The 68758-nt window shown below is 56.9% G+C and overlaps 1 protein-coding gene and 2 long non-coding RNA genes across 3 annotated transcripts; all 3 read right to left on the reverse strand.

Annotated features, from left to right (window-relative positions):
• Positions 1-900: 900 nt before the first annotated feature.
• On the reverse strand, positions 901-8247 carry LOC137447818 (uncharacterized). The gene is made up of 2 exons (XR_010988932.1): positions 7794-8247; positions 901-2797 (listed from the first exon to the last, which is right to left on the reverse strand). It is a non-coding gene; the product is annotated as an uncharacterized lncRNA (long non-coding RNA).
• A 9407-nt stretch (positions 8248-17654) lies between these two features.
• Positions 17655-30226, reverse strand: PIRT (phosphoinositide interacting regulator of transient receptor potential channels). The gene is made up of 2 exons (XM_068151734.1): positions 30005-30226; positions 17655-21341 (listed from the first exon to the last, which is right to left on the reverse strand). The coding sequence occupies exons 1-2, from the start codon at positions 30005-30007 to the stop codon at positions 20919-20921; spliced, it is 426 nt and encodes a 141-aa protein (XP_068007835.1). The 5' UTR covers positions 30008-30226; the 3' UTR covers positions 17655-20918.
• Positions 30227-51152: 20926 nt separating this feature from the next.
• On the reverse strand, positions 51153-51923 carry LOC137447751 (uncharacterized). The gene is made up of 3 exons (XR_010988915.1): positions 51884-51923; positions 51393-51567; positions 51153-51239 (listed from the first exon to the last, which is right to left on the reverse strand). It is a non-coding gene; the product is annotated as an uncharacterized lncRNA (long non-coding RNA).
• Between the last annotated feature and the right edge of the window lie 16835 nt (positions 51924-68758).

Raw genomic sequence — 68758 nt, forward strand, 5'->3', positions numbered from 1 at the left:
CCCGCTCACCTCCTCTCCGGGCTGGCTCCTAACAAGGCAACCCTGCCCGCGCTGGGGCTGCTTCTTTTGTCCCCCAGCCATCCGTGGGCTTTCCACACCTGCCCATCCGGCAGGCACAAGGCTCTAGGCACCGAATCGGAGACTCAAAGAATCGCTTCAGTTGCAAAAGGCTTTCCAGAGCATCCAGCCCAACCATTCTCTAACTCTGCCGAGTGCTGCTAACCCTTGTCCCTCAGCAGCACATCTCTGCATCTTCCAATCATCTCCAGGGACAGGCATTCAACTACCTCCCTGGGCAGCCTGTGCCAGGCTTTGAGAACCTTTCCAATGAAGAAGATTCTTGTAATATCCAACCTAAACAGCCCCTGGTGCAACTTGAGGCCTCTTCCTCTGGATCTATCACCCTCCAGCAGATCAACACTTCCTTCCAGATTAGTAACATCAGCCAGCTTGGTCAGGGTGTACATGCAGTCACATTTAATATTCATCCTTTGTTTCAGAGCCTGCAATATAGCTGGAGAGATGTCCCTTCCATAGGGTTGAAGAGTTGTCCCTTCCAGGGAGCTGAAGAGTTGTCCCTTCCATGCAGCTGAAGAGTTGTCCCTTCCATGGAGCTGAAGAGTTGTCCCTTCCATGCAGCTGAAGAGTTGTCCCTTCCATAGGGCTGAAGAGTTGTCCCTTCCAGGGAGCTGAAGAGTTGTCCCTTCCATGCAGCTGAAGAGTTGTCCCTTCCATGCAGCTGAAGAGTTGTCCCTTCCAATGAGCTGAAGAGTTGTCCCTTCCATGCAGCTGAAGAGTTGTCCCTTCCATGCAGCTGAAGAGCTGTCCTTTCAGTGGAGCTGCTGCAGCCATAGCTTCCCACTTTCCCCACCCCCCACCCTCAGTGGACAAACAGCTTCAGAAAGGAAGGTAGAAACTTTAATTATGCATTTCCAGAACGTTTGCACCTAAATGGTTCCTGCAGAGCAGAACAGACCTGGAGACTGCACCCCCCTGATGTCTACTTCCCTGCACTTTACAACCCCCAGAAGTCAGCCTCTGTTTTTGATGGCAGCTCATAGCATGATGAGTCTCTGTCTGGTGTCCTGGGTGTAGAAGGTGGTCCATGTTTTACCCAGGACAGGGTTAGGGCCCAGATATGCTCAGTTTTCACACAGAAGTTGTTTCAGTGCTTTGGGGCTGCGGGTCCTGCACAGCACTCCCATGGAGCTGAGCAGGAAGCCTTTCTTCCTGGGCTGGGAAAGCAGTGTTTAGATGGCTACAGGGGACACCAGCTGACTGCTCCTGCTGGGGGCTTAGGTGCCAGCCCTGCCACCAGTCTCATGCCCAGGTAACTAGAGAGAAGAGCTGCTGGTACCCTGCCCAGCCTGCAGTTCCCACGCTGAACAGCTTGCCCACAAACCTCACTGCCCTTGCTGTTGGCTCACAGTGATAACTTTAGTGACAGCAGGGACACCAGAGGCCTGATGCCACCCAGGAAGGGTTACATGGTTCATTCTCCTGCCCAGGCAGTGGTGAAGGTGGGAATCCCCAGCTCAGTCCTCCCTCTGGTGAACCACGTGTCCATGATCCAAGATGTGGACAATCTTTGGAGCAGGGCCTGTTGTGACAGGACGAGGGGAGGGGGCTGCGTGGTTTGAAACTCACAGAGGGAGGTTCAGACTGGATAGAAAAGAGAAATGTTTGACACTGAGGGTGGTAAGAGCCTGGCCCAGGCTGCCCAGAGAGGTGTGAGCTGCCCCATGGCTGGAAGCATTGCAGGTCAGGTTGGTTGGGGCTGTGAGCAGCCTGCTCTGGTTGCAGATGTCCCTGCTGGCTGCAGGGGTTGAAATGGATGAGTTTGAAAGGTCCTTTCCCACACAAACCAGTCTGAGACTCTATGAACCCATTTGATAGGTGTTATTTATGCTTCCATCCTACACAAGTGTCCTTATGGTCAGCTGAACACTGCATCAGGAGCACAAGAGCGGGGAGATATAGGTCTCTCGGCCTCCTTGCACCTGAGACTGGTCCTTTAGGTCAGCTGGGAAGTTTGTTTCCATGTTGAGCCACCACTGGTTTGACAGCTGAAGCACTAAATCTCCTCCCAGCCTTGGCAGCTGCCCACAGCTCCAGCAGGATTTGAACAGAGCTCTTCTGAGTGCTGGGATCTTCTGAGTACTCCACTAGGAATCACTTAGACATTCCCTGGCACCTTGGTGAGATTAGGTGAAGTGTACCTAAGATCTCATCTAGCTAGCAGCTGGACTTTGCTTGGGAAACCTCTGTCCTGTCCCATGTTGTGGCCTCCCCCTCCAGTTGAGTGCATCAGTGCACAGCCAAGGTCCCCAAGCTGGGGAGTCAGGGCAGCTCAGGCAGGTCCTGCAGCTGTGAGCCCTGTGCAACCAGCTCCTGCCATCCCTTCAGTGGGGTCTGCAGATAAGGCCCAGCCTGTCACCTAGCCTGCCAGCCAGCCTGCCAGCCAGCCTGCCACCCAGCCTGCCAGCCAGCCTGCAGCAGCCCACAGGCAGGATGGCTGGCACTGTCTCCATGGCTACCAGGCTGCTGGTGCTGAGTCCTGTGAGGCAACAGCAATGATGTGCTTAGAGAGAATGTGAAGAGGTTATCTGCCATCCATCCATGGGTGCCCTGGCTCTGTGTGCCCAGAGTGGTGGCAGTGCCCAGCAGCTCAGCACAGTGCAGCTTTCTCTCTGGTTTCAGTGATGGGTTTGAAAGAGTAGCAGCACAGTCTTGGTTTGGTGCTGGTCCTCTTCATCTGCTTGCTCAACAGCTTCACACTCTGAGCCTTTCTGCTTGCCTGTGAACAGACAGTGAAAAGAGAAGCAAATACTCAGAATCATAGAATGGGTTGGGTTGGAAAGGACCTTGAAGATCATCTGGTTCCAACAGCCTGCCATGGGCAGGGACACTTCCTGCTACACCACTACAACCTTAACAGACCCTGATGACACAGACCCTGGTGAGAGCCTGGCACAGGCTGCCCAGGGAGGTGGTGGAAGCCTCCTGCCTGGAGGTGTTTGCAGCCAGGCTGGAGGTGGCTGTGAGCAACCTGCTGCAGTGTGAGGTGTCCCTGCCCATGGCAGGGGGTTGGAAGTGGCTGAGCCTTGAGGTCTCTTCCAACCCTGACAGCTCTGTGGTTCTATGACATCTATGATATTCAAGGTCTCTCCCATACAATCTCTACAGTCAAACCACTGGGGCTCAGGAGCCCGCTGAGCACCTGTCAGAGCTGGCACAAAAGCACTAGCAGACTCTGTGTGACAAACAGGATCACAGAATGGAAGGGCTTGGAAGGGACCTCCAGAGATCATCCAGTCCAACCCCCCTGCCAGGGCAGGGTCAGCTAGAGCAGATCACCCAGGAACACCTCCAGGTGGGCACTGAAAGTCTCCACAGAAGGAGACTCCAGCACCTCTCTGGGCAGCCTGCTCCAGGGCTCTGCCATCCTCCAGGTAAAGAAGTTCCTCCTCATGCTTAGGTGGAACTTGCTGTGTTCAAGTGTGCAGCCAGGTCAGCTTCTGGGCTGGACACTGGGGGCTGCCCAGGGATATTCAGGGTCAGCCCAGGTCAGGAGGATGTTTTCTCTCTTTAATTTCTAGACCCATGAGCAATCACTTGACATCATTGGGTTGATATTCTCCCAGTGCTTCCCCTGGTGCAGGGTGGGGGATGCCCAGGCTGTGGTTCTGTTGGGGGAACTGCTGTGTAGGAGCCCACCAGGTTCCTGAGCATGTGTGAGAGTCATGAGGGAGGAGTCCCCACACATCTCCACTGCCCTTGGGGGCTAAGTTCTCAGAGCAGGAGGAGCTGGGGGTGCTGTTCAGGTCAGCAGGGTGGCATGAGGAGCACAGGCTGGTCAGGAAGTGGAAGAAGGCTGCCCTGCGTGCATGGGCACTGTGCCACTGGGCTATGTCATGCCCATGGCTGTAAACCACCCCCAGCAGCCTGGAACAAACAGACCAAGCACAAACCCACAAAAACCCAATGGAGAAAGATAAGCTCCTGGTCAATAATGTGCTGGACCTGGGCCAGCTCTCCCAGTGCTGCACAGAGCTGAGCCTCCAAGGGATGGGGACTCACAGGTGCTTCACTCATCCTGCCCACCACAGAAGGGTAAAGCTGGCTCTGGTGGGCATGGACTCTGCTCCACCCAGAGAGCTCTGGGACAGCAGAAGAAGGAACAAAGGTCCCTCTGATGGAAAGGGGACATTGGAGACCATTACAGCTGGAGTCTGGACATGCTGGGGTGTGCAGGCTCAGGGGTACCCACCATGGGAGAGGTGGGACAATGGGGCAGGAGAAGTCCCACGGCTCCCTGCCTGGTGTGAGAGGTTTTTCTCCTGGAATTTGGTCCTTGGTGATGGCTTCTGCCCAGGCATGGGGGACACTGAAGCCATCATGTCCTGCCTGTGCCCAGGTCCCTCTCTGCTGGCTGCCTGGAGAAGGTGAAGGACCCTGAAGGCACCTTGTGCACACACACACACACACACATGTCCTGTTGAGGAGCAGGGCTTGCCCTACCTATGGTGACAGGATGAGAGGCAATGGCTTCAAAGCAGAGCAGAGCAGATTTAGATTGGATGCTAGGAACAAGTTCTGCACCAGGAGGGTGGTGGAACACTGGAGCAGGTTGCCCAGGGAGGTGGTTGAGGCTCCTTCCCTGGAGATAATTCAAGGTGAGGCTGAACAGGGCTCTGAGCGACCTGAGGATGTCCCTGCTGAGTGCAGGGGGGTTGGACTGGATGAGCTTTGGAGGTCCCTTCCAACCCAAACCATGCTCTGATTCCATGGTTCTGCTTGGAGCCACCTGAGCTGGGTGACTGAGCCAGAGGAGGGGATGTGCAAGCAGCAGTGTCTGATGGTGAATGCTAGAGCCTGGGGTCTTGGACTGGGTCAGTGTGTGGTGGGGGCCACTGGAGGCCTCGGCCCCTCCATGAGAATGGACAGAGCCTCATCAGCACATGGCAGGAGATCTGGGCTCAGGGCTGTCAATACTTCCTGGGGTGGCTGAGGCATCACCCTCCACCCATTGTCACCCCAAAGCTTTCCCCTGGCCACATGCTGCTGCTGTGCACTGATTCACCCCAGGTCAGCTGCTGGCAGGGACCTTTCTCCCCACCAAGCATCCTTCAGGAGGGACAGACAAGTGGTGATGGGGACCTTGCACCCACTTCCCACTGGGTTCCCATTGGGCTCCCCCTGGAGTTCCCCTGGGTTCCCTCTGGGTTCCACGGGGTTCCTTGCGTGATGCCACCAGGCACCCCGGGTGTTGTCCCTGAGGGCCACACCCAGCAAGGGACAGGCATTGAGTGGTGACAAAGCCCTGAGCCAGGCTTCCTGGGCTGGGTTGAGCAGGCTGAGCATTAGCAGTTCAAAAGCCCTGAACAAATAAAGGAGGGTGTTGGTCGCTGCTGCCCTTCCTCAGCTGAGCTGCAGCATTCAGCTCATGCCTGCTGCAGACTCTTATCTGGAGGCACATCAAGGAACTTCTTGAAGGAGGTAGTCCCAAGGGCACAGGGGTGCAAAAGCACCCAGAGACTGGTGGTGAAGCTGAACTCCTGCTCTGGGCACCCTGGGAGGTGTGGGGCTGTAAACCACTGTGACTCTGCAGTTTCAAATCATTGCCCTTCATCCTCTCACTCCCAGCCCTTCGGAACAGTCCCTTCCCAGCCTTCCTGTAGGTCCCCTTCAGCTATTGAAATGCTGCTCCAAGGTCTCCCTGGAGCCTTCTCTTCTCCAGGCTGAACAACCCCATTCTTTCAGCCTGACTTCACAGGAGAGGTGCCCCAGCCCTCTGATCATCTGTGTGGTCTGCTCTGGGCCCTCTCCAGCAGGCCCAGGTCCTTCCTGTGTTGAGGGCTCCACACCTGGCTGCAGTACTCCCCTCTCTCCATCTCTGGCCAGGCTGCTTTGGATGCAGCCCAGGCTGCCTTTGGCCCTCTGGGCTGCAATTCCTTGGCTGGAAATATGTTCTTCACTAGGAAGACTTTCCCAGCATGGGCAGCCCAGTGGCACCCAGTGGTGTGCTGGGCTGTGCCAGCCAGCAGCCAGCTTTGCTCACTCACACCCCACTCACACAGAGAGTTTGGTGCCAAGGGACAGCCTGGACCTGGATTATTACCGTTGACTGTCTCTGTCTGCCCAGGCTGGTGAGAGCCTGGCACAGGCTGGCCAGGGAGGTGGTGGAAGCCTCCTGCCTGAAGGTTTTTGCAGCCATGCTGGATGTGGCTGTGAGCAACCTGCTGTGCTGTGAGGTGTCCCTGCCCATGGCAGGGGGTTGGAGCTGGCTGAGTTGGGGAAATCTAAAAGCAAATGCAGAGTGGAGCAGCTGCAATCCTCTGTGCTGCAAAGAGCTTTCCAGCCAGGGAGTCTAAATCAAAACAAATAATTTGTCAGCAGCATCTGGAGCCCTGCTACTGGCCTGTCACCAGGAGGGAGGTGGTTGAGGCCCCAGCCCTGGAGGTGTTTAAGCCCAGGCTGGATGAGGCTCTGGGCAGGCTGATCTAGTGTGGGGTGTCCCTGCCCATGGCAGGGGGGTTGGAACTGGATGATCCTTGTGGTCCCTTCCAACCCTGACTGATGCTGTGATGCTATGAGGCTGTAAGAAAAGCAAAGGGAGGAATCTTTGTCTGCCTTGTTCAGAAGCAGGGCTGAGGAGCACAGAACGGACACCCCCCGCAGAGGGAAGTGATGGGAAGTTCAGCCTGTGCCAGGGCCTGTGCTGGGGTGGGTAAGGCAGCCCAGGAGCCCCTGTCAGGGAGAGCAGCCTCTGCTCAGCACAAGAGAAAGGAAATGGGGCAGGACATTGGGCTTACTGCAGAGGGGGTTGGACTTGATGACCTTTGGAGGTCCCTTCCATCCTGGACCATTCTATGATTCTGTGATCCTTGAGGTCCCTTCCACCCTGACAATTCTGTGATTCTATCTCTGGGTGACCACCCAGGCTCCTTGGCCCTCTGCTACCAAAAGCTGGCATGAGTGGTTTAGCTTGGACACTAAAAGCAACTTCCTCCCTGAACAGGATCTCAAAGCCTGGCCCAGGCTGCCCTGGGAGGCGGCTGAATGCCCATCCCCGGAGGTGTTTAGAAGCTGCAGAGATGTGCTGCTGCAGGACATGGCTCAGCACCATGCTAGAGTTACAGAACACTTGGGATGGATGATCCTAAAGGTCTTTTCCAACCACAATGATTCTATGACTATCTGGAGCAGGCTGCCCAGGGGAATTGTGGAGTCTCCCTCTCTGGAGATATTCAAACCCTGCCTGGATGTGCTCCTGTGTGACCTGCCCTGGCAGGGGGCTGGACTGGATGAGCTTTCCAGGTCCCTTCCAACCCCTAACGTTCTGTGGTCTCCAGGAGGCTGCTCACCACCTCTCTCCTGAAGGCAGCAGTGCCTGTAAGCACTCCCAGGAGCCTGTTTAGCACCAGGCTTGGTGGAGCTAGAGAATGGTTGGACTCAGTCAGCTTAAAGGTCTTTCCCAACCCAAACCATTCTGTGATTCAAAGCCAGAGCAGTGGCTCTGCAGGACCCTCAACTCCCAGCACCATCTGATGGGAAGAGCTCAGTTAATAACCCCCCTCCCTTTGTCACTGAAATCCCCTCCCCACATTCACTCAGGCAGGCTGATCTCAGCAGCACCAAGCTCCTGGCCACCATTCAGCCATTCCAGAGCACTCTGCAGTCTGTCTCCTGAAGAGGACTTGTCACCAGCAGGAAGGTCTGGCTGCCCTGCCAAGACCTCTGCATCCCCCAACGCTAGCAAAGCATCCCTGGGCATGCTGAGCTGTAGGTACCTTTCCCCTGAGAGTCCATCTGGCTGCTTGCTGCTTCAGGGGCCAGCAGGCTCTTCCCTCTGGTCTTTGTGGATGCTCTTCACCAGCTGGATGATGCTTTAGAGCTTCCCAACAGGTGATGCTGCTCCTTCAGGTGCAGGTTTCCATTTTGGCTTTGCTGGCTCAGTTCAAACCCAGCTCCTCAAAGGAGACCTCAATGTTGAACGTGTACCAGAAGACCCAGAAGAGGAGGCTGAAGGCAAGCAGCAGAGCTCCCAGGTAAACAAAGAAGTCCCAGAAGCTTAGTGGAGCAAAAATTCCCACGAAGAGGATGATCAGCCCGACCACATCACACAGCACAGCCAGGAGCAGGATCACAGGACAGCGACCAACCAGCCTGAGGAGGAACATGGAGGAGCTCCTCCAGCAGAGACCCCTCAGGGCAGGGGTGGAGGTGCCAGCAGCATCCAGCAGTCTCTCTTGCAGCCTCTGCTGGCACAGGAGGAAGTACAAATGTCACAGCACACCTTGGGAGTATGCCACTGATACTACTTTAACCCTTCCATGGCCCTGCCATCGCCCTGCATGTGCTGGAGCAGAGCCCAGGGTGTGTGTGAGCTCTCCAGGGAAGGGACCTGCTGCTGGGCCACCCTGTGGTTACACCCACACTGCCTCAGAGGTGCAAGTCTGGTCCTGACCCAGCCTGCAGACAGGCTCTGCTCCTTCCACGTGACAACCAAGGCATCTTGTGTCACTCCTGAGCAGCATCCTTCATGCAGAGGTCTTAGCAAAGTCTGCAGGGCACTGGCTCTGGCATCCCAGTGATGGCCTGGACACATGGCACTGTTCCCCCTGTTTGTAGGTAAACTGAGGCATGGGAACTGCATAGAATCATGGAATGGGTTGGGCTGGAAGGGACCTTACACATCAGCCAGTTCCAGCCCCACTGCCATGGGCAGGGACACCTCCCACCAGCCCAGGTTGCTCAAGGCCTCATCCAACCTGACCTTGAACACCTCCAGGGAGGGGGCATCCACAACCTCCCTGGGCAGCCTGTGCCAGTGTCTCACCACCCTCACTGGAAAGAATTTCTTCATCTCCAGTCTCAATCTCTCCTCTTCCAGCTGAAAGGCATTGTCCCTCGTCCTGTCACTCCCAGCCCTTGTCAGAAGTCTCTCCCCAGCTCTCCTGGAGCCATGGAAGGCTGCTCCAAGGTCTCCTTGGAGCCTTCTCTTCTCCAGGTTGATCATCCCCAACTCCCTCAGCCTGTCCCCATAGGGGAGGTGCTCCAGCCCTCTGATCATCTTTGTGGCCTCCTCTGCATCCACTCCATGCTTTGTCCAAGGCATCAAAAGCACATCACCCTTGCACATCACCCTTGCAACATCTCCAGGGGGCAGTTCTTGCTGGAAAGCTGCAGATCAGACAACCTGTGCCACCACCCAGGCCAGACATGGGAACAAAGCAAGTCAGAGCTGAATCACCAAGCAGGAGACTGCTTCCTAGAGCTCCTGGCTTGGCCCATGTCTTGGCCATGCAAAGAATGCCAAAGCTTGAGGGAAGACCATGCAACATGAGGTCAGTTTTGGGCTCCTCAATTCAAGAGGGACAGGGAACTGCTGGAGAGTGTCCAACAGAGAGCTGCAGGGATGATGAAAGGACTTGGCCATCTCTCCTATGAAGAAAGGCTGAGGCTGTTTAGTCTGGAGGGGAGAAGGCTGAGAGGGGATGTGATCAACATCTGTCAGCAGCTGAGGGGTGGGTGTGGAGGTGAAGGTGCCAGGCTCTTGTCAGTGGAGCCCTGTGATAGGACAAGGAACAATGGGTACAAGTTGGGACTCAGGAGATTCCACCTCAACATGAGGACAAACTTTGGTGTGAGGGTACTGGAGCCCTGGAGGAGGCTGCCCAGAGAGGTTGTGGAGTCTCCTCTGGAGACTTTCAAACCCCTCCTGGATCTGTTCCTGTGATCCTTCTCTGGCAGGGGGGTTGGACTGAATGATCTCTAGAGGTCCTTTCCAACCCTCACTATTCTGTGATGCCATGATTCCTTCTGCTGCAGCCCCCAGCTTTCATGAGCCAAACCTTGCAAGGTGAGCCCCTCACACTGATTGTCCTTCAGGGGGGTGTCTGCAGCCAGCCTGGATGTGCTCTGTGTGAGGCAGGGTTTGCAGCTGGATGCCTTTCAGGGACACCAAGCAGTGCATGGCAGAAACCATTTGCCCATGATCACAGAACCACAGAATCAACCAGGCTGGAAAAGACCTCAGAGACCACAGGATCACAGAATCACCGAGGTTGGAAGAGACCTCAGAGATCATCAAGTCAAACCTATCACCTAATACCTAACACCTCCTGGCAACTAAACCATGGCTCCAAGTGCTACATCCAAGCCTTTTGTGAACACCTCCAGGGATGGGGACTCCACCACCTCCCTGGGCAGCACATTCCAATGGCTAACAACTCTCTCTGTGAAGAACTTTCTCCTCACCTCCAGCCTAAACCTCCCCTGGCACAGCTTCAGACTGTGTCCTCTGGTTCTGCTGCTGGCTGCCTGGGAGAAGAGACCAACCCCCACCTGGCTACAACCTGCCTTCAGGGAGTTGGAGAGAGCAAGAAGGTCTCCCCTGAGCCTCCTCTTCTCCAGGCTAAGCAGCCCCAGCTCCCTCAGCCTCTCCTCACAGGGCTGTGCTCCAGACCCCTCCCCAGCCTCGTTGCTCTTCTCTGGACACGTGATAGCCCCAAAGGAAATGTGGCACACTACATAAAGTCACCCCCTGGGTCGGAAAGGAACCCAAAGGTTGGCAGAAGTTCATTCAGCTCCAATGAATGGCTCAGAAAAGGCCACAAACAGCTGCACTTTGTTCCAAAGACACAGAAACTAGAGCAGAAAACTCTGCTGGCCACCTCTGCCTTGTCCCAGCCCAGTCCTGCTGCAGCTGTAAGGATGAGCTCAGCAGCCAACACCTGCTCCTGCAGCTGGCCCAGAGCAGGTTTGCAGAAGAATGTGGCAAGAGTGAACCAGCTCTTCACAGGGGACAATGACAATTGCTTCCCAGAGCTATCTGTAAGTTGGGAGCAGCCAGAATTTGAGCAGGGGAATGGAAGTGGCTAGCAGGAGCCAGTCAGTATTTACTGAGCTGAAGCAGGTGGAGACCAGCCCCAGAAGGAGCCTTCAGGATGTTTGTCCTGTGGTGAGATGCAGATAACAACTTGCAGCCTGGGCTGAGCTCTTAGCAGCTACCTGCCTGAGGATGAGGAGGAAAAGGAAGGGCAGCGTGGTGCTGCTTGACCAAGCAGCCCAGGGCTGCTTCATGCATGGTGGCCTCCAGCCACAGCTCCACAGCTCAGGGCTGGCTGTACATGGTGGTGAATTGCTCAGGCTGCCATAGATGCAGGGGCCTTGGTGGTGCTGGGTTGATGGTTGGACTTGTTGGTCCTGGAGCTCTTTCCCAAGCCAAACAATTCCATGATTCTATGATCTGTGGCTGTAGATGAGCTCAGCCTTGGCATGGGTGGGCAAGAGGACTGCTCTCCCTCAAGGGCCAGCAGCTCCATGCTGAGTCTCAGCTGTTGGACTCACGGCTGCAGGAGCAAAGCTGCCCTCCAGGTGCTCTCTTCCCAGGTCTGGCTGTGTGAAGAGCTTCCCTGACACGGTGGATCACAGCATCACAGAAACATTCAGCTTGGAAGAGACCCCCAGGACCACCAAGTCCAACCCAGAACCCTGCTCTGCAAGGGTCCAGAGAAGGGCAAGAAAGCTGGGGAGGGGTCTGGAGCACAGCCCTGTGAGGAGAGGCTGAGGGAGCTGGGGTTGCTTAGCCTGGAGAAGAGGAGGCTCAGGGGAGACCTTCTTGCTCTCTACAACTACCTTAGGTTGTAGACAGGCAGAGGTTGGTCTCTTCTCCCAGGCAACCAGCAGCAGAACAAGAGGACACAGTCTCAGGCTGTGCCAGGGGAGGTTTAGGCTGGATGTTAGGAGGAAGTTCTAGACAGGGAAAATGATTGCCCACTGGAATGGGCTGCCTGGGGAGGTGGTGGAGTCACCATCCCTGGAGGTGTTCAGGAGGAGACTTGATAGGGTGCTTGGTGCCATGGGTTAGTTGATTAGGTGGTGTTGGATGATAGGTTGGACTCAATGATTTTGAAGGTCTCTTCCAACCTGGTCTATTCCTATTCTATTCTATTCTATTCTATTCTATTCTATTCTATTCTATTCTATTCTATTCTATTCTATTCTATATCATAGCCCCAAGCACCACATCCAAACCACCTTGAAACACCTCCAGGTTTGGGGACTCCACCACCTCCCTGGGCAGCACATTCCAACCCCTGACCACTCTTGCTGGGAAAAATGTTTCCTACTGCCCAGTCTAAACCTCCCCAGTGGCAGCTTGAGGCCACTCTCCCTTCTGTCACTAATGACCTGTGAGAAGAGACCAGCACCAACCTCTCCACAACCTCCTTTCAGGTAGCTGTAGACAGCCAGGAGGTCTCCCCTCAGCCTCCTCTTTTGCAATCTGAAACCTCAAAGCAATTTATATCAGGTCTTCAGGACATCCTCCTGTGGAGGAATGGTAAAACCAGCACAGCCCTCCCTGAGAGACACCAACTGACTGATGTGCAGTGGTTGCACCTCTTCAGACATTGGGAAAGGAGCCCAGACAACAGGGCAGGACAGGAATAGCACTGGAACAGGAAGTCTCCTTCCCCAGTGCACTCCTCTGTGAGCCCTGGGTGGTGATGCTGGTCCCCTGGAAAGCATCCCACAGAAGACAATGCTTCAAAGTAGCCCAGTGCATAGGAGCACCTCCTGTAAAGATAGGCTGAAAGAACTGGGGCTGCTCAGCCTGGGGAAGAGAAGGCTCTGGGGAGACCTTAGAGCAGCCTTCCAGTAGCTGAAGAGGTCCTACAGGCAGGCTGGGGAGGGACTGTGCAGAAGGGGCTGTGGGGATAGGATGAGAGGCAGTGGTTTGAAACTGCAGCAGGGCAGAGTTAGGTTGGACATCAGGAGGAAGTTCTGCACAATGAGAGTGGTGAGACACTGGAAGAGGTTGCCCAGGGAGGTGGTTGGTGACCCATTCCTGGAGGTATTCAAAGTGAGGCTTGCCAGGGCTCTGGGCAACCTGATCTAGTTGGAGATGTCCCTGCTGACTGCAGGGGTGCTGGGCACGGTGCCCCTTGAGGGTCCCTCCCAATCCCATGCATTCTGTGAGTCCATGACAGTGCTTTAGCCTCTCTCAAAGGAGCTTCCACACTCTGCAGGACCATTCACATCCTTGACCAGGGGCTGCTCAGCCCCAGCAGACCATGGTGCAGAGTGTTCAAGAGGGGATTGGATGTGGCACTTGGTGCCATGGTCTAGTCATGAGGTCTGTGGTGCCAGGTTGGACTTGATGATCTTTGAGGTCTCTTCCAACCTTAGTGATTTAGTGATGCTGTGATACTGTGACCATCATCAGTCTCAGGCTGGCAGGCAGCTCTGGTGGGCAAATGGCAGCTGAAAGCTTTGCTGTGCAACCTGCAAATGCTCCTCAGAAGAGGTCAGCAGCTGGAGGTGCTGCTGTGCAGTCCTGCCTGTGAGATCTGAGCAGCAGGAGCTAGGGAATGGCTGTGGGGTCTGACCTGCAGGGCAGCATCCACCAGTGCTGGCAGGAGCCTCTCTCAAACCATTGCAACAGGCTGGGACTCATCCTGCCCCGGGCAGGCCAATGGCTGCTCCCAGCAGCAGTGTCCTGGGGACTCTGTCTCTGCTCACTCCTCCACTGACCTGCTGCAATCACCAGGTGCTGCTTGCCTGGGGCAGCAGCTCCTTCCTCAGCAGGAGAGAAGCTGAGGAGCATGCTGGCAGTGATGGTTATCCTGGGCTGCTACTTCCAGCCACCCCAGCTGGAACCTCAGGAATGCTCCAGGCTTGGGGCTGGAAAATGCCTGGAGGAAAGGGACCTGGGGGTGCTGGTCAGCAATGGCTGAAGATGAGCCAGGAGGAAGGGAAGGGAAGGGAAGGGAAGGGAAGGGAAGGGAAGGGAAGGGAAGGGAAGGGAAGGGAAGGGAAGGGAAGGGAAGGGAAGGGAAGGGAAGGGAAGGGAAGGGAAGGGAAGGGAAGGGAAGGGAAGGGAAGGGAAGGGAAGGGAAGGGAAGGGAAGGGAAGGGAAGGGAAGGGAAGGGAAGGGAAGGGAAGGGAAGGGAAGGGAAGGGAAGGGAAGGGAAGGGAAGGGAAGGGAAGGGAAAGGAAGGGAAGGGAAGGGGAGAAAGTCAAGGTTCTGGGTGCCAGCATTCCCTCCCTCAGCAGGGCTGAGGGCAGAGCTGGAGTCTGTTGGCTCTCTACCTCTCACAGCTTTGCTGTTCCCATCTCAGCGGTGGCCTGGCATGAGCCTGAGCTGGGTGATAGCTTCCATGTGTCTAACCCCCAGTGCAAAACCGGGGGGGGGGGGCTCAGGGTGTTCTGTAGGGCTTCAAACTTTGTGCAAGTACTGAGGGTCCTCTGAAAGAGGTTCCTCTCATCACTGCTCAGGAAGGACTGAGAAGGGCTCCTGCTGGGTCTGACTGGGACATTGCTGCTCACCTGCTGGGATGCTGTCTGCTCCTTGCACTGCAAGGAAGCACCAGCAGCATTTCAGCATGTGCTGAACTGGTTGCCCAGCTGACATCCAGACCTGGGCATGAAGCTGAGAGCCCAGGGGGAACTTTGGATATCAGCAAGACCCTGTGAGCCCTTGGCCATGTTTCCAGGAAGGAGTGGTGAAAGTTCTCAGGAGCAGCCAGCAATGTGCTGTCAGAACCAGGAAGGCCAAGGGTCTCCTGGGGTGCATTCAGCAGAGTGTGACCAGCAGGTTCAGAGAGGTTCTTCCCCACCTCTACTCTGCCCTAGTGAGAACACATCTGGAGTCCTGGGTCCAATTCTGGGATTCCCAGATCAAGAGGGACAAGAAACTACTGGAGAGGGTCCAGTGGAGGCTACAAAGCTGCTGAGGGGCCTGGAGCAGCTCTGTGAGGAGCAAAGGCTGAGAGCCCTGGGGCTGAGAGCCTGCAGAAGAGCAGCCCCAGAGGGGAGCTGAGCAATGCTCAGCAAGAGCTAAAGGAGCTGTGGGGGGCAAGAGGCTGGGGCCAGACTCTGCTGAGTGGTGCCCAGGGACAGCACAAGGGGCAGTGGGCACAGAGTGGAAGCCAGGAGGTTCCATCTGAGCAGGAGGAGAAAGTTGTTTGTTGTGAGGGTGCTGGAGGCCTGGAGCAGGCTGCCCAGAGAGGTTGTGGAGTCTCCTGGTGTGGAGAGCTTCCAAGCCCAGCTGGGCACTGTGCTCCTGGGTGCCCTGCCCTGGGTGCCCTGCTTTGGCAGTGGTGTTGGTCTGGATGATCTCCAGAGCTCCCTTCCAGCCCTCCCTATGCTGGGGTTCTGAGATTGTGTGACTGAACACAGACACAAGGGCTCACCTGCTTCCCTCCATGTCATTCATACCCCATAGGAGATGGTTTGGTGTTAGGGCAATTCCCAGCAGTAAATCTGCAAATGACACCAAAGCTGGATCTAGCTCACAGCCTCAGAGCATCAGAGGATGTCAGGGGCTGGAAGGGACCTCTGGAGATCTTCCAGTCCAACCCCCCTGCCATAGCAGAACCATAGAATCCAGCTCAGGTCACACAGGAGCACATCCAGACAGGGCTGGAAAGGCTCCAGGGAAGGAGGCTCCATAACCTCTCTGGGCTCTGGGGCCCTCACAGGGAAGAAATTCTTCCTCATGCTGCTGAGGAATGTTAATGTGAAGTGAGATAAACCAGAGGAAAGGGCTATGGGACAGGTGAGTGGCACCTTAGGGCAGGCTGAACTTTTGCTGGTGGCCAGGAATGAAGGCAGGGTTGTGGTCACCCTGGCAGAGTCAGCAGAGCCTGCTGGGTGTGTTTGCTCAGGGCTGAACTTTGAGACCCAGGAGAAACCTTTCCGCTTTCAGCTGCTCTGTGAAGATAATGGATCTGGTAATGCACTTCCTCTTCTTTGGAGAGAGCAGAGGAAGCTGCTCACAGCTCAGCTTGCTCCAGTGCAGATAGACATCGTTGTGTTTGCTGGAGAGCCTGGTGCCCTGTGAAACACAACTGCCTTGGGGCTGAGCCACGGCAGGACTCAGCCAGGCTTCAGTGGGCGCGGGGAGGAATGCTGGGGAGAGCTCTGTAGGTGCAGGCCAACGACCCAAGGGCAGGAGCTGCCCTGTGGTTAGGCCAAAGGTCTCTCTAAATCAGCGCTGACTCCAGCAGTGGCAAGAGGAGACAGCATGTGAGCACAGCCCTTTGTGCCATCTGCTCCCCATGGCATTCTCCAGCATGCCCCACTGGGCTGGTACAGAGGTTAGAGGGCACATCCCATGTGGCTGCTTTTGGATTTGTTGTCCCCAAGCCCATTTGAGCCCATGGATACCCCACCCCCTGCCTCTGCAGCCCCCCACACCAGTGGCATGTAGAAGTTCACTGGTCCCACAGCACCAAGCCAGGATTTCACTTCTCAGCAGCTCTCTGGGGTTTTGTTGGGCCCCAGCAGGACATGAACAGCCTCCAGGACACCCTGCTCCTCAGTTTCCCTGAGCTGCTCCAGCTCAGCCCCTCTCACTTCAGCAGTGTTGCACTTCCCAGTACTGGAGTAATTTGCATCACAGAATCACAGCATCCCAGAATCACAGCATCCCAGCATGGTGGAGTTGGAAGGGACCTCTGGAGCTCAGCCACTCCAACCGCCTGCTCCAGCAGGGCACCCACAGCAGCCTGCCCAGGAGCACAGTGCCCAGGGGGGGTTGGAAGCTCTCCACAGAAGAAGACTCCACAACCTCTCTGGGCAGCCTGCTCCAGGCCTCCAGCACCCTCACAAACTCCTGCTCAGATGGAACCTCCTGGCTTCCAGTCTGTGCCCACTGCCCCTTGTGCTGTCCCTGGGCACCACGGACAAGGGCCTGGCCCCAGCCTCCTGACATCCACTTTTACATATCAATAAACATTGTTCAGATCCCCCTCAGTCTCCTCTTTTCCAGGCTAAAAAGCCCTCAGCCTTTCTTCAGAAGAGAGACATTTTACTCCCCTCAGCATTATTGTAGCAAGGTTGGGTTGGTCTCTTCTCCCCAGCAATGAGCTATATGACAAGAGGTAAATGGCCTCAGGTTGCACCAGGGGAGGTTCAGGCTGGACATGAGGAACAATTTCTTCCCCCAAAGGGTTGTCAGGGCCTGGCCCAGGCTGCCCAGGGCAGTGGTGGAGTCTCCATCCCTGGAGGGGTTTCAGAGCTGTGCAGATGTGGTGCTGTGGGCCATGGGCTGGTGGTGCCCTGGCAGGGCTGGGTTCATGTCTGCTCTAACCAAACCAGTTCTGTTCATGCACAAATGCAAAGCCCACCCAGCTTCCAGCAGCAATCAGCTACCTCCCAGGCAATGAAGTGGAGACTTCCCACTCTGCTCCTGCACTCCCATCTGCACATTGATCTTCCAGCTGTTGATCTTTCTTCCCTCCAGCTGACATCTCCTGCCTTTGCCTCACTGTGCCCCTGCAGATCTGGGCAGCAAATGGTGAGATCCACCTGGCAAATCCCTTTCCTCTCCCCACCAAGCTTTGCTGATCCCTGGCTCTTTCTTGACCTCTTGCTGGACACTTCCCTGTGGCACCCACCTGCTCCTCAGGCTTCAGCAGAGCTGTGCACTGAACACAGAGGTGACCACGGACCTGAGACCCTCCCCCAGGGCACAAGGCCAGCACCTAAACAAACAGCCCCAGCCCCACTCTTCCTCCTCCTCACATCCTCAGTGAGCCCTCCTGCATGGTGATGCCACACCATCATGGGTCCACACCATGTTCCCTCTCAACCCTCAGGCACAGAGCCACAGAGATGAGACCAGAGCAGCAACATCGAAGTCCCTTGGGCAATGTTGTCTTTAATCAGAGCTAATCCTGCTGTGAGTGAGCAGCCTGGAGGGCCAGCAGGGTCCTGCTCTCACATTTCACTGGCTGTCTCTTTATTCTTACTCATGAGACATGGAGAGCAGGACCCTTGCAGACATGGGGAGCCATGCTCCAGGCCATTTGGTTCTTCAGTTCTCCTGTTGTATCCCTTTGGATGTCTCTCCCAGGCTGAGCACTCTCTTGCCCCAGCAGAGCCATTTGCAGCAGTGTCCACTGCCAGATGCCTCCTCCAGGTTCTGCAGCCTTAGGACCCCTATCTGTGACCAGCTGGGACCTGGAGGGGCTCTTTGCATTGCTCCATGATTTTCCCCTCATGAGTCCTGATGTCTGGCTGCTCTTCTGGCTGCAGCTGCCCATTGCAGGAGTTTGGGGTGAGAGTCCTCAGCTCATTGCAGCTCAGTCAATGGAGACCTCTCCTCTGCCATGTCAGCATTGTAGAAACCAGCAGAGAATGGGAAATAGCTGAGGAGCCACATGGAGGCTGCCTGGGGCCAGTGGCAGGTCATACACCTTGTACACCCCAGCACAGACCTGGCATGGGCTGCCTGGGGACACACCTGCACCCCCCAGGAAAGTAAGCTCAGGATCAAGCTGAGCTTGGGACAAAGGGGTTTGCTTTGCTTGAGTACTACTAACCCATCTGTGTCATCTGCCATGCTGGGAGATGCTTCCTCAAGCTCCCAAGCACTGGTGGAGGGGATCTCTGGGTGCCTGGGATCTCTGGGTGCATGGCACTGGCCAGGCTCAGTCTGGTGGGAGCCTGGCAGCAGTGCCAAGGTGAGCCTGAGCTGCCTGGTTAATTGTGTTAGCCAGACTCTGGCAGCACAAATGAAGGCTTTGGGCTGTGGGCACCTTGGGCCACATTTGCAGGCAGAAATTGTGGTGTGGGCACCAGCTCCAGAAATAAAGGATGCCCACCAGAGATGGCCAAGAGGAAGCCAAATATTCCCCACAGGGAATCAACTCTTGGCCCTGACTGCAGCTTCCACAGCTACAGCTTCAGGATCCTCCACTCCAGTGAACACATCTCCCTTTTCTCTGACCTTCTGCTGCCCACCAGCCTGGAGCAGCAGGATCTGCTACCCTCTGCTTTTGCTCTGTCTCCTGATGCTCTGCAGAGCTTCCAGCGTGTCTGCAAACCACAGCTTGATGAAATTATGGCTCCAGGATGCTGCAGAGACTAAAAATACAAATTAATGTGAAAGAAGGGGGTGAGAGAGGAGGAGGTGGACATGGTGGCCATTAAACAGTGCTCTGGAACAGCTGCTGCCTGGGCTCTGAGCTGCTGTTAGCTGGGAGGGGGGCACTCAGCAGGAGGAGGCTGGTGTCTGCATGCCCCATTCCTTGTGCTTTCCTTGGGAGCTGTTGGTAGATGTGGGAGAGAGCTGAGGGCTTACAGGAGCAGTTGGTGGAGGCTGCCATGCCCTGTCTAGCACCAGAGAACAAGCACATCTCACATTCTCTCTGTGCACCTCTGCCAGCCTCTCTGTCTGCCACAGAAGAGCAAGGGGGCTGCCTTGGCTTCCCCTTGGAGGTGCACGTTGCCAAGAGGGCCTTGGTGGGGTCTCCCCTTCTGTGCTTCTCTTCTGCTTCTGACCAGCACTGACCACATCCTCACCCTGCAGTGTGTGTCAGGGCCTTGGCTCAGTGCTTGCAGTGCTGGGAACTCTCCCCCAGCTCAGCCAGACTGAGGAGGGGCTGCTGTGGCATCCAGACTGGATCAGCACTTGTGAAGAACCAGGGTGGGTTTAGACTGGGGATGAGAAAGAAGCTCTGCAACGAGGGTGGGGAGACACTGGCACAGGCTGCCCAGGGAGGCTGTGGCTGTCCCCTGCCTGGAGGTGTTCAAGGCCAGGCTGGATGAGGCCTTGAGCAACCTGGGCTGGTGGGAGGTGTCCCAGGGGGTTGGAACTGGATGATCTTTAAAGCCCCTTCCAACCCAAACCATTCTATGAATTTATGAATCCCACCAACACCTGAACCCAGAACTGGGAGCTGGACACCATGCACCCAGACCTTGGTGTCCAGACTGAGGCCAGATCTTCAGACTGAGAATCTGCATTGCAGCTTTGTCTTTTCAAGTAATCCAGGCCTGCTGAAAATGTAAAACTGGAGCAAAAGCCATGCAGGAAGGGTCCCTGCTGCCCTTGGTGCTTGGCCTCATGGCACACACTATTAAAGGCAGGTAGCAAACCTGTCTCTCTTGCCTGTAGGCCACTTCTGGTGGCATGAATAAGCCATGGTCAGGGTTTATGGGCAGCTGTGGCAGCCAGCATCAGAGCACACAGGCAGATGTTGCAGAACAGCTTCATCCATGCAGGTGAGGAGGAGAATGAGGAGGACCTTTCTTAAACACCTTCTGCCAGAGGGAGCATAGAGTGCTGCTTGTGATGCTGCTCCTTGATTGACCCTTTGGAGCAGCAAACAAAGCTTGGGAGCTCTCCAAGCTGAGTGAGGAGTGAGGTCCAGCTTGCAGCCATGTCTCAGCTCAGGTCAGTGACAGGAGCATCCTGGCTTTGGGCATCACCCTGGTCCTCCTGAGCTTTGATGTCTGAGCTAAGATCAGTGACAGGAGCATCCTGGCTCTGGGCACCACCCTGGTCCTCCTGAGCTTTGGTGTCTGAGCTCAGGTCAGTGACAGGAGCATCCTGGCTCTGGGCATCACCCTGGTCCCCCTGAGCTTGGTGATGTGCATTGCCCTTTCTGATGGCCTCCTCCAATATGAAGCTGTCTGGAACCACACTGTCCTGCTTCTCCTCTCCACTAATTCTGGGTGAACCATCTCTGGTCTCCCAGTTTCTGCATCTGAAGTCCAGGCTGAGGTCAGCAGTGTTCACACCAAGCTGTCCTCATGTTCTGCAGTCAGCTGGCTCCTCTCTGGTGAAGATCTGACAGAAGTTACTGGGTGAAGCCAGGTTCCTTTGGAGCTTTGCCTTTCCCAGTGTGTGACTTTGGGTTGCTTCTGGGACAGGAGGGTGATGCAGAGAGCTTGGACTCATCTTGGTGAGCTCAGCTGGAAAGTCCTCTCATTTATTTCTGGGCTGTGAAGCTCATTTGCAGACTGGAGACTGGTCCAGAGCATTTCACCTGCAGGGAAGAGACTTACTGGGGTGAGATCCTTCAGGAGAGGACAAGAACATGTTTGTGTTTTATGGCTAAGCAACACAGATGGGTGGAGGGGTCAGGAGCCTCCCTGGGAAGGCCCTGGGCATGCCTTCAGCGGTTGAAGAAGAAGGACTTGAGGCTCTGCAGAAACTGAGACTTCTGCCTCTGCTTCTGCTTCTTGCGGATGATGGGGATCCAGACGAGGCCACAGACCAGGAGCATCAGTCCCAGGGAGAGGAAAGCTGGGCCACACAGTTTGTAAACCTTTTTGTTCTTGGTTTGGAGGCAGGAGAGGCTGGTGATGACTATGCCAAAGAGGAAGACAGCTGCTCCCACAGACACCACAATGACAGGCTTGTGGTAGATCTCCCACTTGCTCCTGGGAGCGTCGGTCCAGACGGACTCGCTCCGGGAGCTGGTGCAGAGGGTGCTGCCCGTGCGACTGGTCAGCAGCTCCTTGCTCTGAGGAGACTTCTCACTCCCATCAGGGCTCTTTGGGGGAATCTCCATGGTGACAGGATCTGAGGAGGAGACCTGAGGTGGATGAAAGAGCAGAGCAGGGCTAGTGACTGACAATGGATTGGGTGCTTCCCGTCTGGTCATTAAGCAGTGCCAAGTGAAATGAATCAGAGAATCACAGAATGGCTCAGGTGGGAAGGGACCCCAGAGATCATCTGCTCCAACCTCCCCACCAGGGGCAGGAACACCTCTCAACTACACTTGGCTGCTCAAGGCCTCATCCAACCTGTCCTTCAACACCCCCAGGGAGGAGGCATCCACAACCTCCCTGAGTAACCTGTTCCAGGGTCTCACCACCCTCATACTGAAGAGCTTCTTCCTCAGCTCCAGTCTAACCCTGATCTCCCTCAGCTTCAAAACATTCCCCCTTGTCCTGTTGCCCTGAAAATGAAGCTGGAGAAGGTTCTATGGGCCACTGCAGGGACAGAAGAACATCACACCTATGAGAGCCAAGCAACACAGGACGAGACAACAGGGTCCCAGAAGCAGGCTGGGCTGAGGATGCCTGTAGGGTGCCACTGCTCACCTGTGGACCATGGGACTCCCACAGTTCCTATTCAGCTCAGCAGCTTAAAGCTCCCACAGCAATTTAGTGGTGGGATGAGTAGATGGTTCATTGGAACCCACCCCCCTGAGCCTTCCAGGGTTCTTGGCTAGTCTCAGGGCAGTAGCAAGGTGCTGCAAGCAAAGCTGCTCCTTCTCCTGGAGGCTGCTCTTTCTCCTGGAGGCTGCTCTCAAGCCACCCCTTGCACTAGATTTGTGCTTGGGATTGCCCAGCCCAGGTGTAGGACCTGTCCTCTGCCCATCATTTGGGCTGCCTCCACCCCGGGCCACGGGGATGCTCTGCAGTAAGAGTACAGCAACAGTGCCAGGAGCAGTCCAGCACCCTGCACTGCCCTTCTGCCAGCCCCACTGAGCAGAGCCATTGAAGATTGCTGCCAGCTTCAGAGCTGTCCCTGTGAGGCTGCCCTATGCTTAGCAGCAGTCAAGCTCAAGCCACATCCATGCTGGCCTAGGCACCAGACCCTGGTGTGGCTCAGGTGTGTGGGCACTGCCCTGCACCTATTCCACTCTCCAGCTCTGTACCACCAGGGCCCTGCACCTATTCCACTCTCCAGCTCTGTACCACCAGGGCTCTGTACCTGTTCCACTGTCAAGCTCTGAACCACCAGGGCTCTGCACCTATTCCACTCTCCAGCTCTGTACCACCAGGGCCCTGCACCTATTCCACTCTCCAGCTCTGTACCACCAGGGCTCTGCACCTGTTCCACTCTCCAGCTCTGTACCACCAGGGCTCTGCACCTATTCCACTCTCCAGCTCTGTACCACCAGGGCTCTGTACCTGTTCCACTCTCCAGCTCTGTACCACCAGGGCTCTGCACCTGTTCCACTCTCCAGCTCTGTACCACCAGGGCTCTGCACCTGTTCCACTCTCCAGCTCTGTACCACCAGGGCTCTGTACCTGTTCCACTCTCCAGCTCTGTACCACCAGGGCTCTGTACCTGTTCCACTGTCAAGCTCTGAACCACCAGGGCTCTGCACCTATTCCACTCTCCAGCTCTGTACCACCAGGGCCCTGCACCTATTCCACTCTCCAGCTCTGTACCACCAGGGCTCTGTACCTGTTCCACTGTCAAGCTCTGAACCACCAGGGCTCTGCACCTATTCCACTCTCCAGCTCTGTACCACCAGGGCTCTGCACCTATTCCACTCTCCAGCTCTGTACCACCAGGGCCCTGCACCTATTCCACTCTCCAGCTCTGTACCACCAGGGCTCTGCACCTGTTCCACTCTCCAGCTCTGTACCACCAGGGCCCTGCACCTGTTCCACTCTCCAGCTCTGTACCACCAGGGCTCTGCACCTGTTCCACTCTCCAGCTCTGTACCACCAGGGCTCTGTACCTGTTCCACTCTCCAGCTCTGTACCACCAGGGCCCTGCACTTGTTCCACTCTTCCTAAGGACAGTGCAAGCTTCAAGCCCAAGTGGACTTTGATCCAGAGCAGGTCATTTAAAACCCTGCTTCACCCCTTGGTTGCCAACACAGCCCCATGAGCTGTGCTTGCTCAGCTCAGGCCTGGCTGCAGGCAGACCCAGTGTTGACCCTGGGCATAGCTCACCAGGAGGTGAACATCATGGGTGAGACCAGGCTGGATTTACGCTCTGTGTGTGCCATGGGAAGGCAGTGGGCAGCAACAAGGTGTGAATGGCCAAGAAGGTCAGTGGTGCCCTGGGGTGCATTCAGAAGAGTGTGGCCAGCAGGTTGAGGGAGGTTTTCCTCCCCATCTGCCCTAGTGAGGCCACTTCTGGAGTACTGTGTCCACTTCTAGGCTCCCCAGTTCAAGAGATTCTCCCCAGGGACATACTGGAGAGAGCCCAGTGGAGGCTGCTGAGATGCTGAGGGGTCTGGAGCAGCTCTGTGAGGGGAAAGACTGAGAGCCCTGGGGCTGTTGAACCTGGAGAAGAGAAGGCTGCTAGGATCTTATTAATGTTTACAGATATCTGGAGGGTGGGGGCCAAGAAGAAGTGGCCAGGCTCTTGTCAGTGGTGTCCTGTGATAGGACAAGAGGCAATGGACACAAACTGGAACACGGGAGGTTCCATCTGAACAGGAGGAGAAACTTCTTTGTTGTGAGCATGTTGAGGAAGGCTCTCCCCCACCTCTACTCTGCCCTAGTGAGGACATATCTGGAGTCCTGGGTCCACCTCAGGGCTTCCCAGTTCAACAGAGACAGGGAACTACTGGAGAGAGTCCAGGGGAGGCTGCAAAGCTGCTGAGGGGCCTGGAGCAGCCCTCTGAGCAGGGGCCTGGGGCTGTTGAGCCTGGAGAAGAGCAGCCCCAGAGGGCAGCTGAGCAATGCTCAGCAAGAGCTAAAGGAGCTGTGGGGGGCAAGAGGCTGGGGACAGACTCTTGTCCATGGTGCCCAGGGGCACTGGGCACTAAGTGGAAGCCAGGAGGTTCCATCTGAGCAGGAGGAGAAAGTTGTTTGTTGTGAGGGTGCTGGAGGCCTGGAGCAGGCTGCCCAGAGAGGTTGTGGAGTCTCCTTCTCTGGAGACTTTTGAGCCCCTGCTGGATGTGCTCCTGTGTGAGCTGCCCTGGGTGCTGCTGCTCTGGCAGGGGGCTGGACTGGGTGATCTGGGAGGTCCCTGCCAGCCCCTGGCATTCTGTGATGGCACAAAGCATGGCAGCCTCAGCTCCTTTCCTGTTGCTGCTGATCAGTGTGAGGACATGGCAGGTAAGTGGAGCTGCACAGAGGCTGGCACAGCTCCACAGGCACCATCTAAAGGGAACCTGCCCATATTTGGGCCATACTGGGCCCACTGCCCACTAAGGGAGGCTGATGACTGAGTGCCAGCCAGCCCCTCCTGTATTCTTTCACCTGCATCCCCTGCCAAGCTTTGTGGCTAATTCTGAAAAGAGAGAGCTCACTTTAGACCTCTCACCACAGGCACTGCTGCAGGGATACAGATCTGGGGGTACCAAGGCACTGGCTCACGTTTCAATTTGGCCAGATTTGGCCCAGCAAGGAGGACAATGAAAGGCAGGAGCAGTGGACACTATTTACATCCCTTCTGTCTTCAGCTTTTACAGAGTCCCAGAATCCCAGCATGGTGAGGGTTGGAAGGGAGCTCTGGAGATCACCCAGTCCAACCCCTGCTCCAGCAGGGCACCCACAGCAGCTTGCCCAGGAGCACAGTGCCCAGCTGGGCTTGGAAGCTCTCCACACCAGGAGACTCCACAACCTCTCTGGGCAGCCTGCTCCAGGCCTCCAGCACCCTCACAACAAACAACTTTCTCCTCCTGCTCACATGGAACCTCCTGGCTGCCAGTCTGTGCCCACTGCCCCTTGTGCTGTCCCTGGGCACCACTCAGCAGAGTCTGGCCCCAGCCTCTTGCCCCCCACAGCTCCTTTAGCTCTTGCTGAGCATTGCTCAGCTGCCCTCTGGGGCTGCTCTTCTGCAGGCTCTCAGCCCCAGGGCTCTCAGCCTTTGCTCCTCAGAGATCTGCTCCAGGCCCCTCAGCAGCTTTATAGCCTCCCCTGGACTTTCCCCAGCAGCTCACCATGCAGCTGACTGGCTGCAACTTCATGCTGCTGCCAGGCTCTGTGATGCAGCTCACCTCACTGCTGCAGCTCACCTCACTGCTGCTGTGAGTTGTGGCTCCAGCCATCCAGAGGCTCCTGAGACAAAGCACAGACCCTGACAGCAATGCTTAGTGTCCTGAGGAGACAGTGAGGCTGGCTCTGTGTGGGCCAAAAGCTGCCCAGGGATAAGCCCAGCCACACATGAACCTCCCCAGCTGCTGCTTTGCAGTGATGTGCCCAGACCCTGGGTGGCTTCTTGCTTGGCTGCCCTGTGCAGCTTGGCCACCAGCTGCCTTGCTCAGAGCCTTGCTGGGTTGTGAGCTTCCAGCTCAAATCATTTGTAAGGCTCTTGCTGACATTTCATCCCAGGCAGTAGAGGCACTTCCTGGCTTTCTCCTGGTAGCATCCATTGTGGAGAGGTTTGATGGCCAAGCTGCTCTATGGTTTTCATTTGGCTTTGTGGTTGGAAATTTGCTTTCTTCTCTGGAATGCTGCCCAGCTCTCATCTCAGCAGGCTAATGCAGGGAGACACTGGCACAGGCTGCCCAGGGAGGCTGTGGCTGTCCCTTCCCTGGAGGTGTTCAGGGCCAGGCTGGATGAGGCCTGGAGCAGCCTGTGCTGGTGGGAGGTGTCCCTGCCCATGGCAGGGGGCTGGAGCTGGATGAGTTTGAAGGTCCTTCCCAACCCAAACAATTCTATTCCATTCTCTCAGGCACTCCACTCCCTGCTTGCCCAGGAGCTGCTGCCCTGCCTTTGCATCCAGGGGTGCTCCAAACTCTGCAAAGCACAGAACCACACATTCCCAGATTGCATCAGGTTGGAAGAGACCCTCCAAAGGCATCTTGTCCAAGCCCCCTGCAGCCAGCAGGGACACCTTCAACGAGATCAGGCTGCCCAGGGCCACACCAAGTCTTGTCCTGTTTGTCTCTGGGGATGGGCCCTCAGCCACATCCCTGGGCAGCCTGTACCAGTGTTTCACCCTCACTGTGCAGAGCTTCCTCCTGATGTCCAACCTAACTCTGCCCTGCTCCAGTTTCAAACCATTGCACCTTCCTCTGCACGTTGCAGAGCGTTCATGTCAGGCTCCTGCAGAAGCCATCCTCTTCCTCTCTGCATTTACACTGGAGTGGATTTCCCCTCCCTTTTAGTTTCTGGCACAACCCCCCCTCTCACCACAATTCCCAGACACATCATTTCTCTCAGGCTTCCTGGCAGAAGAGGCTTTTATGGCCACACTTCCCTCCCAGTGTGCTCTAGTGAGGGATTTCACTCCCTGCCAGTGGCCAGGAGATGGTTTGTGAGCACTGCACAGATCTGCAGCTCTGGGGACAGCTAATGTGATTGCAGCTCCAGCCCTGATTCATCAGAGATGTGCTCACAATCAGAGGAGATGGTCCCACAGAGCAGCCTGGTGGGATAATGCCATCAGATATCTCCCAGGGTTTTTTATCATTATTGTTGGAAGGAGATCTTCAGCAAATAACTCCTGGCCTGAAAATGCCTCCAGAGCACATCTCAGGTTTCATTGCTGCTGCTGCTGCTGCTGCTGGAATCTTGGGCAGCTGCTGGCCAAGGTTCTGGGGTCTTTGTTCACACACATCCCCTCTGCAAGGAAGAGCCTCACAGAATCAGAATCAGAGAGTCACAGATTGCACTGGGTGGGAAGGGACCCTGGGAGGTCATCTTGTCTAAACCCCACTGCAGTCAGCAGGGACATCTCCAGCTGAGATCAGGTTGCCCAGGGCCACATTGGCCTCCTGTGATTCTATTTCTCCTCTCTTTGCTCTCCCACTGCATTGTGTGGTGATGTTTGGTTTCTGAACTGGGAAATTCCATGGAGGTGCTTGCTGGTGCTGCTGGGGACCCCAGTGCCCACACTTGGGTACCTCCTGGACCTCAGGGACATCAGCTGGTGGTGCTGAGGAGAGAGCTGTGCACTGAGCAGATCACCCACATCTCTGCCCCAGCTCCCTCAGCCCATCCTGGCAGTGGATGCTGTCCCTCACCTGCCAGCTCCCAGCAGCCCAGCACAGGATGCTGCAAACAAGCTGGAAGTGTGGCCAGAGCTGTGCTAAAATTGGAGCTACAGCCCAACCTGCAGACTCTGCTCCTATGCACAGCTCTGTGTTCTCCTGGCCATGCAAGACATGGATTCTCCCTCCCAGTCCAGTCCTCAGCCTGGCCAACTCCTTTTTCTTTGAGCTGGCAGCCCTGATTCTTCAGGAGCTTCCAACATGTTCCTCTGAAGTCCTCACCAAAAGCAGTTTCAGCCTGCTCCTCCTCCCACTGTGCACAGCTGGGGACACCAGAGCTGCTCCAGCTCAGACAATCTCACCCCATGGTTGGTACCCATCCCCATCTGACTTGCTCATGAAGGTTCCTCTTGGTATCTCAAAATGGAGCTGCTCTCTGTCCTAGGACGAAGGAAGTGCCCCCCCATGGGAGCCCTGGTGGTGTGGGTGAGTGTGGACCTCCCCTGGGCACAGAGCCATAGGTGTTGGTGTTGCCATGCACAGGGTGGGGCAGAGGGGCTGCAGCACCACACAGGTCACTGGGGGAACAGTTCAGGTTTGCAAACCAAGCCCCCCCAGTATTGCTGAACCCAGCATTAGGGACATATTTTGCCTTCTCTGCTGCCAAGCTACTTCCCTGAAGAATGTTCCCCACCAGGGATGGGGCAGGCAGCAGCAGAAGCCTCTGCTCTCCTAAGCCAGGTTCACTCCAGCCCCACACCCCTTTGGGAATCATCTGTCACAGAAAACAGTGTTTGGAGGCTAAACCAAAGTGGGTTCTGCACTCCAGAGCTGTGGCTTGCCCTGATTTCTGTTGGGGAGAAGCAGAGAGCAGCCTGGATGGAGCAGCAGGGCTGGCCATGCTTCTGCTGAGGGCTCAGACCCTGACAGCTGCCCCCACGACAATGCAAGTGAGCTCTGCTCTGCCCAGCACCAGCACCAGCGCCAGCACCGGGTTTGGGTGAATGACATCCCCAGTGCTACAGAGCATTGGGGAGAAGTGAGCTGAGCACAGATGTGCACACACGTCCCCAGGCTGTCCCCAGGCTGCCCCCAAGCTCTCCCCAAGCTGGCCATTTAAGGTCCAGATGCTGCTCCACCAAAGCCACAAGTGGTTCCACAGTTAGAGCCCCCCCAAAGCCTCCCCACTGCCCCATGGCTCCCTGGGCTTTCCAGTAGTCTCCAGGTTGCTCTTCCTGCTTCAGTCTCAGCCAAACCCAGCATCTGCAGAAGCTCCCAGCCCTTGGAGGTGAAGAAACTGTGGGCTGAGACTGACCTGCATGACAAGCTGCACCTTGTCCAAGGCAGAGTGTGGGGAGGGAAGGGCTCTCCCCAAAGGGAGTCTGGTGGTGTCCTGCTGACCTCCTGTCTGCAGTGCAGCAGGGTTGGCTCTGGGCAAGCTGCTTGGGATTGGCAGCAGTCTGAGAGAGGGCCCAGGGCAAGCTGATCTGGCTGAGGATGTCCCTGCTGACTGCAGAGGGGGTTGGACTGGATGACCTTTGGAGGTCCCTTCCAAGCCAGACCATTCCATGATTCTATGATGGCTTGGGATGTGCCTTGGCAAACAGCAGCATCAGGTGCTCTGCAAAGCCTTGGGCTAGGACCTGAAGGGTTTGTTTGTCTTTCAGCCAGGAGACAGGTCCTGCCTGCCACCCTCTAATGTGTGGGCAGCAGAGTCCTCTCTGGGAGGAGATGGTAGTGCTGGGGAAAGGAGGAAAACTGAGAAGTGCTTTTTGGGGCATGGCTTCTCCTGCTGCTCTGGGGTGTCCCAGTCTGACTCTGTAATGGGTCAGTGCAGGACCCCCCAGCTGACAGTCATGGGCCCATAGTTGCCAGGGTTAGGAGTTAGCTGCTCTAAAGGACACATGTGGGATGGGTGGTCAGGAAGGCTGCTTCACTGAGCAGCATGAGCTGCAGGAACCTCCTGTTAGATGCCAAATTCCTCTCGTTGGAGATGTCCCTGATGATAGCGGCTGGGGGGAGGGAGGGATGCTGAACCAGATGAGCTTTAAAGGATCCCTTCCAACCCAACCCATTCCATGATTCTGTGAAATTTAGTTGAGGGTGCCCATCAGTCAGGTTCAAGGTGAAGAGGAGAGGAGAGTGTGCCCAAGAGGTCCCCAAGGAATTGAGTAAGCTGGGGGCTGGGGGTCTGCTTCTTGGTGCAGCTGTCCCCAAAGGGCTGCCCTGCAGCCAGACACCTGCCTGGGGGGGGACTTGCACTCAGGGAGGGCTGGCAGGGAACAGCACTCAGCTCCTTCTGTGGGCATCATTGAATAGAATCACTGAATTGTTTGGTTGGAAGAGACTTTTAAGATCATCCAGTCCAAGCATCAACCCAGCACTGCCAGGGCACCACTAAACCTGAGGTCCCCCAGCACCACATCTCCACAGCTTTGAAACCCCTCCAGGCATGGGGACTCCACCACTGCCCTGGGCAAGGCTGTGACAACCCTTTGGGGGATGAAATTGTTCCTCCTGTGCAAGGGGAACCTGCCCTGGTGCAACCTGAGGCCATTTCCTCTCTCCTGTCTGGCAAGGGAATGCCCCGGGGAGGGAGCGAGCGCTGGGAGCACACTCACCATGCCGTGCCTCTGTCGTCCCAGCTGTCCCCGTGCTGTGGGGGCTCTCTGCAGCAGAGGAGGTGGCTGATGGCACTAAACATCCCCTGAGCAGGCCGTGGAGCAACGCAGCCAAAAGCTCCTGCAGGCCCTAGAGGAGCTGCTTGGAGCAGCCAGCTTGCTGCTGCCTTGTGTCAGCCCTCAGAGGGCTGGGTCCTGCTGGGCTGAGGGGGCTCTGCTCTGGGGGAGGACAAACAGAGCTGTGTTGGCTCAAGACCCGAGTGCTGAAGCCCCTCCCCTGCCATGCCCAGCCTCTGCTCCCCTGGGAGCTAGGATGGGGCTGGCAGGGGCTCCATGGGCAGCTGTCCCTGCAGAGCAGCTGGCTCTGGGCTGCAGGAATCAGGCAGTGGGGTTCACATCACCCACAAGCCCCAGCAGATCTTGGATGCCAATGGAGATGGAGCCAGCATCCATTTGCTGGAGTAGTGGAGCTGGGTTGGGCCCAGCCCCCTGCATCCTTTGGGAGCAGCTTTCCCAGTCCCAGAAACACACCCAGGGTGTAGCTGAGCAAAGGACATCTGCAGGTCCCTTCTTGGGGCTCAGCAAGATGATGACTCCCAGTCCTTTCCTGTTGTATCCTCTCTCCTTTTCCACCACCCCCAAAGCCAAACCCATGGAATTCCATCCTACTTACCTGGTGAGCCTTGAGGGGTGGCTGCCCACCCCACCAGCAGTGGGACAAGCTACAGCAGAAGCTCCTGCTCTCCTAAGGCGGGCTCATCCCAAGCCCTCATCCCTCTGGATGTTGTCTGCTGGGCTCTGTTGAGTCTAATAAGCAGCCCCAGCTCGGATGAGCTCACCAGCCCGGCACTGCACCGTTTAACTCTTTGTTTCCCTGCCTCGGGTCCTGCAGAGCTGACTTCTGGGAAGCTTGCCTGGGAGGGCTGTGGGAAGGGCCATGGTTTGGGAGGCTGTCCAGCAGCAGGGCAGGAGCAGCAGGGTGTGTCGGTGCGTGGAGCAGGGCTGCGGGCCCGGGGGCGGCTGTTGATGAGCCAGCCCTGGGTCGTCAGCACAGCTCCTGAAACACCTCTGGACTGCAGTTTCCCAAAGCAGTGTCTGCAAAGCACTTTGAGGCTCGTTGGTGAGACATCAGATGGATGCAAGATATTAGCAATTAGCTATTAATTAACATCCTGAGTCCATTACAAGGAGGGGGTGTGGAAGAAGGAGGTAGTTCTGGCACTCTGCCTCCATGCACAGACCCACAGCCAAACTTTAATGCCTTCTGACATCAGCATGAATCTACTGTCTGCAGGGAAAGGATCCAGCCTGACACACACATTAGTGACATCCAGAGCTGGGTTCCAGCCTTGCTGAGGTTGTCTCCATCCCCAGGGGCTCTTTGTTGGTTTGGTGCAGTAACAGTACCTAAACTCCACCACAGACCTGGGCAGGGAGTGGGATGGGGTGGGATGGACAGGAGGTGGGGGAGCTCTCATGGAGCTGGGCATGTCCCACAAGGGGCACAGAGCATCCCAGGGCAGCACCTGGGGCTGGAAGGGGAGGAGGAGGGTCCAGAAGGACTATGGGTCAGGGCTGGGGGAAACCAGCTCACCCAGGTGTGGGCAGCTCAGGAGGAGGACCAGAGGCTTGTTTGTAAACATGAGGTCCTCCAGCTCAGCTCTGCGTAGGTCTTTGAGCAGTGGTATGTGGCCATGGGACAGGTTCTGGAGCTCTTTAGTAAGGGACAGCTGGGGCAATGGGCTCACAGGGTGGAGCAGTAGCAGAGAGGAAGAGTGGCAGAGGACGGATGAGCTCATCATCCTCATCCATGGTCTGTCCTCACCTCTTGAAGGGCAGTGGATGAGTTAGCTGAGCATGATGGCCAAGGCCTGGGTGAGTTCCATCGCCTGCTCATCTGGGGACCATCAGCCTCGTCTTCAAGGAGCATTTGAACAGTGAAAAGATTCTGTAGAACTGGGAGAGCTGAGTGCATTTGGATTCCCTAGTGCAGGGCTGAGGGGGTGAATAATTTGCAGCACATGGGGTAAAATTAAAAACAAAGTAATAAAAAAGAGGTGGGAAGGCTTTGTTCCAGCACCTGCAGCAGAATGCATCACACCCTGGCTCTGCACCACCTCCAGGCTGACCTCGGCGTCTTCTGCCCTGCTGGGGAGCGTCCAGCCCTGTGCTCCAGTCCCATAGCCCATCACAGGGCTCTATGCATTTCAGTGTCCCCAACCTGGCTCTCTGCTACTTGCAGTGCCCCTGGCAGCTCCTTTGTGCCCCAAGGACTAAGCTGTGGTGGCAGAGAGCAGTCCAAGGGCCCTGGCTGTGGTCAAAGGCAGGAGTGGCTTTTGAACATGGAGCCCCATGCATGACAAAGTAACCTGACCAAGGGGGCAATTGTGTACTAAGCATAGCTCCTGCCCCTTCGAGGCTGAAGTCCACAGCTCCAGGGCTGTGGTCCATCTGTCTAGGGCTGAGGCCCATTTCTCCAGGGCTGAGTTCCACCCCACAAGTAATTCCAACCAAGACTGAGGCCCATCCCAGAGGTCCATGACTCCAGGCTTGAGGTCCATCCTTGCAGCACAGAGGCCCATCCCAGAGATCTGGGCCTCTAGGGATGAGGTCAGAATCACAGACTCACAGAATTGTCAGGGCTGGAAGGGACCTCAATCATCATCCAGTTGCAACCCACCTGCCCCCTTCAGATACTGGAAGGCCACAAGAAGGTCTCCTGGGAGCCTTCTCTTCTCCAGACTGAACAACCCCAAATCTCTCAGTCTGTTTCCATAGCAGAGCAGCTCCAGCCCTCTGCTCACCCTCGTGGCCCAACGCTGGACACCCTCCAGCACCTCCAGCGCTGAGTGATATCTTAGGTGAGGGAATCAGCTCCAAGGTCCCCTACATGGAGCCCATAAGCTGAAAGAATTCCACATGCACGCCTCTCTGCCCGCCGTGAAGAAGCCGTGGGAGCATTCCCCACACAGCTGGGTCCCAGCCCGACAGGGCTCTCACCGCATCCCCCCTGCACCGCCCCAGGCTCTCTGACTGCTGCCTCCTCCCGCAGCTCGCAGCGCCCCAGCTGCCTGCGCGGAGCTTTGCTGCCGCCTGCTGGGCTCAGGGATGGAGCCAGGGCCTGCTTGGCGCTGCCAGCAGAGGGTTGCACTGGGTGAGCCTTAGCTCCCTTCCAGCTCACACAGTCTCTGCTTCATCCTGGCTGCCCTAAGCATGTCTGGGGGAAGCCTTCAGGAAGGCCAAACCCATGAGGGGTGACTGCCTGTGGCCTTGGACATTGCAGGGGACAGTGCCAAAGGCCTTGTGATGGCCAGGCAGACACGTGCCCAGCCTTGCCCTCCCCAGCAGGTAGCTGTCCTGCTGACAGGAGGCCAGGGTGGTGGGGCAGGCCCTGCCTTGCATGAAGCCAGGCTGCCTGGGCCTGCCCCTGGCTGTGCTGCCCATGCTGAGTGAGCTCCCTCCGCATGCACTGCTCCAGAGCCTTCCCCGGCACTGAGGTCAGGCTGCCAGGCCTGGAGCAACCCAAAGCTGACCTGGCTGAAAGGGGCCAGAGCAGAGCTGGCCAGGGGCTGTTTGCAAGGGCCTGTGGCCATCTCTCAAGGGCCAATGCTTTGAAACCAGCACAGCAGGGTGGGTTTGGCTTGCACCTCAGGAAGAAGTTCTTCACCAGGAGGGGGCTGAGGCTCTGGAATGGGCTGCCCAGAGAAGATGTGGATGCCTCAAGCCTGGAAGTGCTCAAGGCCAGGCTGGAGGAGGCTTGGAGCAAGCTGGGCTAGGGGGAGGTGTTCCTGCCCGTGGCAGGGGGGTTGGTGCTAGGTGATCTTCAGGCTCCCTTCCAACCCAAGCCATTCTAGGATGCTGTGAGAAACCCTGCTGGGCCTTCTTGGATTAGGGTCCCATTGGCCAGTGGCAGTGGTGTGGAACTTCCCCTGTTAACCAGGACTGCTGAGAGAGGATGGAGAGCGGCTTGGCAAGCTCCTGTGCCAGCTCCCTCAGCAGGATGATGTAGAAATTAAAGTTGCTAACTTTGTCAATCCAGCCTCTTTCCTCCAGGGTGGTGATGGAGAACCAGTTATTCACGATTGTTTGGAAACAATTGAGGCCACTTATTCCAGCAGACCTGACCTGAAGGAAGAACCCCTAGAAAAGGCAGACCATGACTGGTACACTGATGGAAGCTGTTTTGTGATCCAGGGAGAAAGAAAAGCTGGGTATGCTGTAACTACAGGAGAAGAGGTAATCGAGGCAGAAGCCCTACCAAGTAACACCTCTGCTCAAAAGGCAGAGATAATAGCACTGACCAGAGCCCTTGAGCTTTCCTGAGGGAAAAGTGCAAACATATGGACTGACTCCAAGTATGCCTTTGGGGTGGTACATGCCCATGGAGCCATTTGGAAAGAAAGAGGACTGTTGACATCTCAAGGAAAAGATATTAAACATGCAGAAGAAATACTGAGGCTGCTAGAAGCAGTGCAGAAGCCAAGCAAAGTAGCCATAATGCACTGCAAAGCACACCAAAAAGGGAATACTGGTCAAGAAAGAGGCAACAGACTGGCAGATGAAACAGCTAAAAGAGTGGCCAGGGAGGGGAGGAAGGTGTCAGAGTTTGTTTTGATCCCAGATGGTAAACTGTCCATAGAGCAAAAAGAGCCAGAACCTGTGTATAGCACAGAGGATCAGAAATTACTTAAAGACCTTTTGGGGAATAGGACAGGAAAGGGCTGGGCCAGGACACCGGATGGGAAATTAATCATTCCCACGAACCTTCTCTGGGCTTTTGTTCAGATGGAACAGGCAAAGACTCACTGGGGAACAGAAGCCCTGTATCGAAAATTGGTTCAGGAGTGTATAGCACGGAAGTTATACACCACGGTCGAACAGGCAGCCCGTCAATGTGAGGTGTGTCTTAAGGCTAACCCCAAAGTAAGAAGAGGAGTTAGATTGGGACAAATTAGCAAAGGAAATTATCCAGGACAACAATGGCAAATTGATTTTACTGAGCTCCCAAGAAAGGGGGGATCCAGGTACCTGTTGGTACTCACTGACACCTTCTCTGGTTGGCCAGAAGCATTTCCCTGTCGCACAAACAAAGCACGGGAGGTTACTAAGGCAGTGTTACAAGAGATAATACCTCGTTTTGGGGTACCTGCTGCTATTTCCTCAGACAGGGGACCTCATTTTGTGGCCAAGGTGGTACAACAGGTGAGCAAAATTTTAGGGATTGATTGGCAACTCCACACCCCCTACAATCCACATTCGAGTGGGCAAGTGGAGAAAATGAACCATTTAATCAAAACCCAGATAGTAAACATTGGACAGGAAGCAAACCTTCCTTGGCCACAGGCATTACCAATTGCCCTGTTGCGAATTCGAACTAAGCAAAGAATAAAGGAAGGGTTGAGCCCATTTGAAATCCTGTTTGGAAGACCTTATGTAGTAGGAACTATGGACCCTTCTGAACCAGGGCAATTTAGAGAGGAAATGTTGAACAAATATCTTCAGCAAATCTATAAGAACCTGAGCATTGTTAACAAACAGGTGATTGGAACCAATGTGAGAGGGTTAGACAGACCAGTCCATGATGTGAACCTGGAGATTATGTCTGTGTCAGATCTCTTTCAGAGAGCCCTCTGGAGCCCAAGTGGACCGGACCATATCAGGTGTTACTGACATCCTTCACAGCCATCAAAATCAAGGAACAAGCTGCTTGGATTCACCACACCAGAGTCAAGAAGACTTCAGCAAAAGAATGGAAACTTGAATCCCAGGGACCCCTGAAGCTCAAGCTGTATCGATAATTGTGATTTGTTTGTTGGTTGATACTATTGAGGGATGGGAAGGCAATAGGTACTGAAATGTTAGTCAAGAATTGGCTTTGTAAACTAATCTCCCTAACTGTTGGATAATACTACTGTTAGTTTTGATTAAGATAATGATGTGTACTGGAAAGAGTGGTGTAGAATCCTACCAGAAGTATAAAAATTATAAACTCAGGCATGAGCTGGAAACAGGACATGCTTTTAAGAAAATATAGTATAGGAATATACTGTTGGCTGTAAGAAAAGGGGGAATTGATGAACAGAAAAGTCTCATTAACAGAATCACAGAGTTGATAAGAATTTTCTGCTTGTTAGCTGAAATGCTGGAATGCAGGGAGGGGGAGAGGGGTTGGCAGGCAGCCTTTGGATAGATAAGGAATAACAGGATTTTTCAGTGATTCACTTCTGTTAGTCTTGGACAAGATGATCTTTTGGATAAGATAAAGGACCCCTGCATGACATGTATACTTCTGCTCTTTTTAGATAGATAAGCTTTGTATAGATAGGAAGCATCTGGACCCCTGTCATTATAGACAGATAACTTTTTGTATAAAAGTTTGCCCAAAACTCTCTGAAGACACACAGGTCTTTTGCAATGATTCTACCTGTGTCAGGCGCGCCAGAATAGAAGCATAATACAAGAAACTTACTGAGTCTCTTGTGTGTCATTCTCTAAGTCACATGTTTGCCCCGAGGCGAGCGGTGCCCTCAGCTGAAAGCCATGCTCAAGGCTCCGGGAAGGCGTCGATGGCTTTGGCTGGAAGAGCCGCTGGTGTGCCCGGGGGCTGGAGGCGACTTTGAGCCTGTGCCGCGGCCTAAGAGAGGGCGGCAGCGCTGCCCTGCCGTGCAGCGGGCGGCAGCTGCAAGCCCTTCCCCGCTTTCGGGACGCGCTCCGAGCACGGCGCCCAGCCCCTGGCTCCCCCTCCCTTCTCGGGGGTTGCGGTGCCGCCGCTCCTCGCCCGGGGCGGGGCTGTGCAGCCGGATGCCGGCCTGCCTGCTCCGCCAAGGCTCAGCGGGGAGCGCTGTGCTGGGCGTGGCGTGCACCTCGCCTCGGCCCGCGGCTGGAAGCGGTGGCGTTGGGCTGGGGACAGGGTGTGCAGGGGATGAGAAATGGTGGGAGGCTCTTGGGTACGCTGTGAGGGGACTCTGATGTGGGGCATCTTCAGCACGATACTTCTACCTTCTGTAACACACTCAGTGATCTTCAGGCTCCCTTCCCACCCAAGCCATTCTAGGATGCTGTGAGAAACCCTGCTGGGCCTTCTTGGATTAGGGTCCCATTGGCCAGTGGCAGTGGTGTGGAACTTCCCCTGTTAACCAGGACTGCTGAGAGAGGATGGAGAGCGGCTTGGCAAGCTCCTGTGCCAGCTCTCTCGGCACTCTTAGCACAGTGGCCAGGGGGACTTCCAGCAGGACTTTTGCTTCTCTCTTTTCCTCTCTGCATGACCTCACAAGATCCCTGAACAGGCAGAACCACAACTCTGGCATGGCTTCATGCCCCACCTCAGCACTCAGGCTGCATCCCCTCAGGGCCTATGGGTTTGTGAGTGCTCAGTTCCCAGGTGATCTCTGGCCCTCAGCGACCAAGGGAGAGTCTTCCATTCTCCAGAGCCTTTCTCTCCCTCCCAGGCTCTGGGATTCCTGAGGCCCAGCCTGGGCAGCAAAGGCTGAAGCCAGGAAGCCCTTCAGTAGCTGTGGCTTCTCTGCATCCTCTGTGCCCAGGGCTCCCTCCTCATGCAGCTGCAGGCCCACATTTTGCCTGCTCTTCTTTCACCACTGCTGCATTTGAAGAAGGCCTTCTTGTTCTCTTTGACTTCCTTTGCCAGATTTCATGGCCAGAGGGCCTTGGCCTTCCTCATTGCCTCCCTCCCTTGGCTGGCAGTGTTCCTATCAGCCTCCCAAGTGCCTGTGCCTTGTCCCACACACTGTGAACTTCTTTCTCCCCTCTGAGTTTTTGCAGCAGCTCCTTGCTCATCTGTGCAGGTCTGCTGCCTCCTCAGCCTGATGGTTGACTTGGAGGAATGCATTGCCCTTGAGCTTGGAGGAAGTGGTGTTTGAATATCCCCCAGCTCTCCTGGGCTGCCCTACCGCCTAGATCCTGGCCCATGGCCTTCCTCCCAGCAGCTCTTTGACGAGGTCAGAGTTAGGCCCTGCCAAAGACCAGTGCTGAAGTCCTGCTTCTTGCCCTGCTTGCTCCTCCTGGGGTCCTGATCTCCACCATCTGCTGGTCACTGCAGCCAAGGCTGCCCCCAGACCCTCTTTGTTGTAAGTTCAAGCAAGGCCCAGCAGCACAGCTCTCCTGGTTGCTTCCTTAAGCCCCTGCCTCAGAAGGTTGTCATCAGTGCAGTGCAGGAACCTTGTGGGCTGTGTGTGCCTCGCTGTGTGGCCTTCCTGGCAAGGATCTGGGTGGCTGATGTCACCCCTGAGCCCCAGGGCATGGCATCTTGGGGCTACTTCTTCGCCATGCTGTGTGTGTTGGGCTAGAGGAGCTTCAGAGCCCTCAGCTCCTCATGGAGTGCAAGCAGTGAGGAAACACTGCCAGGGACCCCAGCAGAGCTTGTCACAGGAACCATCTTTCCTTTATTGATAACAATGCAAGGGGAGGGTGAGAAAGGGGGTGGCTGGGGCTCTTTGGTGGAAGGAGTGGGGGTGGAGGGGTTTGGGGGCGGTGTGGAGGGAGTGAGGGATGAGAGCGACCTGTGACAGGGGAAGGGTGCTGGAGGTGGAGGTCGTGTGGGTTTTAGTGCTGATGGTGCAGTTTGACTGGGAGAGGGAATCTGGGGACGTCCTGGATGTGGAGTGGTATGTATCTGGATGGATGAGGGTGAAGTATCAAACCCTGTAGGTTGCTGTGTATGGTGTGCGCTGCGAGCGGAGCTGAGCCTCACTGCCGCACCCAGCACCGTTTTGTTTGCCGCTGTTATTTCCCATGTTCAATAAAGTTAATATAGGTTTGGGTTGGCTACGTGTTTTTATCTCTGGAGGTGCTGGAGGTGGAGGTCAGTGGGTTTTAGTGCTGATGGTGCAGTTTGACTGGGAGAGGGAATCTGGGGACGTCCTGGATGTGGAGTTGTTGGTGGGGCCAAGGAGCTCTGAGGATCTCCAGGAGGTGGTGTGGGTCTTGGGGCCAAGGGGCTCTGGGGACATCCACGTGGTGGAGTGGTTTGAGGGGCTGAGGGCCTCTGGGGATGCCTTGGAGGGGAGGTGGCTCGTGGGGCCAAGGGCCTCTGGGGATGTCCTGAGGGTGCTGTGGCTTGTTGGGTGAATGGCCTCTGGGAAGGTTCTGGAGGTGGTGCAGTATGAGGGCCCAGCGATGTCTGGGCATGTCCTGGATGTGATGTGGCTCATGGGGCCAAGGAGTCCTGGCTATGTCCTGACGTGGTGCGGTCTGAGAGCCCAAGGGGCTCTGGAGGCATCCTGGAGGTTGTGTGGTTTGAGGGGACAAAGGGCTCTGTAAGCTTCTCTTTAATCTTACCATCCACTCCATATGCCTCTCCCATACTCTCATGCCAGCCTGTCTGATCATGTTTCTTTCCTCTGCAGTGAATAGAATACTCAGACTGCATCTCTTTCCAGGTAGATATATTTGGACCCCCAAATTGCTCCAGCTGCTGGTCACTGCAGCCAAGGCTGCCCCCAGACCCTCTTTGTTGTAAGTTCATGCAAGGCCCAGCAGCACAGCTCTCCTGGTTGCTTCCTTAAGCCCCTGCCTCAGAACGTTGTCATCAGTGCAGGGCAGGAACCTTGTGGGCTGTGTGTGCCTCGCTGTGTGGCCTTCCTGGCAAGGATCTGGGTGGCTGCTGTCACCCCTGAGCCCCAGGGCATGGCATCTTGGGGCTACTTCTTCGCCATGCTGTGTGTGTTGGGCTAGAGGAGCTTCAGAGCCCTCAGCTCCTCATGGAGTGCAATCAGTGAGCAAACACTGCCAAGGACCCCAGCAGAGCTTGTCACAGGAACCATCTTTCCTTTATTGATAACAGTGCAAGGGGAGGGTGAGAAAGGGGGTGGCTGGGGCTCTTTGGTGGAAGGAGTGGGGGTAGAGGGGGGTAGCGTCTGTGGGGATAGGGTCAAGGATGAGAGCGACCTGTGAGGGTGGAAGGCTGGTGGAGGTGGAGGTCGTGTGGGTTTTAGTGCTGATGGTGCAGTTTGACTGGGAGAGGGAATTCTGGGGATATCCTGGAGGTGGAGTGGTTGGTGGAGACAAGGAGCGCTGAGGTTCTCCTGTAGGTGGTGTGGGTCTTGGGGCCCAGGGGCTCTGAGCATCTCCTGGAGGTGGTGTGGTTTGAAGGGCCAAGGCCTTTGGGGATTTTCTGGTGGTGGTGCATTTTGAGAGGCCAAGGAGCTCTGGGTATGCCCTGGATATGGAGTGACTCGTGGGGCCAAGGAGTCCTGGGTATGTACTGGAGGTAGAGTGCTTTGAGAGGCCAGAGGTTCCTGGGGATGTCCTGGAGGTGGTGATGTTGGTGGGGCCAAAGGGCTCTGGGAATGTCCTGGAGGTGGTGTGGTCCGTGGGGCAAAGGGGCCTGGCGGGTGAGGAGGCTGCCCTGGGCTCGGGTGGGTGCGAGGCTGCTCCTGGAGCTTCAGGGCTGCAGGGCTGAGTGAGGGCAGTGGGGAGCCCAGGGGCTGCGGGCAGGGCGAAGGTTCTGTTCTGACAGCCTGGGGTTGGGGCTGATGTGTGCCCAAAACTCCACAACTCAAAAGTTGTACAGGAGGAATGTATTTATTCAGTGCTGAGGCACGTGGGGATAATTCCTCCAAAGCATGTGCAACTTTAGCGCCATTCTTTACCCTATTTATTGCCTGAAGCCTTCCACATGCAGTGAGCTTCCCAACCCGCCTCTACATATTGATTTCCTAGCCCTGCCTAGTCCTGCTGCATATTCTACTGAGCTTGAAGTCCCTCTGCGCTTGCGCAGCGTTCTCTGGTGGTCTTTTTAGGATGCAGTCAGGAGTCTTCCTCGGTGATGAACTTTTCACCTTCCTTTTGTAGCTGCTGATTTTGCAAGCAGTTCCTTCCCCATGGCATGAACCTCGTTTCCTGTCCTTCCTTTATGGGTGTGGTTGGAGAGGCCAAGGCCTCTGGGGATGACCTGGCCGTGGTGTGGCCCGTGGGGCCAAGGGCCTGTGGGGAAGTCATGGAGGTGGTGTGGTTTGAGGGGCTAAGGAGGTCTGGGCATGTCCTGGATGTGGTGTGGCTCTTGGGGCCAAGGAGTCCTGGGTATATCCTGGAGGTGGTATGGTTTGAGGGCCCAAGGAGCTCTGGGGAAATCCTGGAGGTGGAGTGGCTCATGGGGCAAAGGGGCCTGGTGGGTGAGGAGGCTGTCCTGGGATGGGAGGGGTGCGAGGCTGCTCCTGGAGCTGCAGCGCTGCAGGGTTCCTCCCACAGGGGAATGAGAATCGACCCCAGAATACATTTGGAGACGCTGTCTTCATCTTTCCATCCATTCGGTCGGAGATTCATCCTTATGTTGGTGTTCATTGAATGCTTTGTTTCTATTTTGCCCTTTCAGGATGGCTTCGTTTATGCCTTGTGTCCTTATTCCTGTTCTGCCAGCCTGGGGTTGGGGCCAGCTGTCCATCTGTGTGCGCCTGTTCAGCCACTCTCGTGCTTCTGCCCTGGCTTTGCTTTCCCTGTGGAGAGAGGAGAGCCTTTGAGTCCTCAGCTGCCTGTGGAGCTCTTTGCCAAAGCCCTCAGTCCCTGCTCCACAGCAGCTGGACCAGAGGTGCTGCCTGGCTCCCAGCAGCCAGAACAGGCAGCAGGCAGGGGCAAACGTCCCAGCTCACTTTTGTCGCTTCTTGTGACAACGTATTGCCAGGTAGCACAGCAGAATGGTCACTGGCACAGTAGCCACAATGGAAGCTGTGGGCACAATGGAAGCTGTGGCCACCATGCAGCTCTCCAGCACCCTCTGGGGACACTGAGGGCTCTGGGTGTCCTGGGCAGCATCCCCAGTTGTGCTTCTCTCCTGGGCCATATCTGCTCATGCAGCTTGGAGCTGGGATCGACCCCTTGACCCCTTCCCTTCTTCCCCCTGTGCAGGCCACAGAGGGACTGCAGCCTGCACACAAGCACTGGATGCTCTCCTATAGTAGGCAGCTGGTGGTCTGGCGCCTGGTTTGCCAGCCTAAGGCAGACCAGGGCTCCCAAGTCCCTTTCATTTCCCATCCTGCTGGATGCTGCCAGCTGAGCAGGGCACAGCAATTACCTGAGGAGCTGCTGGCTGGAGGCGCCTTGGTTGCTTCGGCAGAGGCTGGCGGTGAAGCAGTGCTGCCTTCCAAAGCCTTCTCCTGCTCAGCCTCTTTCTCCCTCTCTGAAGAAAGCAAGCAGGAGAGCTGGCTGAGATGGAAGCCTTCCCCATCAGGGAGATGGCATCTCCAGGATGCAATCCAGCTCAAAGAGATGGAGCAGGCTGACAACAAGAGCAGAGGGAAGGGTACCCACCTTGTTGTCCTCTCTCCATCTGCTCCAGCAGTTTCCTGACACCTTCAAAAGCCTTTCTGGTAATCTCTGCCTGGTCAGATGGGTAAATAGCTCTTGGAGGACCTGAGCAGAAGAGGTTTAGCTGAGTTTCTCAGCAGTGAAATAGAGAAAAGCAGTGCTTGAGCTGGCAGCTCTCAAAGGGAGGGAAGAGCCAGGCCCTACCTGTGCCATGTGGCAGAGCCTTAGTCTTGGAGCAGGGGTGGGAAGCTGGAGTGCCTTGGCCTCCAGGCAGGTCTGCAAAGAAGCAGAGCAGGGAAGAGCCTCTGAGACACAGCTGCAGACAGCTCTGCAGGAGGCAGCGGCAGCGAGTGCCACTCAGAGCCGGGCAGCCCACGGCACTCAGCTCTGCCCCGCACTCAGGAGCAGGCTGCAAAGAGTTCCAGCCTGCCTGCAGTGGCACCAGTGGACACTGGAAGGGGCTGAGGTGCTGAGGTGGAGCAGGGAAGGTGGAGATTGCTGAAGCTGCAGAGGGGCCTGGGGCCCTCAGGCACCCAGAGCAAGCCCTTGCTGAAGCGCCGGAGGGAAAGCCTTCAGCCCCAAGCTTCTCGGGGGGAAGAGCCTCTGGCCAGGCAAGGCTGCACCAGCCCTGCTGCTTACCTGCTCCTGGGGCTCGCCATGGAGCTCCAGCCACAGCCCTGACTTGCAGGGCCATGAAGAGGAGGATGAAGAGGAAGAGGTGATGAGTGAGGGCCATGACTCTCTCTCTCAACCACTACTCTGCTGCGGCTGCCGCTGCAACTTCCACGCTGTGGCTGCCGCTGCTGCTGCTGCTGCTGTGGAGCCCAAGGGCTGAGGGTCTGTGTTTGTATGGGGCAAAGCTTTGTGAGAACAGAGGGCATCTTGTGGCCTGAGAGCCAGGCCCAGGCCCCTCACGGCCATGTGGTTACCTTACAGCCAGGCCCAGGCCCCTCATGGCCAATGGGGACGTCCTGCAGGTCCTGTGGTTTGAGGGCCCAAGGTCTTTGGGGACACTGTGGTGGCAGTGTGGCTTGTGGAGCCAAGGGGCTCTGGGGACATCATGGAGGTGGTGTGACTCGTGGAGCAAAGGAGCCTGGTGGGCAAGGAGCAAACTGAGCTCTGAGCTGAAGGCCAAGCAGCCCCCAGGCTTGGCAGCAGCTCCTGCTCCAAGGGGCCAGAGAGAGCTCCTGAAGGCAAAGGGCCCTGGGGCACATGGCTGAGTGCACAAGAAGCTGCTCTTGGCACACACGTCCCCAGGCTGTCCCCAGGCTGCCCCCAAGCTCTCCCCAAGCTGGCCATTTAAGGTCCAGATGCTGCTCCACCAAAGCCACAAGTGGTTCCACAGTTAGAGCCCCCCCAAAGCCTCCCCACTGCCCCATGGCTCCCTGGGCTTTCCAGTGGCCTCCAGGTTGCTCTTCCTGCTTCAGTCTCAGCCAAACCCAGCATCTGCAGAAGCTCCCAGCCCTTGGAGGTGAAGAAGCTGTGGGCTGAGACTGACCTGCATGACAAGCTGCACCTTGTCCAAGGCAGAGTGTGGGGAGGGAAGGGCTCTCCCCAAAGAGAGCCTGGTGGTGTCCTGCTGACCTCCTGTCTGCAATGCAGCAGGGTTGGCTCTGGGCAAGCTGCTTGGGCTTGGCAGCAGTCTGAGAGAGGGCCCAGGGCAAGCTGACCTGGCTGAGGATGTCCCTGCTGACTGCAGAGAGGGTTGGACTGGATGACCTTTGGAGGTCCCTTCCAAGCCAGACCATTCCATGATTCTATGATGGCTTGGGATGTGCCTTGGCATACAGCAGCATCAGGTGCTCTGCAAAGCCTTGGGCTAGGACCTGAAGGGTTTGTTTGTCTTTCAGCCAGGAGAGAGGTCCTGCCTGCCACCCTCTAATGTGTGGGCAGCAGAGTCCTCTCTGGGAGGAGAAGGTAGTGCTGGGGAAAGGAGGAAAACTGAGAAGTGCTTTTTGGGGCATGGCTTCTCCTGCTGCTCTGGGGTGTCCCAGTCTGACTCTGTAATGGGTCAGTGCAGGACCCCCCAGCTGACAGTCATGGGCCCATAGTTGCCAGGGTTAGGAGTTAGCTGCTCTAAAGGACACATGTGGGATGGGTGGTCAGGAAGGCTGCTTCACTGAGCAGCATGAGCTGCAGGAACCTCCTGTTAGATGCCAAATTCCTCTCGTTGGAGATGTCCCTGATGATAGGGGCTGGGGGGAGGGAGGGATGCTGAACCAGATGAGCTTTAAAGGATCCCTTCCAACCCAACCCATTCCATGCTTCTGTGAAATTTAGTTGAGGGTGCCCATCAGTCAGGTTCAAGGTGAAGAGGAGAGGAGAGTGTGCCCAAGAGGTCCCCAAGGAATTGAGTAAGCTGGGGGCTGGGGGTCTGCTTCTTGGTGCAGCTGTCCCCAAAGGGCTGCCCTGCAGCCAGACACCTGCCTGGGGGGGGACTTGCACTCAGGGAGGGCTGGCAGGGGACAGCACTCAGCTCCTTCTGTGGGCATCATTGAATAGAATCACTGAATTGTTTGGTTGGAAGAGACTTTTAAGATCATCCAGTCCAAGCATCAACCCAGCACTGCCAGGGCACCACTAAACCTGAGGTCCCCCAGCACCACATCTCCACAGCTTTGAAACCCCTCCAGGCATGGGGACTCCACCACTGCCCTGGGCAAGGCTGTGACAACCCTTTGGGGGATGAAATTGTTCCTCCTGTGCAAGGGGAACCTGCCCTGGTGCAACCTGAGGCCATTTCCTCTCTCCTGTCTGGAAAGGAAATGCCCCGGGGAGGGAGCGAGCGCTGGGAGCACACTCACCATGCCGTGCCTCTGTCGTCCCAGCTGTCCCCGTGCTGTGGGGGCTCTCTGCAGCAGAGGAGGTGGCTGATGGCACTAAACAACCCCTGAGCAGGCCGTGGAGCAACGCAGCCACCAGCTCCTGCGGGCGCAAGAGGAGCTGCTCGGAGCAGCCAGCTTGCTGCTGCCTTGTGTCAGCCCTCAGAGGGCTGGGTCCTGCTGGGCTGAGGGGGCTCTGCTCTGGGGGAGGACAAACAGAGCTGTGTTGGCTCAAGACCTGAGTCCTGAAGCCCCTCCCCTGCCATGCCCAGCCTCTGCTCCCCTGGGAGCTAGGATGGGGCTGGCAGGGGCTCCATGGGCAGCTGTCCCTGCAGAGCAGCTGGCTCTGGGCTGCAGGAATCAGGCAGTGGGGTTCACATCACCCACAAGCCCCAGCAGATCTTGGATGTCAATGGAGATGGAGCCAGCATCCATTTGCTGGAGCAGAGGAGCTGGGTTGGGCCCAGCCCTCTGCATCCCTTGGGAGCAGCTTTCCAGCACCTGCTGGGCTCAGGGATGGAGCCTGGCAGTGCCAGGGCCTGCTTGGTGCTGCCAGCTGAGGGTTGCACTGGGTGACCCTTAGCTCCCTTCCAGCTCACACAGTCTCTGCTTCATCCTGGCTGCCCTAAGCATGTCTGGGGGAAGCCTTCAGGAAGGCCAAACCCATGAGGGGTGACTGCCTGTGGCCTTGGACATTGCAGGGGACAGTGCCAAAGGCCTTGTGATGGCCAGGCAGACACGTGCCCAGCCTTGCCCTCCCCAGCAGGTAGCTGTCCTGCTGACAGGAGGCCAGGGTGGTGGGGCAGGCCCTGCCTTGCATGAAGCCAGGCTGCCTGGGCCTGCCCCTGGCTGTGCTGCCCATGCTGAGTGAGCTCCCTCCGCATGCACTGCTCCAGAGCCTTCCCCGGCACTGAGGTCAGGCTGCCAGGCCTGGAGCAACCCAAAGCTGACCTGGCTGAAAGGGGCCAGAGCAGAGCTGGCCAGGGGCTGTTTGCAAGGGCCTGTGGCCATCTCTCAAGGGCCAATGCTTTGAAACCAGCACAGCAGGGTGGGTTTGGGTTGCACCTCAGGAAGAAGTTCTTCAGCAGGAGGGGGCTGAGGCTCTGGAATGGGCTGCCCAGAGAAGATGTGGATGCCTCAAGCCTGGAAGTGCTCAAGGCCAGGCTGGAGGAGGCTTGGAGCAAGCTGGGCTAGGGGGAGGTGTTCCTGCCCGTGGCAGGGGGGTTGGTGCTGGGTGATCCTCAGGCTCCCTTCCCACCCAAGCCATTCTAGGATGCTGTGAGAAACCCTGCTGGGCCTTCTTGGATTAGGGTCCCATTGGCCAGTGGCAGTGGTGTGGAACTTCCCCTGTTAACCAGGACTGCTGAGAGAGGATGGAGAGCGGCTTGGCAAGCTCCTGTGCCAGCTCCCTCGGCACTCTTAGCACAGTGGCCAGGGGGACTTCCAGCAGGACTTTTGCTTCTCTCTTTTCCTCTCTGCATGACCTCACAAGATCCCTGAACAGGCAGAACCAGAACTCTGGCATGGCTTCATGCCCCACCTCAGCACTCAGGCTGCATCCCCTCAGGGCCTATGGGTTTGTGAGTGCTCAGTTCCCAGGTGATCTCTGGCCCTCAGCGACCAAGGGAGAGTCTTCCATTCTCCAGAGCCTTTCTCTCCCTCCCAGGCTCTGGGATTCCTGAGGCCCAGCCTGGGCAGCAAAGGCTGAAGCCAGGAAGCCCTTCAGTAGCTCTGGCTTCTCTGCATCCTCTGTGCCCAGGGCTCCCTCCTCATGCAGCTGCAGGCCCACATTTTGCCTGCTCTTCTTTCACCACTGCTGCATTTGAAGAAGGCCTTCTTGTTCTCTTTGACTTCCTTTGCCAGATGTAATGGCCAGAGGGCCTTGGCCTTCCTCATTGCCTCCCTCCCTTGGCTGGCAGTGTTCCTATCAGCCTCCCAAGTGCCCTGTGCCTTGTCCCACACACTGTGAACTTCTTTCTCCCATCTGAGTTTTTGCAGCAGCTCCTTGCTCATCTGTGCAGGTCTGCTGCCTCCTCAGCCTGATGGTTGACTTGGAGGAATGCATTGCCCTTGAGCTTGGAGGAAGTGGTGTTTGAATATCCCCCAGCTCTCCTGGGCCCCAGCAGATCTTGGATGTCAATGAAGATGGAGCCAGCATCCATTTGCTGGAGCAGAGGAGCTGGGTTGGGCCCAGCCCCCTGAATCCCTTGCTGTGCTTGCTCCTCCTGGGGTCCTCATCTCCACCATCTGCTGGTCACTGCAGCCAAGGCTGCCCCCAGACCCTCTTTGTTGTAAGTTCAAGCAAGGCCCAGCAGCACAGCTCTCCTGGTTGCTTCCTTAAGCCCCTGCCTCGAAAAGTTGTCATCAGTGCAGGGCAGGAACCTTGTGGGATGTGTGTGCCTCGCTGTGTGGCCTTCCTGGCAAGGATCTGGGTGGCTGCTGTTAGCCCTGAGCCCCAGGGCATGGCATCTTGGGGCTACTTCTTCGCCATGCTGTGTGTGTTGGGCTAGAGGAGCTTCAGAGCCCTCAGCTCCTCATGGAGTGCAAGCAGTGAGCAAACACTGCCAGGGACCCCAGCAGAGCTTGTCACAGGAACCATCTTTCCTTTATTGATAACAATGCAAGGGGAGGGTGAGAAAGGGGGTGGCTGGGGCTCTTTGGTGGAAGGGGTGGGGGTGGAGGGGTTTGGGGGCGGTGTGGAGGGAGTGAGGGATGAGAGCGACCTGTGACAGGGGAAGGGTGCTGGAGGTGGAGGTCAGTGGGTTTTAGTGCTGATGGTGCAGTTTGACTGGGAGAGGGAATCTGGGGACGTCCTGGATGTGGAGTTGTTGGTGGGGCCAAGGAGCTCTGAGGATCTCCAGGAGGTGATGTGGGTCTTGGGGCCAAGGGGCTCTGGGGACATCCACGTGGTGGAGTGGTTTGAGGGGCTGAGGGCCTCTGGGGATGCCTTGGAGGGGAGGTGGCTCGTGGGGCCAAGGGCCTCTGGGGATGTCCTGAAGGTGCTGTGGCTTGTTGGGTGAATGGCCTCTGGGAACGTTCTGAAGCTGGTGCAGTATGAGGGCCCAGCGATGTCTGGGCATGTCCTGGATGTGATGTGGCTCATGGGGCCAAGGAGTGCTGGCTATGTCCTGACGTGGTGCGGTCTGAGAGCCCAAGGGGCTCTGGAGGCATCCTGGAGGTTGTGTGGTTTGAGGGGACAAAGGGCTCTGTAAGCTTCTCTTTAATCTTACCATCCACTCCAAAGGAGGCTTCCTCTGATGCTCACTAGAGGCTTTATCAAAATTTCTGGGCACAGCTTCTTTGATTCCTTGTATTATTACAGTTCTCAGGTCTCCTATATTCTGTCTGCCTTGAAGCTCTTGATGGTCCCACTCAAGATCCTGATTAGGCCACTTCTGATCTCCTGGTGCCCCCATCCCCCCACCCTCCAGAAACTGCCTCTCCCATATTCTCATGCCACCCTGTCTGATCATGTTTCTTTCCTCTGCAGTGAATAGAATACTCAGACTGCATCTCTTCCCAGGTAGATAGATTTGGACCCCCAAATTGGTCCAGCCTCTCAGCTACACCTAAGGGGTCATCTAAGAAGGTACCCATCTCTTTCTTGAAACTGCAGACATCTGATGCATTAAGAGGGACAGTGACAAATCCTATTCCTCCCCGATGCCCCCCCACAGGCACTTCCCTAAGTGGATGTAAACCTATATTACCTTCTTCTTGGTCCTTCCTAACCCTGCTTCCTTGAGGTGGTGAATGAGCAGGAAGGGGGCTGTCGGTGGCAGGGGCCCCCGTTCGGGTTCTGGTAAGGTGGTGGTGAGTTATCCAAAGGTTCACATTTCTCCTTTGCCTTGTCTTTGTCCTTATCCTCAGTTGTTAATGTAAATATGGGACGAGGGGGAGGGTGTGAAGCCCTAATCCAAACAGCAGCATCTTCAGCTTCTGCCCTACTAAAACACTTTTTAGAATTCACATGATGGTTCAAGGCTTGGCAAACCCAATCACCAAAAGATCCAAGTATGGGCCAAAACACGTAAGGTCTTTTTCCGTTGATTTCCCTTTTCTCAACTCGTCATCATCCCAATACCGTAACGTGATGGCTAAGGCGCTCTCTGGGGGAATGGGAGGGAGTTCTGGTGACTTGCTTTTCTTTTGTCCCATTCTCCTGATCACTAATCACAGACTGCGGACCAAGCCGAGCCGCGGGAGTGAGAGTGCCGGCTCCGAGCCGCGGGAGTTGAGAGTGCCGGCTCCCAGCCGCGGGAGTGAGAGTGCCGGCTCCGAGCGGCGGGAGTGAGAGTGCCGGCTCCGAGCCGTTGGAGTGAGAGTGCTGGCTCCGAGCCGTTGGAGTGAGAGTGCCGGCTCCGAGCCGCGGGAGTGAGAGTGCCGGCTCCGAGCCGTTGGAGTGAGAGTGCCGGCTCCGAGCCGCGGCAGTGAGAGTGCTGGCTCCGAGCCGTTGGAGTGAGAGTGCCGGCTGCTGGCGGCGGCAGTTGAGAATGCCGGCTCCGAGCCGTTGGAGTGAGAGTGCCGGCTCCGAGCCGCGGCAGTGAGAGTGCCGGCTCCGAGCCGCGGGAGTGAGAGTGCCGGCTCCGAGCCGTTGGAGTGAGAGCGCCGGCTCCGAGCCGCGGGAGTGAGAGTGCCGGCTCCGAGCCGTTGGAGTGAGAGTGCCGGCTCCGAGCCGCGGCAGTGAGAGTGCCGGCTGCTGGCGGCGGCAGTGAGAGTGCCGGCTCCGAGCCGTTGGAGTGAGAGTGCCGGCTCCGAGCCGCGGGAGTGAGAGCGCCGGCTCCGAGCCGTTGGAGTGAGAGTGCCGGCTCCGAGCCGCGGGAGTGAGAGTGCCGGCTCCGAGCCGTTGGACTGAGAGTGCCGGCTCCGAGCCGTTGGACTGAGAGTGCCGGCTCCGAGCCGCGGCAGTGAGAGTGCCGGCTCCGAGCCGTTGGAGTGAGAGTGCCGGCTCCGAGCCGCGGCAGTGAGAGTGCCGGCTGCGGGCGGCGGCAGTTGAGAGTGCCCGCTAAAGCAGACCCTAAAGCACCAGGACGCTAAACCACCAGGATCTCCTGGTTACCACAATACAAATGCTTCTTTCGCAGTGCCGGTCACACTCCCTGCGAACGACCGATCCCTCACTATGCCGATGCCTTGCGAAAGTCAAACCCGCAGAAACAAGCCTCACCAACGCCGCAGCCCAGGCGCCCCCTGCCCTCTTCCGGAAGTCCGAGAGCACGGAAGCCAAAATCTCCCGACCCGGGTCCCCCACCGCCGGAACACCGGGAACGGGGACGCAGCGCTGCTCGCCCGATGCCTACGCACGACCAGTCTCCCCAGTAGAAACAACGCTGCACCTCAGAGCCCGAATTCTCCAGGGCTGTGAAGACCTCCTGGCTACCACCTAGAATCCTGGAATCCCCACCGACTGTGAAATTCCGGGACCCCCGTAGCCAGGACCCCCTACCCAGGCTAGACTCACCCAACGGCCTGGATCCTATGCTCAGGGCCTTCACAGGGGTAACACTGCCCATTGGACGACGACAACAAAGAGGAAAATGAAGCAGAAGAAAAGAAACAAAAAACCTTCCCTTGCTTGCTGGTGTTTGAGTTCAGAAAGCACTGCCTCCTGACCTCCCCAAGCACCAATGAAGCCACCAAACGGTGGGGACCCTCTCCACTGGGAGTCCGGAGAAGAGAAGGTCCAGCAAACTTTCCCGGCCCATGCACCAGAGTTGTTATGAACGGCTGCACAAGAAAATGTCCAAGTCTCTTGGGAGAGTTGGTTTATTGAACAAGATAGAAGCAAGCAAGCAGCAGAGGAGAAAAAAGAGTCCTGCATATGTCCTGGAGGAGGTGTGGTTTGAGAACCCAAGGGCTCTGGGGAGGTTCAGGAGGTGGAGTGGCTCCTGGGGCCAAGGGGATATGGGGACATACTGGAGGTGCTGTGGCTCATGGGGCAAAGGAGCTCTGGGGACGTCCTGGAGGTGGTGTGGCCTGTGGGGCAAAGGGGCCTGGTGGGCGAGGAGGCTGTCCTGGGCTGGGGGTGCGAGGCTGCTCCTGGGGCTGCAGGGCTGCGGGAGGACAGTGGGGAACCGAGGGGCTGTTGGGGCCAGCTGTCCATCTGTGTGCGCCTGTTCAGCCACTCTCGTGCTTCTGCCCTGGCTTTGCTTTCCCTGTGCAGAGAGGAGAGCCTTTGAGTCCTCAGCTGCTGGTGGAGCTCTTTGCCCAAGCCCTCAGTCCCTGCTCCACAGCAGCTGGACCAGAGGTGCTGGCTGGCTCCCAGCAGCCAGGGCAGGCAGCAGGCAGGGGCAAAAGTCCCAACTCACTTTTGTCTCTTCTTGTGCCACCGCCTTGCCAGGTAGCACAGCAGAATGGTCACTGGCACAGTGGCCACAATGGAAGCTGTGGCCACCATGCAGCTCTCCAGCACCCTCTGGGGACACTGAGGGCTCTGGGTGTCCTGGGCAGCATCCCCAGTTGTGCTTCTCTCCTGGGCCATATCTGGAGGAGCAAAGGCAGCGTTAGGTCTGCAGCAGGGAGAGCCTCCCTTCTGTCCTCTCTCTCTCCCTGGGCCAGCTCCCACATGCTGAGGGGGAAGCTGCCCCTTCTCAAAAGGCACTTGAGCCTTTCTCTCCCTTTCTGCATTTTCTCCACCCTGGGCATTGCTTTCTAGCTCAGATCATGCAGCTTGGAGCTGGGATCGACCCCTTGACCCCTGTCCCTTCTTGCCCCTGTGCAGGCCACAGCGTGGCCAGCCCTGTGTCTGCAGCCTCCTGCTGCCGAGGCTGAGGGCTAAGGCAGAGGGAAGGATACCCACCCTGCTCTCTCTCCAGCTCCTCCAGCTCTCTCCTGAGGGCTTCAAAAGCCCTGTGGGAAATCTTCCCCTCCTCAGCTACGTCCTTTGCCCGTGGAGGACCTAAAGAGAAGGGGTTTAGCTGAGTTTCAGCCGAATGCAGAGGGGAAGGCCAGTGGCAGCCTGTGAGGCCGGCAGAGACTCACCCTTGCGGCGCCTGCCAGGCTGCAGTGCACGCCGCGGGGGAGGAGCTGCCTGAGTCCTCCCTTCGGGCCGAAACTCCGGGGGCTCTAAGAGGATGCGGAGGTCCGGGTGTTTAGCTGGGTGGCCGAGGCCTCCTCCATCCTCCCCTAGAAACAAGCAGAGATGGGAAACCTTTCATTGCATGTGGGGACCCAGCTCTGCCTCAGGGACCTGCGGGCGCTGGAAGGGGCTCAGGGAACACGGAGGGAGGGAACAACAGGAAACCAGGGCTCAGAGCTCCTGACCTCCTCACTGGGGCTGTTCCCAACAGCTCAGCAGCCTCCCCAGGGAGGGATTGCAGCCTGCACACAAGCACTGGATGCTCTCCTGTATTAGGCAGCTGCCCGTCTGGAGCCTGGTTTGCCAGCCTAGGGCAGCCCAGGGCTCACAAGTCCCTTTCACTTCCCGTCCTGCTGGATGCTGCCAGCTGAGCAGGGCACAGCAATTACCTGAGGAGCTGCTGGCTGGAGGCGCCTTGGTTGCTTCGGCAGAGGCTGGCGGTGAAGCAGTGCTGCCTGCCAAAGCCTTCTCCTGCTCAGCCTCTCGCTCCCTCTCTGAAGAAAGCAAGCAGGAGAGCTGGCTGAGATGGAAGCCTTCCCCATCAGGGAGATGGCATCTCCAGGAGGCAATCCAGCTCAGAGGGATGGAGCAGGCTGACCACAAGAGCAGAGGGAAGGGTACCCACCTTGTTGTCCTCTCTCCATCTGCTCCAGCAGTTTCCTGACAGCTTCAAAAGCCTTTCTGGGAATCTCTGCCTGGTCAGATGGGTAAATAGCTCTTGGAGGACCTAAGCAGAAGAGTTTTAGCTGAGTTTCTCAAGAATGCTATAGAGAAAAGCAGTGGTTGGGCTGTGAGGCCAGCAGAGACTCACCGCTGCGATGCCAGCCGGGCTGCAGTGGACGATTCCAGGCGTGCTGCAGGGCTCGTTGCCAGGGGGGCATTGAGCCAGTCCTCACTGCAGGCACATCTGTACCTAGAGACCCAGAGAAGGTTCTGTCAGCTCTGGGCACCTGCCTGGGCAGAACTGAGGCACAGAAGCCTTCAGGGGCTGATGGCAAGGGAGGCCACCACGGGCAGGTCTGTGTCCTCATGCCTGGGTGCTGAGGCACCCAGCTAGGTGAGCCTTGGGCTTGGAGCTGGCAGCTCTCAAAGGGAGGGAAGAGCCAGGCCCTACCTGTGCCATGTGGCAGAGCCTTAGTCTTGGAGCAGGGGCGGGAAGCTGGAGTGCCTTGGCCTCCAGGCAGGTCTGCAAAGAAGCAGAGCAGGGAAGAGCCTCTGAGACACAGCTGCAGACAGCTCTGCAGGAGGCAGCGGCAGCGAGTGCCACTCAGAGCCGGGCAGCCCACGGCACTCAGCTCTGCCCTGCACTCAGGAGCAGGCTGCAAAGAGTTCCAGCCTGCCTGCAGTGGCACCGTGCTGGCAGCAACCTGAGCTCTGAGCTCAAGGCCAAGCAGCCCCCTGGCTTGGCAGCAGCTCCTGCTCCAAGGGGCCAGAGAGAGCTTCTGAAGGCAAAAGGCCCTGGGGCACATGGCTGATCCCTCCTCTCTCCCCATGAGGCCCTGTTTTTGGCTGCAGGTCAGAATGGGCCAAGAGATGGAGGAGTGAGCAAGAGAGGATCTGAAGGCCAAGTGCACAAGAAGCTGCTCTTGGCACACTGTCAGTGTTTGTCCTTTGAAGGAAAGGGAGAGTGGGAAGGTACCTGCGCGGTGCTCCGAGGGCTTGAGAGCAAGCTGCAGGTGTGGAGCTGGATAAGCAGGGGCTCCTCCATCCTCACCTAGAAGCAAGCCCAGATGGGGAATGGTTCATTGCATGGTGTCCTGTGGGCACTGGAAGGGGCTGAGGTGCCGAGGTGGAGCAGGGAAGGTGGAGATTGCTGAAGCTGCAGAGGGGCCTGGGGCCCTCAGGCACCCAGAGCAAGCCCTTGCTGAAGCGCCTGAGGGAAAGCCTTCAGCCCCAAGCTTCTCGGGGGGAAGAGCCTCTGGCCAGGCAAGGCTGCACCAGCCCTGCTGCTTACCTGCTCCTGGGGCTCGCCATGGAGCTCCAGCCACAGCCCTGACTTGCAGGGCCATGAAGAGGAGGATGAAGAGGAAGGGGTGATGAGTGAGGGCCATGGCTCTCTACTCTCCAACCACTACTCTGCTGCGGCTGCCGCTGCAACTTCCACGCTGTGGCTGCTGCTGCTGCTGCTGCTGTGGAGCCCAAGGGCTGAGGGGCAGTCATGTGGTGATCTCACAGCCAGGCCCAGGCCCCTCACAGCCAAAGGGGCAATGGATCAGAGCATTGGGTTATGCTGAGCGCTTGAGTTTTGGCAGCTTCAGTGGCTGCCTGGAGGGCTCAGATCCCTGTGAAGAGTGCTGTGAACTTTATGTGAGCTGGTGTTGGCATTCCTGAGGTGAGCGAGAGCCACCCATGCATGTGTACTCACCTCTGCCCCAGGAGCCCTGGGAATGGAGATGGAAAGCCACCAGAATCTGTGGCTGCACTGAAATATCATCTTCTGTATTTCCCTGTCATAAGTCACTAGACCCCAGGCAGAGCTGTGGTCCTTGCTCCTCGTCTTGGGAAAGCTCAGGCAGAGGCTGATCAGGGAGGGTGAGGGCAGATGTTCCCCAGAGTGTGCTGTGGTTGCTCCAGCCCCGATGGCTGGGGCTGGCTCCCCGGCACCGCAGTGGTGCTCTGGGGTCGTGCTCAGCATCTGGTTGTGGCTGTGTGCTCCAGGTGGAGTCCCAGCCCCAGAGCAGAGAGGAGGGCAGAATCCGCAGAGGGGGGCCAAAAGCAGCTAAAGAAGAGCTGGGGATGGGTGGCTCAGGCTGGTGACCCGGCCCCCTCTGCCCTGAGGCCAATCTGCCCCATGCCTGCTCCGTGCCCGTTCTGCCCCGTGCCAGCTCCGTGCTCACTGCCTGCGCTCCCCATGCCCGCCCCGTGCCCACGCCTCGGCCGGAGCGGAACAGCTTTGCAGCAGCGATGTGCCCGGGGCGGCTCTGCAGCCTCCTACTGGCTGTGTTCCTCGGGCTTCTGCCCTCTGCACAACCTGCTGCAGCATGGGCTGCTGGCATGGCATTGCATCGGGCCGTGGGTTAAGGCTGATGCCTTTAAGTCCCATGGAGCACAAGCTTCCCGAGGCTGGCTGGGTGCAGGGAGTGGGCAGGACATTGTGATCTTTGGGTATTTCATGCCCATACTTCTGCTCTCTTACTCTATTGAAGCTGGCAGCAAGGCCAGCTCTTTTCCTCTCCCCTCTCTCTTCTCCTGGGGAGGCTCTCTTGGCTGCTGCTGTTGTTACTGCTCAGCCAGGGCTCAGGCCTGGGGGAGTTGTGCAGCCCTGATGGGCCTCAGGGAGGGAGGAAAAGGAGGGGGCAGTTTGGGCCCGGCCAGCCTGAACTGGCCTGGCACTGGGGGGAAGAAAGAGCACTGGGGCTTTGGTCTGATTTGATGGAGGTTTCCCAGAAGGCTTTGGCCTGATGGGGTTCTGTGCTAAGCCCAGAGGATGGATTTGTGTATTTCAGCTGCTTTTGCACTGCTTTGCCCTGGAGTTTGTAGTCCTTAATAGCACTTTCCATTCAATCTGCCAATCAGAGTCTGTATTTGTATCCAGCCCAGTTCTGTGTGGAGTCTTCTTTAAGTACTTTGGGAGCAGTTTTAGAGTGTCTTCCTCCACGACTTAAAGTGCTCCTTAAGCAAGGAGGATCAGGGTCTGCAGTTCCCTGCCAGTCATTCCAAATCACCTCTTGCCCTGCTAATTCTCTCAGGCACTTGGTAGCTTTTTCCATGATGTTAGGAAGAAATTCTTCCCTGTGAGGGTGGTGAGACACTGGCACAGGCTGCCCAGGGAGGTGGTGGAAGCCTCCTGCCTGGAGGTTTTTGCAGCCAGGCTGGATGTGGCTGTGAGCAAGCTGCTGTAGTGTGAGGTGTCCCTGCGAGGGGGCTGGCAGGGGCTCCGTCAGCAGCTCTGAGGCCGCCAGCTGGATGTGGTAAAATTCACCACCACTCTCTGGGCTCGGTCCTCCAGGCAGTTCCTAACCCAATGCAGTGTGCTCCTCTCCAAGCCATGGGCTGACAGCTTGGCCAGCAGTTTGCTGTGGGGGACAGTGTCAAAGGCGTTGCTGATATCCAGGTACACTACATTCACAGCCTTGCCCTCATCCACCAGGCAGTCACTTGATCATTGAAGGTGATCAGGTTGGTCAGGCAGGACCTGTACTTCCTAAATCCATGCTGGCTTGGCCTGATCCCTTGGCCATCCTGTAAGTGCTGTGTGCTTGCATTCAAGATGACCTGTTCTATAAGCTTGCATGGCACTGAGGTCAGGCTGCCAGGCCTGGAGCAACCCAAAGCTGACCTGGCTGAAAGGGGCCAGAGCAGAGCTGGCCAGGGGCTGTTTGCAAGGGCCTGTGGCCATCTCTCAAGGGCCAATGCTTTGAAACCAGCACAGCAGGGTGGGTTTGGCTTGCACCTCAGGAAGAAGTTCTTCAGCAGGAGGGGGCTGAGGCTCTGGAATGGGCTGCCCAGAGAAGATGTGGATGCCTCAAGCCTGGAAGTGCTCAAGGCCAGGCTGGAGGAGGCTTGGAGCAAGCTGGGCTAGGGGGAGGTATTCCTGCCCGTGGCAGGGGGATTGGTGCTAGGTGATCTTCAGGCTCCCTGAACAGGCAGAACCAGAACTCTGGCATGGCTTCATGCCCCACCTCAGCACTCAGGCTGCATCCCCTCAGGGCCTATGGGTTTGTGAGTGCTCAGTTCCCAGGTGATCTCTGGCCCTCAGCGACCAAGGGAGAGTCTTCCATTCTCCAGAGCCTTTCTCTCCCTGCCAGGCTCTGGGATTCCTGAGGCCCAGCCTGGGCAGCAAAGGCTGAAGCCAGGAAGCCCTTCAGTAGCTCTGGCTTCTCTGCATCCTCTGTGCCCAGGGCTCCCTCCTCATTCAGCTGCAGGCCCACATTTTGCCTGCTCTTCTTTCACCACTGCTGCATTTGAAGAAGGCCTTCTTGTTCTCTTTGACTTCCTTTGCCAGATGTAATGGCCAGAGGGCCTTGGCCTTCCTCATTGCCTCCCTCCCTTGGCTGGCAGTGTTCCTATCAGCCTCCCAAGTGCCCTGTGCCTTGTCCCACACACTGTGAACTTCTTTCTCCCATCTGAGTTTTTGCAGCAGCTCCTTGCTCATCTGTGCAGGTCTGCTGCCTCCTCAGCCTGATGGTTGACTTGGAGGATTGCATTGCCCTTGAGCTTGGAGGAAGTGGTGTTTGAATATCCCCCAGCTCTCCTGGGCTGCCCTACCGCCTAGATCCTGGCCCATGGCCTTCCTCCCAGCATCTCTTTGAAGAGGTCAGAGTTAGGCCCTGCCAAAGACCAGTGCTGAAGTCCTACTTCTTGCTGTGCTTGCTCCTCCGGGGGTCCTGATCTCCACCATCTGCTGGTCACTCCAGCCAAGGCTGCCCCCAGACCCTCTTTGTTGTAAGTTCAAGCAAGGCCCAGCAGCACAGCTCTCCTGGTTGCTTCCTTAAGCCCCTGCCTCAGAACGTTGTCATCAGTGCAGTGCAGGAACCTTGTGGGCTGTGTGTGCCTCGCTGTGTGGCATTCCTGGCAAGGATCTGGGTGGCTGCTGTCACCCCTGAGCCCCAGGGCATGGCATCTTGGGGCTACTTCTTCCCCATGCTGTGTGTGTTGGGCTAGAGGGGCAGTGAGGGGCGTGGGGTAGCGCTTAGGTTGTAAATATGGGGAAGAGATGAAGGAGGAAAGGGTGAGGGGAGTGAGGGTGTGGGGAGGTGAGGGGAGTGAGGGGTGTGGGGGGGAGGCTGGAGCTGTTAGTTTGGTGGAAGGGGTGGGGGTGGAGGGGGTGGGGGCAGTGGGGAGATTCGGGTGGGTGGAGTGGGTGGGGGCTGTGGTGAGGGAGTGAGGGATGAGAGGGACCTGTGATGGGGGAAGGGTGGTGGAGGTCGTTTGGGTTTTAAGGTTGATGGTTCAGAAGCACTGGGAGAGGGACTCTGGGGACGTCCTGGAGGTGGTGTGGCTGGTGTGGCCAAGGGGCTCTGGGGACGTGCTGGAGGTGGTGTGGTTGGTGGAACAAAGGGACTCTGGGGACGTCCTGGAGGTGCTGTGGCTGGTGTGGCCAAGGGGCTCTGGGGACGTCCTGGAGGTGCTGTGGTTGGTGGAACAAAGGGACTCTGGGGACGTCCTGGAGGTGCTGTGGCTGGTGTGGCCAAGGGGCTCTGGGGACGTCCTGGAGGTGCTGTGGTTGGTGGAACAAAGGGACTCTGGGGACGTCCTGGAGGTGCTGTGGCTGGTGTGGCCAAGGGACTCTGGGGACGTCCTGGAGGTGCTGTGGCTGGTGTGGCCAAGGGACTCTGGGGACGTCCTGGAGGTGCTGTGGGTGGTGTGGCCAAGGGGCTCTGGGGACGTCCTGGAGGTGGAGTTGCCCGTGGGGCAAAGGGGCCTGGGGGGCGAGGAGGCTTTCCTGGTCTGGGGGGGGGTGCGAGGCTGCTCCTGGGGCTGCAGGGCTGCAGGGCTGCGGGAGGGCGAAGGCTCTGTTCTGCCAGCCTGGGGTTGGGGCCAGCTGTCCATCTGGGTGCGCCTGTTCAGCCACTCTCGTGCTTCTGCCCTGGCTTTGCTTTCCCTGTGCAGAGAGGAGAGCCTTTGAGTCCTCAGCTGCTGGTGGAGCTCTTTGCCCAAGCCCTCAGTCCCTGCTCCACAGCAGCTGGACCAGAGGTGCTGGCTGGCTCCCAGCAGCCAGGGCAGGCAGCAGGCAGGGGCAAAAGTCCCAACTCACTTTTGTCTCTTCTTGTGCCACCGCCTTGCCAGGTAGCACAGCAGAATGGTCACTGGCACAGTGGCCACAATGGAAGCTGTGGCCACCTTGCAGCTCTCCAGCACCCTCTGGGGACACGGAGGGCTCTGGGTGTCCTGGGCAGCATCCCCAGTTGTGCTTCTCTCCTGGGCCATATCTGGAGGAGCAAAGGCAGCGTTAGGTCTGCAGCAGGGAGAGCCTCCCTTCTGTCCTCTCTCTCTCCCTGGGCCAGCTCCCACATGCTGAGGGGGAAGCTGCCCCTTCTCAAAAGGCACTTGAGCCTTTCTCTTCCTTTCTGCCTTTTCTCCACCCTGGGCATTGCTTTCCAGCTCAGATCATGCAGCTTGGAGCTGGGATCGACCCCTTGACCCCTGTCCCTGCTTCCCCTGTGCAGGCCACAGCGTGTTCAGCCCTGTGTCTGCAGCCTCCTGCTGCCGAGGCTGAGGGCTAAGGCAGAGGGAAGGATACCCACCCTGCTCTCTCTCCAGCTCCTCCAGCTCTCTCCTGAGGGCTTCAAAAGCCCTGTGGGAAATCTTCCCCTCCTCAGCTACGTCCTTTGCCCTTGGAGGACCTAAAGAGAAGGGGTTTAGCTGAGTTTCAGCCGAATGCAGAGGGGAAGGCCAGTGGCAGCCTGTGAGGCCGGCAGAGACTCACCCTTGCGGCGCCTGCCAGGCTGCAGTGCACGCCGCGGGGGAGGAGCTGCCTGAGTCCTCCCTTCGGGCCGAAACTCCGGGGGCTCTAAGAGGATGCGGAGGTCCGGGTGTTTAGCTGGGTGGCCGAGGCCTCCTCCATCCTCCCCTAGAAACAAGCAGAGATGGGAAACCTTTCATTGCATGTGGGGATCCAGCTCTGCCTCAGGGACCTGCGGGCGCTGGAAGGGGCTCAGGGAACACGGAGGGAGGGAACAACAGGAAACCAGGGCTCAGAGCTCCTGACCTCCTCACTGGGGCTGTTCCCAACAGCTGAGGAGTCCCCCCAGGGAGGGACTGCAGCCTGCACACAAGCACTGGCTGCCCTCCTGTAGTAGGCAGCTGCCAGTCTGGAGCCTGGTTTGCCAGCCTAGGGCAGCCCAGGGCTCACAAGTCCCTTTCATTTCCCATCCTGCTGGATGCTGCCAGCTGAGCAGGGCACAGCAATTACCTGAGGAGCTGCTGGCTGGAGGCGCCTTGGTTGCTTCGGCAGAGGCTGGCGCTGAAGCAGTGCTGCCTTCCAAAGTCTTCTCCTGCTCAGCCTCTTGCTCCCTCTCTGAAGAAAGCAAGCAGGAGAGCTGGCTGAGATGGAAGCCTTCCCCATCAGGGAGATGGCATCTCCAGGATGCAATCCAGCTCAGAGGGATGGAGCAGGCTGACCACAAGAGCAGAGGGAAGGGTACCCACCTTGTTGTCCTCTCTCCATCTGCTCCAGCAGTTCCATGACAATTTCAAAAGCCTTTCTGGTAATCTCTGCCTGGTCAGATGGGTAAATAGCTCCTGGAGGACCTGAGCAGAAGAGGTTTAGCTGAGTTTCTCAGCAATGCCATAGAGAAAAGCAGTGCTTGGGCTGTGAGGGCAGCAGAGACTCACCGCTGCGATGCCAGCCGGGCTGCAGTGGACGATTCCAGGCGTGCTGCAGGGCTCGTTGCCAGGGGGGCATTGAGCCAGTCCTCACTGCAGGCACATCTGTACCTAGAGACCCAGAGAAGGTTCTGTCAGCTCTGGGCACCTGCCTGGGCAGAACTGAGGCACAGAAGCCTTCAGGGGCTGATGGCAAGGGAGGCCACCACGGGCAGGTCTGTGTCCTCATGCCTGCTGAAGCACCCAGCTAGGTGAGCCTTGGGCTTGGAGCTGGCAGCTCTCAAAGGGAGGGAAGAGCTAGGCCCTACCTGTGCCATGTGGCAGAGCCTTAGTCTTGGAGCAGGGGCGGGAAGCTGGAGTGCCTTGGCCTCCAGGCAGGTCTGCAAAGAAGCAGAGCAGGGAAGAGCCTCTGAGACACAGCTGCAGACAGCTCTGCAGGAGGCAGCGGCAGCGAGTGCCACTCAGAGCCGGGCAGCCCACGGCACTCAGCTCTGCCCTGCACTCAGGAGCAGGCTGCAAAGAGTTCCAGCCTGCCTGCAGTGGCATCGTGCTGGCAGCAACCTGAGCTCTGAGCTCAAGGCCAAGCAGCCCCCTGGCTTGGCAGCAGCTCCTGCTCCAAGGGGCCAGAGAGAGCTTCTGAAGGCAAATGGGGCACGAGGCTGATCCCTCCTCACTCCCCATCTGGCCCTGTTCTTGGCTGCAGGTCAGAATGGGCCAAGAGATGGAGGAGTGAGCAAGAGAGGATCTGAAGGCCAAGTGCACCAGAAGCTGCTCTTGGCACACTGTCAGTGTTTGTCCTTTGAAGGAAAGGGAGAGTGGGAAGGTACCTGCGCGGTGCTCCGAGGGCTTGAGAGCAAGCTGCAGGTGTGGAGCTGGATAAGCAGGGGCTCCTCCATCCTCACCTAGAAGCAAGCCCAGATGGGGAATGGTTCATTGCATGGTGTCCTGTGGGCACTGGAAGGGGCTGAGGTGCCGAGGTGGAGCAGGGAAGGTGGAGATTGCTGAAGCTGCAGAGGGGCCTGGGGCCCTCAGGCACCCAGAGCAAGCCCTTGCTGAAGCGCCGGAGGGAAAGCCTTCAGCCCCAAGCTTCTCGGGGGGAAGAGCCTCTGGCCAGGCAAGGCTGCACCAGCCCTGCTGCTTACCTGCTCCTGGGGCTCGCCATGGAGCTCCAGCCACAGCCCTGACTTGCAGGGCCATGAAGAGGAGGATGAAGAGGAAGGGGTGATGAGTGAGGGCCATGGCTCTCTACTCTCCAAGCACGACTTTGCTGCGGCTGCCGCTGCAACTTCCACGCTGTGGCTGCTGCTGCTGCTGCTGCTGCTGCAGTGGAGCCCAAGGGCTGAGGGGCTGTGTTTGTAGGGGGCAAAGCTTTGTGACAACAGAGGGCATTTGTGACCTCACAGCCAGGCCCAGGCCCCTCACAGCCATGTGTTTACCTCACAGCCATGTGTTGACCTCACAATCAGGCCCAGGCCCCTAATGGTGATGTGGTGACCTCACAGCCAGGCCCAGGCTCTGGTCCATGGTAACAGCTCTAGAACTGCTGCAGCAGAACCAGGAAAGATTCCCTCCTGGGGAGTGGATCCCATCTTGCCGGGCAGCACTGCCCAAGGACTGCATGCAGGATGCTGTGGACACTTCACAGCTGTTGTGTCTCTGCACATTCCTTTCCATTCACCAAGGGGAAGCCACCAGAACCTCTGTCTCCCTTCAGCTATCATTTTCTGTTATTCCCTGTCAAAACCCACCAGTCTAGACCCCAGGCAGAGCTGTGATCCTTGCTCCTCCTCATCTTGGGAAAGCTCAGGCAGAGGCTTATCAGGGAGGGTGAGGGCAGATGTTCCCCAGAGTGTGCTGTGGTTGCTGTAGCCCCGATGGCTGGGGCTGGCTGCCCTGCACCGCAGTGGTGCTCTGGGGTCGTGCTCAGCATCTGGTTGTGGCTGTGAGCTCCAGGTGGAGCCCCAGCCCCAGAGCAGAGAGGAGGGCAGAATCCCCAGGGGGGGGCCAAAAGCAGCTAAAGAACAGCTGGTGATGGGTGGCTCATGCTGCCTACCTGGCCTGCTCTGCCCTGTGCCTGTTCTGCCCCTTGCCCGCTCTGTGCACTCCCCGTGCCCGCCCCATGCCCGTGCCTTGCCCGACGGGCAGCGGCGATGTGCCCGGGACAGCTCTGCAGCCTCCTACTGGCTGCGTTCCTCAGGCTCGTGCCCTCTGCACAACCTGCTGCAGCATGGGCTGCTGGCATGGCATTGCATCGGGGCCGTGGCTTAAGGCTGATGCTTTCACCTGGAGGGATGTTCAACACCCCCGGAATCGATTGCCCCAGGGGTGGAAGCATAGCTCCACCATTCGTCATGGACTCGGTCCTTAACCTCAGCAGAACTGGGCCATAGGCAAGGATTGCTCAGCAGCCAGGAGAGCAGATTCCTGCTTGGCTGCTCCGGTGCTGGGGGAATGGGGCTGCCAGGCAACTGCTGGAAGGGCAAGAGGCCCAACAATTGGGACCCATTGCCAGCAAGAGGTAATGAGAAAGGCACTGCAAAAGAGACAGGCCTAGGCAGCCTCTGGAGAGGACTCCTGCTAAGGGTGAGGGCCAGGTGCCCATGCAAGGAGGAGCTTATGAGTTCTCCAGGGAAGTGCAACACTGCAGATGAAGGAATCCAATACTTCAGAGAGTTAGCAGTGTTGGAAGTTATCTATGGTGATTCAGATGATCACAGTGCCTCAAACAGCTTAGCACTGATGCACTGTTTGGACGAGGACACACGGTCTGTGGAGACAGGATCAGCCTGGCTCCAGAATTTGGAGGGTAAGCTCTGTACCAACTCATTGCCACGAGGCAGTGCCTGATCGACCAGGTGTGCTCCAAGAAATCAGTCCCCTCCCGCCTCAGTCGCAGGGAAGGGGAGCCCCAGACACACACCACGGGGAGCACTCTGGCTCTTTCTGCATGACCAGGGGCAGGACATGAGGAAGTGGGAGGGTGAACCCACTTCAATTGGAAGCTCGGGTGCGTGAACTGCGAGGGAAGACGATGGTTAAAAAGGGATCATCTGAGAAGGCAGCAAAGGTATCTGCTGCAGAAAGCCAAGAGAGTAATCAAGGATCTCTCAGGAGGAAAAGAACTGAGGTTACAGCCCTTGATCCTGAGGAGGGGACCTCTGGCCAGGTAGCACCCGGATCAGACAGTGAATCCTCTGATGAAGAGCAGGAGTAGAGGGTCCCTGCCCTCGGCCAGGAGAAGCAGAGGGATGCCAGAGTATATTGGACTGTGTGGATGTGATGGCCTGGCACATCAAAGCCAGGGAAATACAAGGCGCTGGTAGACACGGGGGCACAGTGCACGCTGAGGCCATCAGCACACAGAGGGGCTGAATCTCTTTGGATTTCTGGAGTGACAGGAGGCTGCCAGGAGCTGTCTGTATTGGAAGGTGACGGGAGCCTAACGGGGAACAAGTGGGAAAAACATCCCATTGTGACTGGCCCAGAGGCCCCTTGCCTTCTTGGTCTAAATTACCTCAAGAGAGGGTACTTCAAGGAGCCAAAGGGCTCCCGATGGGCTTTTGGCGTGGCCACGGTGAATAGAGAGGAGATGAGAGAGCTGTCTGCCCTGCCTGGCCTTGCAGAAAGTCCCTTCCTTGTGGGAGTGCTGCAGGGTGAAGAACAACAGGTGCCAGCTGCTACCGGAACAGTGCAGCGAGGGCAGTATCGCACAAGCCGAGACTCCCTGGCTCCCCTTCATGAACTGATTCACCAGCTGGAGATCCAGGGAGTGAGCAGCAAAACACATTTGCCTTTTAACAGTCCCATCTGGCCGGTGCCCAAATCTGACAGAGGGTGGAGATGAAGTGTGGACTCTGGTGGCCTGAAGGACGTGACGCCACCACTGAGTGCTGCTGTAGCAGCCATGCTGGAGCTCCAGGAGGAGCTGGAGTCGAAGGCAGCTCCTTGGTATGCTACTATCGACATCTCCAGTGTGTTCTGATCAATTCCAGTGGCAGCAGAGTGCAGGCCACAATTTGCTTGCACTGGAGGGGTGTTGAAGACGCCTGGAATCGATTGCCCCAGGGGTGGAAGTCTGTGTTGTGTGGGATGTGTGTTGGGAGAGAAAGGGGAGGCTTCAGATGCCTGAAGACTAGCCGGGTGCGACAGTTTAGGCTAAGTGCCTCCTGCTGCTGCCACACTGGGTACACCTCTGGTGTCACCAGTGCCCAGTGGGTGGACACAGGAAATAGCCTATTTCATACCCACCATGGCCTGCTCCCGATCGGCAAGGTCTGACACTTCCTCTTTCTTCCCTCTAGCAGGACTTTTGCCTCTCTCTTTTCCCCTCTGCATGTCCTCACAAGATCCCTGAACAGGCAGAACCGGAACTCTGGCATGGCTTCATGCCCCACCTCAGCACTCAGGCTGCATCTCATCAGGGCCTATGGGTTTGTGAGTGCTCAGTTCCCAGGTGATCTCTGGCCCTCATCGACCAAGGGAGAGTCTTCCATTCTCCAGAGCCTTTCTCTCCCTGCCAGGCTCTGGGATTCCTGAGGCCCAGCCTGGGCAGCAAAGGCTGAAGCCAGGAAGCCCTTCAGTAGCTGCTCCTGGAGCTGCAGGGCTGCAGGGCTGAGTGAGGGCAGTGGGGAGCCCAGGGGCTGCGGGCAGGGCGAAGGTTCTGTTCTGACAGCCTGGGGTTGGGGCTGATGTGTGCCCAAAACTCCACAACTGGAAAGTTGTACAGGAGGAATGTATTTATTCAGTGCTGAGGCACGTGGGGATAATTCCTCCAAAGCATGTGCAACTTTAGCGCCATTCTTTACCCTATTTATTGCCTGAAGCCTTCCACATGCAGTGAGCTTCCCAACCCGCCTCTACATATTGATTTCCTAGCCCTGCCTAGTCCTGCTGCATATTCTACTGAGCTTGAAGTCCCTCTGCGCTTGCGCAGCGTTCTCTGGTGGTCTTTTTAGGATGCAGTCAGGAGTCTTCCTCGGTGATGAACTTTTCACCTTCCTTTTGTAGCTGCTGATTTTGCAAGCAGTTCCTTCCCCATGGCATGAACCTCGTTTCCTGTCCTTCCTTTATGGGTGTGGTTGGAGAGGCCAAGGCCTCTGGGGATGACCTGGCCGTGGTGTGGCCCATGGGGCCAAGGGCCTGTGGGGAAGTCATGGAGGTGGTGTGGTTTGAGGGGCTAAGGAGGTCTGGGCATGTCCTGGAGGTGGTGTGGCTCTTGGGGCCAAGGAGTCCTGGGTATATCCTGGAGGTGGTATGGTTTGAGGGCCCAAGGAGCTCTGGGGAAATCCTGGAGGTGGAGTGGCTCGTGGGGCAAAGGGGCCTGGTGGGTGAGGAGGCTGTCCTGGGATGGGAGGGGTGCGAGGCTGCTCCTGGAGCTGCAGCGCTGCAGGGTTGTGGGAGGGCAGTGGGGAGCCTAGGGGCTGCGGTCAGGGCGAAGGCTCTGTTCTGCCAGCCTGGGGTTGGGGCCAGCTGTCCATCTGTGTGCACCTGTTCAGCCACTCTCATGCTTCTGCCCTGTCCTTCTATGACCCTTGATGGCCCATCTGTCAGTTTTCTCTCTCCTCTAACTCCCTTTCTTCTAGGTCAGGTCGAATTGTCTTCGGAGTTGAGTCACTCCTACACAGTGATGCTGTAATTCTCTCCGTGGTTCCCCACGGAAGAATTGTGCAGGGCTCTGTGCAGCTGTTACTCTCATTTCTAGCTCTGGAGAGTCTCTGAGGATTGCTGCGTATTTCAGTAGCCTGCTGTCACTTGACCATTTTTCAGCTTTTTGTTGTAATGCTGCCCTGACATGATGTGGTGTGTATACCTTCAGAGGAGCACTGAAAGTGACCTTTGGAGCCTCCTCAGTTACCAGGGCAGTGGCTACGATTGCCTGTAGACATGCAGGCCATCCCCTGCTCACGGGGTCTAAGAACTCAGAACCATATCCTACAGGTTTTTGAATCCCTGCCCATTCCTGAGTCAATACCCCATGGGCTGTCTGCTTAGAGACATTCACAAAGAAATGAAAGGGTCTTTCCAACTCAGGAAGGCTTAATGCTGGAGCCTCTATTAGTGTTTTCTTGATGAGTTCCAATCTTTCTTCATCCTCCTCATCCCACTTGACTTTTACCAATGTCAACTTTTCATACAGGAATTTTTCTTTTTCACTAAAGCCTTCAGTCCAGGCTCTACAATATCCCAATAACCCTATTAACAAATCAGCTACATGTACCTATTCTAGTGTCCCATGTTGCTTCAAATGATTGCAGTAGCTTCTCCAAAGTTTGTCCAAATGAGTTAGGAGGTTCTGTGAATCCCTGGGGCAAGACAGTCTCTCTAAGCTGCTGCTTCCTGCCTGTCTCGGGGTCTTCCCACTCCAAGGCAAAACGATCCTGAGATTTCTCATGTAGTGGGCAGGCCCAAAAGGCCTCCTTTAAATCTCTCACACTCTCCCCTGTATGTTGTGGTGAGAAATGACTTCCTAGAGTATAAGGATTGGCTACCACAGGGAACTGGGTTATGGTTCACTGATTCACAGCTCTGAGATCCTGTAGCAGCCTCTATGAGCCACATCAGCTTGCTTTGCTGGCAAAATGGGAGTGTTGTGTGGAGACCTACATGGCTGTGGCGTCCCCTTTTGACTCACTATATATAGCCCCTGACACCCCTAGTCGTCTTTGAACCTCTTCTCATCCTGCTCCTTCTTCCTGCAGCTCCTCTGGATATGTCCCTTTCGGTTGCAATAGTAACGGACAGGGATTCCCTCAGATTTCTCTACTTGCTTTCCTTCCGTGCCCCTTCCAGTTGTTCTCTTCTCTCCTCTTGCTCTGTCTTCCCTTCTACTCGGCTTTTGACTCTCTCTGGTAGCAGCTACAGAAATCTTAGCTTCTGCCTTTTGTTTCTATCCATCCCACCTTACATAAACCTTCTGTGCTTCCCTCAACAGTTCCTCCACTCTTGCTGCCAAGGCTGAGGGCTAAGGCAGAGGGAAGGATACCCACCCTGCTCTCTCTCCAGCTCATCCAGCTCTGTCCTGACAGCTTCAAAAGCCCTGTGGGAAATCTTCCCCTCCTCAGCTACGTCCTTTGCCCTTGGAGGACCTAAAGAGAAGGGGTTTAGCTGAGTTTCAGGGAACCCCAGTGCCAGTCTGTGAGGCTGGCAGACTCCTTACATAAACCTTCTGTGCTTCCCTCAACAGTTCCTCCAGTCCCCTATCCTGCTAATCATACATGTCTCCAGCTTCATGCTAAAATCTCCCCATGATTTTGACACAAACTGAGTTTTTAGTAAAGCTCCTCCCACAGGGGAATCAGAATCGACCCCAGAATACATTTGGAGACGCTGTCTTCATCTTTCCATCCATTCGGTCGGAGATTCATCCTTATGTTGGTGTTCATTGAATGCTTTGTTTCTATTTTGCCCTTTCAGGATGGCTTCGTTTATGCCTTGTGTCCTTATTCCTGTTCTGCCAGCCTGGGGTTGGGGCCAGCTGTCCATCTGTGTGCGCCTGTTCAGCCACTCTCGTGCTTCTGCCCTGGCTTTGCTTTCCCTGTGGAGAGAGGAGAGCCTTTGAGTCTTCAGCTGCTGGTGGAGCTCTTTGCCCAAGCCCTCAGTCCCTGCTCCACAGCAGTTGGACCAGAGGTGCTGCCTGGCTCCCAGCAGCCAGGGCAGGCAGCAGGCAGGGGCAAACGTCCCAACTCACTTTTGTCTCTTCTTGTGGCACTGCCTTGCCAGGTAGCACAGCAGAATGGTCACTGGCACAGTAGCCACAATGGAAGCTGTGGGCACAATGGAAGCTGTGGCCACCATGCAGCTCTCCAGCACCCTCTGGGGACACTGAGGGCTCTGGGTGTCCTGGGCAGCATCCCCAGTTGTGCTTCTCTCCTGGGCCATATCTGCTCATGCAGCTTGGAGCTGGGATTGACCCCTTGACCCCTTCCATTCTTCCCCCTGTGCAGGCCACAGAGGGACTGCAGCCTGCACACAAGCACTGGATGCTCTCCTATAGTAGGCAGCTGGTGGTCTGGCGCCTGGTTCGCCAGCCTAGGGCAGCCCAGGGCTCACAAGTCCCTTTCATTTCCCATCCTGCTGGATGCTGCCAGCTGAGCAGGGCACAGCAATTACCTGAGGAGCTGCTGGCTGGAGGCGCCTTGGTTGCTTCGGCAGAGGCTGGCGGTGAAGCAGTGCTGCCTTCCAAAGCCTTCTCCTGCTCAGCCTCTCGCTCCCTCTCTGAAGAAAGCAAGCAGGAGAGCTGGCTGAGATGGAAGCCTTCCCCATCAGGGAGATGGCATCTCCAGGAGGCAATCCAGCTCAAAGAGATGGAGCAGGCTGACAACAAGAGCA

Source organism: Melanerpes formicivorus, unplaced genomic scaffold (genome assembly GCF_026170545.1).
Source record: "Melanerpes formicivorus ecotype bairdi unplaced genomic scaffold, bMelFor1.0.p_v2 SCAF_21, whole genome shotgun sequence".
NCBI lineage: Eukaryota > Metazoa > Chordata > Aves > Piciformes > Picidae > Melanerpes > Melanerpes formicivorus.